Raw genomic sequence first — 72089 nt, forward strand, 5'->3', positions numbered from 1 at the left:
TGATAGTTGATTTAAACTATCAATATGTATGTTAGGAATTCTGTTTGGTACGCTTTGGCGCCCACAGAAGGTCTCTGTGAGAAACTGCAGGGGGCTGTTACCTCCCCTTCACAGACATCGTGCAGAAGCTAAAGAAACATGTCGACTGGTTAGGTCCATGAATGTAAACATGATCATGCAGCAGTATTTCAGTAACATTATTTAAATACAGTGTTATGAAGTGTAACGGCCTCAGAGCTGTCCACTCTACCTTTAAATCGATGTCAGAATATGAGGGAAGGTCTTTAAAGAGAAGTGGGGCTTTAATGTAATATGACATCATTTTAAGACCTTTAAGAAAGCTTTAAATTACCATCACCCTCACACGTTCTTTAGCATGGTGGTATGTAGACCTCACAGCAGCAGACCTCTGAGGGGGAGCCAGATGCGTTCACAAAGACATTTACGACGCCCACTGAAAGGCCCACTCTGTGATGTCACAGCTGTGGTTGTTTGTTGTGATGTCACAGTGTTTGTTAACCATATGTCTCTCCCCGGAGAGAGGAGGCTCTCTGCTGATTAGATGAACAGCTTGTTGCCCAACAGGCCATGAGGTTGAATGACCTCTGGGGGTGAACAGAGAGGCATGTAATCTGCTTGATGGGACAAGGTTGTTACACTTCTCTGTGCCTGTGTGTGTGTGTGTGTGTGTGTGTGTGTGTGTGTGTGTGTGTGTGTGTGTGTGTGTGTGTGTGTTCGTGTCATCATTAAAACGGACTCTCTGATTAGGGTTTGAGATTTGTAAGTGAGGCTGAAAAAGCTAAAGAACAAAAGCATTCGGCCTGTAGTTGTCTCTGTGCCTGTCCCCCTGTTGCTCCGTGCTTTTTGAAGCGGGCTGATCTCATTCTTATGATTCTGTGCAAAACAAAACCGCATTGTTTGGTTTGGATTCTAATTCTCTGATCTTCTTTCTCCTGTTGTGTCTGAGACTCATCTGTAACATTCAGGCATTAGCATTTTGCAGACGCTCCCCCATAAAAACCCCGGTACCATCTCAGCTGCTTTCATCACCAATTAAAGAAATTGCATGTGAGAATATTTCAGCACACATGATGGTCCACAGTGTGCATGTGTGTGTGTGTGTGTGTGTGTGTGTATGTGTGTGTGTGTGTGTGTGTGTGTGTGTGTGTGTGTGTGTGTGTGTGTGCCTGCACCTCTGTGATGCTGCTATTTATGGTTGACCAGTCATAAAAGTGTCTCCTCTAGCTCCTCTCTCCTCCTTTTCCAACAGTGCACTGAGCGACCCACACCACCGCATCTTAGACACATTTCTCCGCTCCACACTCAGGGCGCAGGAAACCCCGACGCCGTCTACACACTGAACCAGCAACATGCAAACACGTTCTGTGCAACAAAAGTCTGACACATTTAGACAAGTTTTTCCAAATGTGTGATTGTACGTGTTATTTTAATCTGTGTCCGAGGTTTCATTTCTTCAAACCTTGCTGCTTGAATAAACGTGTTCCAGGGGGCTTTACTTGTGTTTTCACTTGACGTTGTCTATTTCCCTGTACTCATCACAGTAAGCCTTTTTCACTGTTCTTACAGTAATGCTTGTCAGGGTGCCTTTGCACATGCACCCTGACATTTTGGTGTGAGCTTATAAACTGTATAATATATGGACGTTGTCTCAGTTCTTTCTGAAGAGGAGTTTTGAAGCCCATCGATGGTGGTTGCCATATTGGAAATGCTGTCTTAAAGTAACTTTCTGTGAACTTAGAAACAAGCTAAGTGAGGGGTCAGATGTGGGTCTGAAGCCTCCCGACAAACAGGTCAGCCTTTCTGTCAATTTCCACATACTCTCTGCGCTCTGCTGTCAGGGCTGGCCAAAACGCCACCTCACGCTCCCACTCTGGTCACAATGCTCCTGTTTTCACGTCAAGCGACACTATACTGCTCCGTTTCAAATACGCTGCGAGTCTATTTTCAACGGAGCCCACTGCCAGAACGCTAAAAGCTGGAAAGAATAGAATGAGCTGAACAGGAAGTCAGACAAGGAAACACACAGAGCGTTCAGTCAAATTCAAAATAAAACTCAAGCTACTGACTCCATCACTTTGTCAACATTACATCAAAACAGGCACCGAATGAACAACAAGTAGTTCTCTGGTGATCTTGTAGTTCTCCTGTGATCTTGTAGTTCTCCTGTGATCTTGTAGTTCTCCTGTGATCTTGTAGTTCTCCTGTGATCTTGTAGTTCTCCTGTGATCTTGTAGTTCTCTTGTGATCTTGTAGTTCTCCTGTGATCTTGTAGTTCTCTTGTGTTCTTGTAGTTCTCCTGTGATCTTGTAGTTCTCTTGTGATCTTGTTGTTCTCCTGTGATCTTGTTGTTCTCCTGTGATCTTGTAGTTCTCTTGTGTTCTTGTAGTTCTCCTGTGATCTTGTAGTTCTCCTGTGATCTTGTAGTTCTCCTGTGATCTTGTAGTTCTCTTTTAATCTTGTAGTTCTCCTGTGATCTTGTAGTTCTCCTGTGATCTTGTTGTTCTCCTGTGATCTTGTTGTTCTCCTGTGATCTTGTAGTTCTCTTGTGTTCTTGTAGTTCTCCTGTGATCTTGTAGTTCTCTTGTGATCTTGTTGTTCTCCTGTGATCTTGTAGTTCTCCTGTGATCTTGTAGTTCTCCTGTGATCTTGTAGTTCTCTTTTAATCTTGTAGTTCTCCTGTGATCTTGTAGTTCTCTTGTGATCTTGTTGTTCTCCTGTGATCTTGTAGTTCTCTTTTAATCTTGTAGTTCTCCTGTGATCTTGTAGTTCTCTTGTAGTTCTTGTAGTTCTCCTGTGATGTGTGTACAAACTGACCCAGTGGGGCCTCGTCGTCACAGTGACCACTGAGGGTAACTTTCTGTTCGTGTTTGGGTCATAATGAAGGTTGAAACCTGTATTACTGGAGATAAAAAATCTCCTCCTGACTTGAAGGACTCTTGAACAGATCCTACATTTTGAAAATTCAAGAAACTCTTCTTGAGACGGACACTTAACCTTTGACTTGCATTGTAACCACGCGGTTGACCTTTTTTCCGCCACCATATTGCTGGATTTAAAACTCTGAAAACCTATCTTTGGCTATTTATCCTCATTCACCTCATTAAATATTGTATGTAACCCTGATTATGTCCAATGGGTGGCGTTGCTGTACATAATTATCATTGTCTTAAAACTTGAAAATACCAGTAGTGACTCTGCGCTGCACAGCTCCTCAGAAATCTCACAGAATAAGAGCAAATGTCCAGGTAAAAAAAATAAAATATTTTCACATATCATTTATAGACCCTCTAACAATCATATTTAAGCTGAAGGAAATAAATTTGACAATAAAATATATATCTACCATTCCTCAGAAAACATGGTCAACCGCTCGGTTGAGTTGCCAGTCTACACAAACGGCCTGGCTCAAGTCTCTAATTTCTTATTTTGTTCACCTTTTCTAACCATTGCTACTCATTCAATTTGTTGAATAAATTATTTTGGGTTATTTTAACAAGTTCTACTCTCTGTGATGTTTATATATGAGAAAACTAAACATTTTGTTGCAAAAATGAAAGAAATCCATTCATGCCCAAAGTAACCCTAAACAGGCAAGTCAACCAGCTGGTTGACCTGCATATCTGCTTCCTGATTGGGTAATCTGAAAAATATAACCTGAAATGTTGCTTAATGAAGAGGCAGGAACACAATTTTACCAGCAAATAATTTTTTGCAAATGGATTTCTTAGTGTGAAAGTCAAAGGGTTAAATTGTTTCTCCAGTGATATAAATATTATTGTCCTGCAGGCAGTCGGAGTGTGATTCCTGTTGTTCCGTTGTGTTCTGATGTGCAAATGAAATGAATGTAATGCTACAGCGGTTTAACAGGTGTAGCCCCTGCAGCCCTCTCAGTGACCCCACTTTGTAATCCTCCGCTGTAGAGAAAGAACTTTGAAGACTACATGTGGGGAAATATTGTATTAATGTATAATCCTCCCATATTCACTTGCTTTTATAGTTTCCATCCCATGCTTGTCACCCGAGGTCATTCCAGCCTCTACAAAAGACCTACTTTATGTGTGTTTCTATGTGATTCCATTGTGGATGTAAATCTTCATACTCACTGAAAGAATGGAGAATATATTTCTGAAATACACGTCAAATCACATCCTGCAAATACAACACATTGAACATGATTATATTCCTCAGAGGTATAGAGGAGCTTTACATAAAGGGATCTGATAGTGTTGTTATTCAGAGTTCTAAGAGCTTCTGTATTAAACTTTAACTTCAGGATGTGTGGCAGAAGAGGAGAAAGTATAAATGTCGGGCTAAAGACGGACCGCGTCACATGCAGCGGGAACACAAGCATTGACTAGAGAGGAAGTGATCAGCTCCAGAGATAGTTTAGAATCATTTTTAAGTTGAGGTTTTTTGGGGCCTAATGAGGGGCTCGATGACCACTGAGATTCCTAAGCATAACCTAGCGCCCCAAACACTACAAGGGTGTAACAGCACGGATCCCTGTGACTACAAACATGTAGAGATGAACAGAAGAATCCTCCAATGTCAGGTTGTAGCTTATTTTCAGAGTTTAGAGGTGTGTCTTTCCAGCTGGTGGGTGTGGCTTCTACACATTTATCAACAAATCTCAGAGCAGAAATTACATCTTCAAGGTCCAATCAGTGAGATGTGTAGTGAGGTAAATGATAAAGGTATCTTACTATATGATCAGACATTAAGGAAACATGCTATGTTGAAGTGCTGGCTTCTCTGACAACAATGCAGCAGCCAGTATGTCCTCCTTCTAACTTTAGATTCTGCTCCTGAATGATCTGGATTTGTTTGGACCAGAGAAGGTAGGCGCTTTTAAGACCCCCCCCACACGGCCGTTTTGGACGCCCCTCGGTTTGTCAGATATGAGAGCAGTTATCAGGTCAAACCAACAGGTGTTGCAGCGATGGAAGCGGGCAAGAGAAGTGATTCAGATAGAAGTGATTGTACCCGACCTAAAAAGCCTCTGCATGTTTCTAATAAGCTCCACGGACATGAGATCTCAGGAGCTCCCAGGAAAATATGGTTTGTTACTAAGATTCTCAGATAGCAACATGCAGTAATATGATGTGAATGCACAGGGAGAGAGAGAGAGACAGAGAGAGAGGGCGAGATAGGAGCTCAATGCCAGTTCCCATTGGTAAAAAGTGTGAATCTCGATCATGTTTATCAAATCCAGTTTTACTTTGAAAAATCAGGATTAAATGAGGATGTGTTACCTGATCCCAGATCAACTAAAAAAATCAGATTTCCAAATCCATAATAAACTTTTTTGATATCCTGGCCCAAGAAATGAAAAATGATTCATTCTGTTTTTACTATTAGAAGTCCGTATATTTGTTTCTATGTTTTGCTTTGTTGTAAAAAACACCAAAAAGGTTTAAACTAAAAACCTGACACTCTGAGTCGGAGGTTAAAACAGACCCCTCAGTATAATGACTTTTCTGTGAAGAGAAAATAAATACTCATTACTTTGTCAAAATAATTGCTTTCGCAGCAGTTGTGACGATATGAAGAGCAATTAAAATTTCAAAAGTATTCATTTGTGAATCATAACCCTCTGTATTTTTTATGGCTGCTGTCGAAACGTGGCGAGCTTTGTGAAAGAGGATCTGTCCCTTTAAGATATAAGAACCCCACCGTTTGAATTTTCAGGTAATTATTCACATCAAAACACATTTAAACTCCTGCGAGGTGTTGATCCTTTTCCACTGTTCTTCTAGTTCAGAACATATTTCTGTATTTTTTGGGAAATACAGAAAAAAAGTCAAACTGACATATTTCTGTATATTGTCGATATGACTCGTGATCAATAATTAGGCGTGGGTGATAAAGTGATAAAGATAATTATCGCGACAGATTTTCCTCAATATAAATATGACAAATGTTCAATAAAAGTTAGATAAATTAAACCTGTAATTACACCATCCAAACACTGGGAAATGTGGGGCGCTAATGTGCCTTGAACGCCAGTTGCCACCCGAAATTAAAGAGAAGAAGAGAAAGACAAACAGCCAATCATGTCGCAGGGATATGGCTAGGCTGGCTTAGACATTTGGAGCGGAATAGAAACACAGCCGAAATGAGCGATAGTGAAAACACTGATCCTATTGACTCAAAGCAGGAGAAAACATCGTCAACAAGACGACAAGAAAGGCCGCTCAACTTCCAGAGCTTGGATATATTTTGGCTATTTACAGTCCGACAAAAACAAGTAAGATGATCTATTCACTGTGCTGAAGACAAGTTCAGCTAAAACGAGCAACACCACAAACCTTTTCCACCGTTTTAAACAAAATGACCCATTAGAACACACTGAAGGAAAGAAATGACCAAATGTCCCAAACGAGTGTATTATAAATAATATAAATAGTCTATGGTGTGGACCCTCAGTAAGCAGTAAGTGTTACTGCCCAGCAGCTAACTGTCATATCAGCGTTTTCCAGCTCCATGCTCTGAGATTATGATGCTGAAATGTTCTTCTGTTTAATTATAGTTTGTCATGTTCTGACAGTAAAGAATAATTTAACTACAGTTAATCATCTGGTTTCTTCAACTTTCACTTAGAAGCAAAAATCTGACTTTCAATTTGAAATAAAGAATGATTTGACATTTATGGTGATAATCATCGATATCGACTGATATGACACATATTTAGTCATATCGCCAAGACCTATCAATAAGGGATTAATAGAAATCCCAGAGATTCAGCTGTGGTGCAACGTCTGGTGGGTGTGAGAGGTGGGTGTGGTTAGACACACGCACTCGCTCCTTCTTGATGTCACCCTTCAGCTGCAACATCATACAGTCTATGCGACACACACGCACACATAAACTGGTTAGCAAACTCAGCTCTGTGATTAAGCCGTGAGCGAGACAGAACTGTGGTTTGAAGTCTCCAGAAGACTACTACCACGGCGTGCCAGAGCTGTGTCAATTTGAACAGTTTGAACGCAGACAGGCAGGGGCAGGAGAAGATGTGTGCTCTGATTGGTAGATGCTGCCCCCTGGAGGATTTGAATGTTATGGCTTTAAAATAGTCGTATTTCACAGCTATCCACTAAGATGTCATTTTTGTATTAACAACAGGTGATCTTGTGGTCAGATAGGCTCGCTCCTTGGGAGAATGGCTGAACCACCTACAAAACAGCATACTAACTCGAACGTTAGCATGCTGTTAGCAACACACTAAACTGTACTTCCAGTCCGAGCTACGATGGATAAGCTAGCATCAAGCAGCGCGATTGCCAGTTTGTAACAACAACAATCATCAGTTCATTACTAATACAGCTCCGTAGTTATTTGAATATTATTTGGGAACATGTAAATTGTAATTCAGTACGGTTTCTTTTATTTGTGTGCCGCTGCATGGCGAGCTCTGCAGTTGTATCGTCTGAGTCTTTACTGGGTTTGTTGACGACAGCCGGCACCACATACGTCACATCTAGATCAGCCAATACATTTTTATAAAGTTTCAGTATCTAGGTTTCAACCTGTGGAGGGCAGTCACTACACATATTTTTAACACATTGAATTTAAATGCTTTGTACTCAAATGTGGAGATAAGCACCTATCAACAACACTACCTAATAACCTTATACAGAGGGTCTCAGCTGAAAAAAAAAGGGGTCTGGGGTCTTTAGTTACTCGTTAAGGAAACTGTGACTAATACACACAGCAGATTCAGAGAGAAGTTAATTAATGATTTTAAGAAATTATGTTTGTACATTGCTGAATGTATGTTGAATATCTATTCCTCTTTATTCTGTTTTTTGGTCTCCACCAACTCCTGAGAAACTAGTTTTAAAGTCTGCAGCTTCTAAGTCATCCAATATTTTCACCCTTTTGTTATTTTCTCACTTTTTGTCCAATCGAGCTTTCTCTTGTCCCGCCCACTGTGCTGTGATTGGCTAAGGAAGCCAAAAGGTCAAATGTAGGACTTTCCTCCTGCAGGGCTCAGCTGTTCCACAGAAATCTGATCAGATTAAAGTCATCAGATTAGATCAAATCTTTAATAAATAAAGACTAACTGGTTTATGAAATCGGATAAGATCAGTGTTTAAACAAAATGTATTTACAGAAAGGAACAACAAACTCTGCAGATTGTTGTTTTAGTAACTGAAAAGATATGTTCAGGTCAGGGTGTTTGAGATTTGGAAACACTCCCTGACTCTAAATGTGACATTAACTTACTAAATGAACACCATGTCATAGTGATGAAGACTTCAAACTACTGATTCAGAACTTAAACTCGTTGATTCAATCTGTGCAAACAGTGTGCAGGAGTTTGCCTGCAATTTTTGATGGACTCATTCTTCTCCTTCCCACCTGTCTTCAGATGTAGTTTTTGTTTTTTAAGCTTGAGTACTTTTACAGAAGAGACGTCCAAAAGAGATTTCATCCATCCATTTTATGGAGGTCGGGTCACAGTGGCAGCAGGCAAAGTAAGTCAACCCAGACTCTCCTCTCCCCAGCAACGTTTTCCAGCTCCTCCTGGGGGATTCTGAGGCGTTCCCATGTGGGATAAATAATCCATCCAGCAAACTCTGGGTCTACCCTGGGGTCTTCTCCCAATTGGGCGTTGCTGGAAAACCTCCAAAGGGAGGCGGTTCCTAATCAGATGCTGGAACCACCTCGACTGGCTCTTTTCGATGTGAAGGAGTAGCGGCTCTACTCTAAGCTCCTCCCCCTCTCTGTAAAACTGAGCCAAGACACAGAGGGAACTCATCTAGTCCACTTGTATCTGCGATCTTATTCGGTCTTTACCCGAAAAGAGATTTATCTGAAGACGTGTTTTTAAGACGTGTAGTATCTAAAACAATGAATGAATGAGCTCTATAAGTCGGGGTTTGGCTGAGGCTGTGGTGCAGGGGCCCATTGTGAGACCTTTTCATGGGGGGCTTAGAAATCCTGGTGACGCCCCTGAATGGGAGTATCAGCTGTACAAAGTATTTGGGGTTTTATTAATAAAAGAGAGAGAGTCAGGAGATTTGAAAAGTCAGGATAACACAGTAATGTCTAAAGGCACTTAAAACCTATAACTGAAACATCTGCCTGCTCAGATAATTCTACCTTTTTGTATGTTGTTCCTAAAAGTGATGATAATGATGATGGCCTGAGGAGGAGAAAGAGGAGGGGGGTAGAGGAGGAGGAGGAGAAGGAGGGAGGGATATCACCAGTTAATAACCCCAGCCTCCTCTGGCTGTCAGCATCATGATCGCACAATGTACCGGGATCTCTTCAGCAACGCAGCCGCGTCGTGATGACTGTCCGCGGGCAGAGCTGCAGCCCGGTGACGCTTGACATCCCCTCGGTGTGAATCTGGAGTCTTGGCACACACACTCACTCACACACACTCACTCACACTCAGAGGCTGCGCGCACTCTGCTCCGACACATTCCTCCGAGGTTTCTCCTTTCTTCCATCTGGGGATTTGAAACTTGAGGGACTTTAAAGCGTCGCAGGGGGGAGAACAAAAAGGTCTCTCGGCCTGACGGACTGACTGGAAGACGGATCGTGTCGGTGCGGTGCATGTAGCGGGGCAGGCTGGGTGTCTGTCTGCGGGGCGCACAGCGGTGCTGCTGGACCAGCCGAGAACGCACCAAGTCCCGTCCCACATCCCCGTCTCACCCCCGTTGTCCCGCGCACTTCAGCCATGATTCTCCCCGGGTTTGTGATCTTTCTCTTCTTCTCAGGTACGTCCACTGATCTCCACATTATCGCAGTAAAAGAGATAAATGTGCTGTTTGAACATCCAGTCTTTGTGTGGCTGATCTCCGACGCGCAAGTTGGAGGATGAAGCTGGAGAGAGAAAAGTCTCACTTCATCGTCGCAGTAAAGACAGATTATTCCTTCCTCTTCCTGTCATCTTTTTATTATTTTTGTGACCATATTCCTGTTTGGAGTCTTCTTATTATTATTTCACTGCTCTCTTCTGGGCTCGTTTGGTTCATTTCACGCTCTTTGGAGGCACGGAGATGTGAAAGAAGTGTTTCGTCTCTTTTTCCGTCAAAACTTTTCAGCACTGCGTGTTCTCTACGTGGCTGTGACTTTAAATCTCGAGGTATATTGTTTTGGTCTCCTTTGGTTCTGCGCTCTTAGTCCAAAGCATGACAGTAAACGGCTAACACCAGCAGGCTACGCCCTTTGAGCTCCAAATCCTGAACTGAAACTTTACAATAAGTCAACACAAACATGCACCAGCCTTTCACTCCCTGCAGTGATTTATTTTTGTTGTAATTTTTACTATAATGAAAAATAATTTCACACCATTTTTGTATTAAAGTCAGTCTTCCACGTTTTGTAGTTCAGAGGTTGTAAAAAGCATCAAGCTGACTTCTTTCAGATTTAAAAAAGTTAAAATGAAAGCAGAACCTTCATAATGAAAGGAGTTGTATCAGAAGAATTGTTTTATTAGGATAAGCTGTAAGCGTTCAAAACAAAGAGTAAGTCATATTTTAGTGGTTAAGCTCTCAGTTTGAATTCCATTTTATCTTGTGTATTAAATCAGTGTTTTTTTAACTTCCTCAGAGCGTCTCTCTTTTTTTTAATGGGTCTCTATATACTAATGATAATTAAGAGAATTACAGATGATTCCCCTCAGTGTGCTGACAGTTTGAATGCCTCTTCACATCTCTTCATCAAACCTCCATCGATGCTTTAACTTGTGTTTTTGTGTGTGAATCTCTTAGTTTGACTCTAAGGTGTTTATTTAGACTTCTTTTTGTTTTCTCATCGATTCATCGCTTTCTAAACATGTCTGCCCGCCCTGACAGAGATGGGAATGTGTTTCCATGTCTTGAGAAGAACTCTAGCTTTGTGTTGGAGCTGATCATTTGCAGGATAACAGGATGAAAAAGTTTGTCTGGATTTGATGAAAACATGATGTGTAAAGAGGGAGATACATTTCCTCCAGACAGAATCACACCTCGAGTGTTGAAGCGGCTTAAACACAGTTTGATGTTGTCATTGTGGCTTTCTCATGCTGGCTCTGTATTTAATGATCTGACTGTTTGATTCAGAGCTGTTTCTGCTCATTCCTTCGTCTTTACTCCGTGTTGAGTCCAGAGGTAATGTGTGTGTGTGGGCACTCCTCGTTTGAAAAGTGTCAGGAAGCAGAGCCACAAACACGCTGCACAGTGAAGTCCTGAAACAACCATCTTGTGTGTTCATGGAGCCGTGCCGCTGACAGGAGGGACAGCATGCTGAAACAAAGAGCGGGACTTCAAGGGGAGTTTGAGCACCAAGGGAGCAAGTGGAGTCAAGGTCGTCGTGGCGATTTGTCCCTCCTTACACACACATTAACACACACACTTTGTGCGGCTCAGTGTGCAGGGACAGATCTGACCTGACGGCGAGTGAAAATGGCCGAACACAACAAAAACAAGATGAAAGCAAACAGTGGTTAATAAAACACACACGGGTCAGCGAGCAGCAGGAAGTGGTAGAGTGAAGGCTTCACTGGCTCCTTTCTCCTCACCTGGGGATAAACTTTTACTCAGCCCTGAAGATTTTAAAACAGCAGGACGCGATTTAATCGTCAAGCGATTGACTTCTGATTTCTCTTTTTGTCATCACTGGAGATATGAGAAGTCGATATTTTCTCTCCATGTTGTTGAAAAGGTGAAAAGCTGACTCGCTAACTGAGCAGTACGAGGACACACCCGAATTAGAAATGTCTGTCATCTAATTATTTTTATATTTAACCCTCAGCACTCTGCAGAAGAACGAGTTTGAAGTGCCTGCTCTGATGTTATTTTTTAAATACTGTAATATAGATACGACCTAATGTGAAGGGTTATAAAAGGAAATCAAACCCGGATCATTTGTATAAAGAATTGATATTATGTCATAAATTAAATAAAACAGAAATGTTCTTTTCAGGAAATTTGGCAAAACTAACACAAAACATATCGAACAAAAACAATTCTGAAGTTAGAAACAAAAAACAATTTCTGAATTCTCAAAGCGTTATTTTGAACTTCTTACTTTATGACCTTTTTGAGTCTTTCTCATTTTTTAGAAAGCAGAATGTGACGATGTTTTTTATTTGCATCAGAAATGTTACGACTATGCTAGTATTTTCTCTTCTTGTGACGTCATGTCTGAGAGTATCGTCCATCATAATAATCATAATCTTTATTTATTTAACAGCTTCAGAAGCAGAAAAAAGCAAAGGCAGTAAAGTCGAGAAAGTTCACACAAAAAGGCAAGAACAAAAAGTCAAGCAGAATGAATGAAAATAAAGAGAATTAATATAAAAAAAACACAATTAAATAAATGAAAGAACAAAAACAATAGAAGACGATGAAAAAGCTTTCAGCTGAAATCTCATCAACCTTAGAGTCCTGTTAGTTTTCCCCTAAATGTAAGAGTTTGTATTTGAGATAATGAAACAGTTTCGAACACACCCTGCTGCCTGCACACTCTCCTCCGTGTTGAACCGCACCTGAAGCACACAAGAACGTCATGGAGAAATGTACGGCATGGCGAGGGGAGAGCTGGAAGCTTTAACTTTCGATTATTAAAAGAATAAAGTCCACAGCTGGCATCATTTTAGATTAAATGAAACAGGCTCATGCTGACGGTCTACCTTCACCAGCCACAGGGGGGCAGCATACTCAGGGTCAAAAGACGCAGAGTGAAAATAATCTTCTCACACTCACAAGCATCTTGCTCCTTCTTGGATCTGGAATGACTCACCAATCAATGATATTACTGAAGCATAACGAGGATGAGGATGATGAGGATGAAGATGGAAGCTGAGATTGTTGTGATTGATGTTTAGCAGTGTGTGAATTCTAACAACACATGAAGAGTCACATACATGCAGGGGTGTGTCCACTCTTTTTTTGACTGGGGGGGGGGGGGGGGGGGGTTCCAGCTGGGGCAAGAGGGGGGGGGGGGGTGAAGCTTTGTGGGACCCAGCTGCATGGGGGGGGGGGGGGGGGCACATGGAGGTCATCAATAACATGGTCCATCCTAAAGTGAAGCAATGATCACCAGATTTTAAATCACTTGAATACTCAACACAACTTATTGAAGCATCAAAAATAAATCTTTCATTGATTGTTGCTTCAGTAAAATTTAGCCGGTTTCAAAGTTTAAACACCCCTTTTGAACGGAATTGTTACGGAAATACTGGACTGTGTTTATCATGCCAAGTCCTGCACAAAAGTTGGGAAGCTAAAAAAGAAAAGAGGAGATTAAGACGGAGCTGTCTGAGGCATTTGAGCCCAACAATAACTTAACAAACATTAAGTTAGCTCTAAATGCTAATCGCAGCCAGAACGAGGAGACGAGTGTTCTCCAGGACGCTAACGCTACTGATACGACATGCAAGGGTTAATGTTATCAAATTAAATCTGGTGAGGGCCCCTCTGACAAGCAAATAGCCAATTGGTTTTTGAGGTGGCACCTGGGTTGGCCAATCAGATTTCAACATGACACCCTTGGCCACCCCTCTGTCCACGCCCCTACATGCATGCTCCACATTACATCTATTTTCAGAGCGCTGTTTCAGGGCGCAACTTTCAAAAGCTGTGATGTTTGGTCTTGAGTCTGAATGTTGCAGAGGAGTAATGGGGTGAGGAAATGATCCCACCTCTGTTTCTCCCATGGAAGCAGTAACAGGGGAGTGACGGGCCCAGTGTGTGTGTGTGTGCATGTCTGACTCTGTGTTTATGTGGAGCTCCTGCTATGCCGAGCTCCCTCATGCTTCCACAACGCCATATAACGCAATGAGAATTCACAGACTGGGAATCAATTTTAATGTTTAAAGGCGTGATGACGGCAGAGCTTTGTTACGGCAAAGCAAAGCTAGGGTGCAACAGCTTTAATCTGGCTTTCAGGACGCAAACAGAGTAAAAACAAAACACACCAGAGAGAGTCCAAAATGAACTTACTATAAAAAAAGAGACAGACCATCAAACAGTTAAGCCACTGGGGGGAGATCTTTGGTTAATGCTAAATTGACTTACGTTTGTATATTTATTTACTAGTCTTCTGACTACTCAAGGCTCTTTTACCCCGCAGGTCATACCTACACATTCACACACTGATGGTAGAGGCTGCTGAGTAAAGAGTCCATCAGAAGTAACTAATCCCATTCATACACATTCACACACTGCTGATGAAGCAGTGGGAGCAACTTGGGGTTGCCCAAGGACACATCGGACATGTAGCTGCAGGAGCTGGGGATCAAACCCTCGACCTTCTGGTTGAGAGATGACGACTGGGTCACTTTCAAAGGTTACCTTGAGGACCTCCTGCAATGACTGCACTTTTTGGTGTGACTCCATCCACAGTATTACTTTTAGAAGCAGCCTTTGTTACCCCCACCTCATATTATTGAATTGGAACTCCTCGACTCACCCCTCGCATGCATTATGGATAAAAGAATGCCTTCATACGGCCAATTTAGAAAGAATCAGACGTACTGTGAATGGTTCCCTAAAAAGATTTTGCAGGGTGTGGGACTCTTTTCTTATGTACAAGCTGGAGCTCCGAGGAATCCCTGAGTAGCTGTTTGACTGATCTACTGTCATTAAATGTAGACATGATTGACTGACTATGTATAGTATGACTGTTATTATTGTCAGCATATGGTGTGTGTGTGTGTGTGTGTGTGTGTGTGTGTGTGTCTGCATATGTACATGTTTTATTATAGTTTACTTATTGTCTCGTATATCTCGTCTGGTTACTACTTGTATTTTTACCTGTATTGTTGTTGTATTGATGGGTTACTGCCCTGTTTTTCTTCGTTCGACTTTGAAAATGCTAATAAAAAAATAATGGAAAAAACGAAAACAGTTAAACCAGATCTGAGCTCAGTTCTCTTTACATATCTGAGCCGAGACCAAGCGGCATCCTCCGGTGATGAGAAATGAAGCCAATGAGGAAGTGCAAAATCCTGCAGTTCCTCGAGTGTCCACTAGAGGCCTGCTGCAGGAACACAGGAAGTCACATACACATGACTGGCAAAAAAGCTGTTTTTAATTCTAAACCTAACCTGGTGCAAAAAACAAGATAGGTCTGATTAGTTATTGTCAGCACTGGGACACACTGTATAGGGAGGCGAATTTTTTTAAACCGCTCAGTTTTTATTTTGAATACGTGTTATTAATAGTAATGTGCGTAGCTGACCTGATTGACAGGTGGGCGTGATGTAACAGTTCGTCAAGAGGTTTAAAACCCGCCTCAGCTCCAGCTCTCAGCCTGTCTTTAGGTTGACTCAAAGTAAGACTGAGACAGCATTTCCAACATGGCGGCTGCTGCTGATGAGCCTCTAGAACCCCCTACAGGAACAGATGGATGACATCACTCAGGCTTCATCCTTTAATATTTACAGTCTATGGTCAAGACGTTCGAGTGGCTTCATTTTTAGGTATCTAGAGTTTCATGTGAGTACATCTACTGTTTGATGCCTTCATTCTTTTTTTGCTGTAGTTTTGTTTATGTGCATGTGTGCTTTGACAGCTCAGAGGAGCAGAAACTGGAAGCTGTTTTGATCCTTTGCTTAAGCTTTTTGTGTGCTTTTTAAATCTTCTTTTCATGCTTTTCAATGGCTGCTGTTACAACTGACCTGGGTCAGAGGAAGACTGAAGTGTGTTTCACTCAGACAGACTCAGAGGAAGACTGAAGTGTGTTTCACTCAGACAGACTCAGAGGAAGACTGAAGTGTGTTTCATGTAGACAGACTCAGAGGAAGACTGAAGTGTGTTTCATGTAGACAGACTCAGAGGAAGACTGAAGTGTGTTTCATGTAGACAAGAGGAGCAGCAGCAGAAAAGACTAAACCTGCATAGTCCATGTAATGAGGAATTCATATTTAATGATCACAACATTTCAATCAATCAATCATTATTGTATAGATCCAATTCACAAGAAGTGTTAACTCTAGATGCTTCTCAAAAGAGCATCAGAGATAATAAGCAGGAAGGATTTCTCCTTTGTATTCCTCGTGTTGCTGTTGTCCACACTTCCTCGACGCTGAGGCTGAGGTCGGAGCAGGCCGTGCATGAATGCATTTCATACTTCGATGTTTGACAGGTGAATAATTAAAAAAAAAAAAAAAGAAGCACTTTCAGAGGTTTAAACATCCAAAACTTTAAATAATCAAAGAGTAAAAAAATAACACATCAATGAAGATTGTTTTACAAAATAGTATTTCAAATGACATCAAAACTTTGAATGTTTAACCGATGAAATATCCACAGACAAACAGCACGAAGAAGTCGACTTCCCCTGCCTTCAGGAAATATATATATAATATTAGGGAACAAATAAAACGTGCATTTGTGTTCGCTCATCCCTTGAAGCAGATCAAACAGGAAGAATAAATCACAAATTGTATTTCAATCATGAGATACTTCATTCAAGAGTGATTTTAATAACAGTTTGGGAAATTATAAATGTGTATAGTCTGTGGTGATTAGACTCTGTCATGAAGACTTCATGTAATGTAAGATTCCCCCTATGGAGTCTAGACCCTGGTGGTAGAAGAATGCAGGATATGAGGAGTGGGTTTCTGAGTCTGTATCTGAACTCTGCTCAGCTGGACTGGAAGTGACCAGGCTCAATGAAATGACAAAGTGACATAACAATGAGTAAGGTACCTGCTTTTTGTAAAGCATCTGGATATCTGTTATGATATGGTGCTTTACAAATAATGATTGATTGATTGATTGACTGCAGTAGAGAGATGATGGAAATCTGTTGTATTCTTAAAAGAGGAACACTTTCTCTTTCTCTACAGATGTGTCCAGGAATTTAAAAAAATAGAGCCCCCATGAGACCACCATCACTGAGTTGTGATTTCTTTTGTCTGTGCAGTCAGACTGACCATCAGAATCAAGGTTTATTGCCAAGTACATTTACACATACAAGGAATTTGACTTGGTGTGTTGGTGCTAAACAATTAACAAGGAAATAAAGCAGAAATAGCAACAACTTAAATAATACAGTATAACAATATATTATATTAAATGGTTATTTGTCATTTTATTGTACTTTTTAAAACATGACAGCAGCAGAAGTTCCCTGTTGTGTTTAATCCTCTCTGATCTGGAGTCAGTGCTCCTCTCGGTGCTGCAGCAGGACTTAATGAAATTCCCCCACAGAGGCTTTCCCCTGAGCGCGCTCTGTGCTGCAGCTCTCTGTTCATTAGCCATGTTAATGATTGTCCAGCTTGTAGTGACACTGTAATGTTGAGTGACAGGCTCTTATATATCTCCCCGTCTCTCTGTCTCAGGTTCACCCCCCCCCCCCCCCCCCCCCCCCCCCCCCCCCCCCGCCTCTCTCTCTCTCCCCCCCTGCAGGCTTTCAGGTCGTGTCTGATTTTCCTCTTTTTTTTCATCTCAATCTAAATTCCCTCTCGGATTCAGCGGCGCGTCAGAATAAATTGTTCGAGTCGTTCAATGAGGAAGTGCAGTCAACCGACGCCGGTGTGCAAACACATTTGGAGCGGCGGTGGCTGACGTCTTATCGGTGCGCAGGCAGGTGTGCGTGTTTGTGTGTATTTTCAGGGATGGGAGGGTGCGTGACAGGGCTCATCTTACCCTGAAGCCACTGGTTGGTTTTTGAGGATCCACACTGATACGGATACTTTGGGAGTGAAGCAGCCCAGAGGGAATATTTACCTTCTCTACTCGATCATAACCCCTTAACAAACAGTCTCTCCCTTTTCACTTCTCCTCAGAGATCTTTAAAATGTCTTCTCTATCAGAGTGAGAGGATCCTTAAGAGCACTCAGGATGTTTACACAGTTCAGTCGAGCTGCAGCTACAGCTTGATTAGGACATTGAATCTGACTTTGTCTTTGTCCCAGTGTACGAACATCGAGGGACAGATTTATTGTATGTCTGACTCATTAATATTATATTACACTTGACTATAGGACCTTCTCTTCTTTTACCTATTATGTCACATACCTAGCAATCAACAGACGGTTGAGACAGTATGTTCAGCTCCTTCAGCTGACACAACTTGGTGTGTTTTTGCTTTAGCACTTGTCTCGTTGATGCCTCCATCTTGTTTTCTTTCTGGTTTCCTTCTACACATTCATGCTGTTTGACGTTCTGGTCAAAGTCTGGTGTGTGAACTCTGGAGCATGCTCAGAGCGCTTGGGCCTGATTTGGGGCTGTTTGAGGTGTAAACATGCAACATTATGATCTTGTTGTGTTGGTTTGACTTTGTACATGATAAACGATGTTACCATGTCTAACATCGTTTATCATGTTAGACATGGTAACATTTATTTCACCTGCCTGCAAGTTGATTTCAGACTAGCACGCCTGGACAACGTGACTGGGGATCGATTCACTCTGACATGTTTACGCCTCAATCTGCTCCAAACTGGCCCGGCCGTTCTGAGACCACAGTTTGTGTAGAATGACGAGAAGAAAACAAGATGAAGGTGTCAAATGATGAGTGCTCGAGCGAGAACCACACTTTTTTATGTAAGAGGAGACAGGTTATGTTGTGTTGTATGAAATGTACAGCGCTGTAATGTGGTCCATGTTCTCACTGTTTGACTTATAACCTGCTCGCTGCTGCTGCTGCTGCTGTTTGCTGCTGCTGCTCGCTGCTGCTCGCTGCTGTTTGCTGCTGCTGCTCGCTGCTGTTTGCTGCTGCTACTCGCTGCTGCAAAGTAGCTGAAAAGGGAAGAATCTGTTAATAGACATTAAAACATATGTATTATAAGTTCTGCAAATTAGGTTTTCAAACAGGAAAACGTAACAAAACATATCAGCCAACAGGAATACTATCAATCAATCTCTATCAGATCAACATCAGCTGATCATATCGGGCGACTGATTTATCAGGTTGGTTCTACTTTGCAGTCGGAGCCTGAGGCTGTGGAGCGATCTGCCAGAGGAGATCAGGTCAGCTGAGTCAGTGAACTAACCCATTAGGACAAACTCATCTTCACACACTCATAGAACACTCACTGGCTGCAGACTGCAGACTAACACACCTTTTAGTGATGATTCCAGAGTGCCGGGCTTGAACAACAGGTGACTTTAGTAGGTCGAGAGAGAGTCTTATCTGTATTGATCTCTGATGACAGACAATGATGTCTATGAAGAGCAATGAGGCCGGAGAAAGGAGCATCAACCTGCTGTGATGAGAAGTGGAAAAAAAGACTGCTTCAAAAAGGAAAGAGAGAGAGAGAGTGTCTGTTTGTGTGTGTGTGTGTGTGTGTGTGTGTGTGTGTGAGTGTGTGTCTGTATGTGTGTGTGTGTGAGTGGGTAAAATAAGTATGTGAGGTGAATGAAGTCGGAGAAAGAAGTGAGGAAACCCATCTTCCTTCTTCTGTCACATTTAATAAAAAATGAGCAGCTCACCTGGCCTCCGTCCTCCTGGTTCCATCTGATCCGGGTGCAGAGGTGTGTGTGTCTGTGTGTGTGTGTGTGTGTGTGTATGTGTGTGTGTGTGTGTGTGTGTGTGTGTGTGTGTGTGTGTGTGTGTGTGTGTGTGTGTGTGTGTGTGTGTGTGTGTTAGCGTTCTTCTCAAAGGGAATGGTTTATCCAAGGGGCTAGTTTGGAGGTCTTCTGTGTGTTTTGTTGATAACTGGGATTTGGAACTCAAACACAGGAGCGGCAGATGGTGTGTTGGCTTCGGCTTCTGTGTGTGTGTGTGTGTGTGTGTATGTTAAGTGTGTAAACAGGCATTAGATTGAGAGCTCTGAGTGTAAGTGTGTGTGTGTGTGTGTGTGTGTGTGTGTGTGTGTGTGTGTGTGTGTGTGTCCTTACTCAAACTCAGACACGAGTCGTCGGTCCCTGAAGATAGCGCTGCTCTCTGTGGTCATAGTGCGGGCTGATCCCGGGTCAGCGGCGGTCGACCTCATGCCCATCTGCTCTCATGATGACAGATGTGTCAGGAGCTGGCTGCAGATCTGTCCCCTGTCAGACTTCCTGACAGACTGCCCTCCATGTTGGCAGGAGCAGCTCAGCCGACATGTTCTTCAAATCAGAAATATTTAGAAACTCACTGAATTAAAGACACTCAGCAGACATTTACTCACCAGTGACTCGACCTGTGTACAAGAAAATAAGTCTAGAGCTGTTTTCACACATGCACTCCTGAAAACCAGCAGAGGATTTCAGTCAGCCTTCATCTGAAATCTTCCTGAGTCAGTGATTTGCTTGAATGTGCTCAGAGTTTTGGTGAACGGTAAACTGAATGAAACTGACGCTCAGGTTTCAAGGTACCAAAAACCAACGAGCACTGTGTCCACGTCAGAAATGTTTCCCCGGTATACCCCTGCCCCCGGCGCCACTTTGCTTTTCAAAGTAAAAGCTTGATTTGTTTGTCTGTGATGAGACTTCCTCCGTTTTCACCAAATTATTTTTTTTTTCCAAGTTTTTGCCGGGGAAGTGATGTGGTGAGTCGACGATTTAACAATTACAGGATTTGTGGTTAATTTATCACAGTCAATTGCATGTCATTAAAGTCAGGGTTGGTAATTTTCTCCAGGTACACTTTTTAAGATTTTGGTGTAAATTGTCTTTAGGTCCTGACAGACATTAATAACTCATGTTCTCTGAAAAAGGAACAAAGAAAATCCATCATCTGTATCAGTTGTAAGTCTGTAAAAACTTCAACCAATGTCTGCCACGAGGTACCAATCTGATGAACCAATCAGACGCCTCCCTGTCTCCCTGCTCGCTCTCTACCTATGTTTTATGTATTATGATGAAGTTTAGTGTTTACTTAGTGCTGAATGAGACATGAGACGATGTAGTTTCTACAGAATGTAAGAGATGAGCTGAGGTCCACTTCTGGAGCAACGGCACTCGTGCATGTAAGTGAGGGGGCGTGGCTTTAGAGGGAGCACAGAGGGGAGTGGGTGCAGACGGAGCACTGAGGGAATGCTACTTTCAAAATCATGCTAATTTAAAAAAATGATCAACCCTGCCTTTGATATGAGAAAGATAGAATTACAGCTAGATTAATACTATATATATATATATAATATAAATTATTCATATTAATAAATAAACATATGATAGAACAAATAACAATGTGCTTATAACAATAACTGCTTCATTTTATTTTCTTGGGTTTTGGCACAAAAAAGTAACAACCAGACAGTCTCAGCATTTCTTAAGCCGCCCTCCCCCCTTTGTTTACATCACTGGTTCAGTTCAGCCTTTTTTTATGAATCGCCAACACATCAATAGATTTCAGTTCTAGATGTACTCTTTGTTATATTGTTTGGAGAAACCCAAAATGAACCCACCTCAAGGGGTTCAAAAACCAGCAAAACTAGATCGAGAAAAACTGTTTTGTTCACTAAATTAAAAACGAACAGGATGGACAGACAGAGCGAAAGCTATCGTAAAATCTGGAATATAAATCACACTGGTATATAAGGGTGCACTCACACATGTTTGACTCTCAGACTGTAAATATTAATAGTGACGTCACCCATCTGTTCCTGCAGGGGGCTCTGGAGGCTCATCAGCAGCAGCCGCCATGTTGGAAATCCTGTCTCAGTCTAACTTTCAGTCAACCTAAAGACAGGCTGAGAGCTGGAGCGGAGGCGGGTAGAGTGCTCCGTACTTTTTTCAAGCTCGGTACACTTCCTTGGCCCTGGCAGGGTTGGAGCTTCAGCATGGTACAGCTGCTCATGCATGAGCGCAAGCACCGTCTTGCTAGAAATCCAGGGGTGTTAGAGTCCTGTATCTGAACACACACCCAAAAAGAAAAAAAGTCACAAAGTCAGTAAAGTTGCAGTCATGTTCTCTGTGTTGTTCTGTTCACGCTGCTGCTATCATACAGCAGTTATTTTTATTTATTTTCAGCTATTTGACAGCTCCCGGAAACTTTGGAGCCAACAGCCTGGTCTGCATTTATAAGTATCCCAGCATGCTTTGAGCAGTAAAGCAAGAGAGAGAGAGAGAGAGAGAGAGAGAGAGAGAGAGAGAGAGAGAGAGAGAGAGATAGTCTTATCTGTATTGAGTGAAATTAAAAGACCTAACTCATTGTTGTATTATCTACAAAGATCTGACATGAATCCATCATGAGCACTAAGAAACACTCTGCAAAGTTACAGCTGCAAGGCAAACATGAGCAGGCGTCTGTCGCTCACAATACAATTAAAGTTATTTTCAGTGTGGTAATTTATTTTTCCTTCGTAAGCTAGTTCATGCAGTCAACTGGAGCTGCACTGATTTCACACCTGACACGCGTCATTATCCACAATCACCCGACGTCACCTCTTTTCAATTAACCGTCTATGTAAGACAGACAGACTGAAGACAGCATCCACCTGTAGGCTCAGACTGGGGGGGGGGGGGTTACAATATTATCCAATCACTCCTCAAGTTTCTGCATGTCAAATAAAACTGTGGGGAGTGATGAGGTCTGACTGAATTTAAGAGGCAGAAACCTCCAGCTGAACCAGACTCATGTTGAACCACCATTTGCTGAGACTGTGTTGGGGTTGAGAAAGAGAGAGAGAGAGAGAGAGAGAGAGAGAGACAAAGTAAGAAGTCAGCCTCTCCAAACCTTCACAGTCTTGTATTCATTTACTCCCGTGGAACAAGCGCTGACACACAGGGTGTATCTGAAACACCGCCTACTGTTAATCTGACCCTCTCTTAACTTTCCCATGTTGCACTGCGGCTGCCTTTGTTCAGATTCGGCTCACATCGACTGGCATCACGTTGTGCTTCCAGTAAACGAGTGTAACTCTGTGTCACCCTGCAGGCCTCACACACTCCTTTTCTTGAGTAAAAAAAAAAAACAGACTTTACTGGAGCACAAGGACCAGAGCCAGCGACTGCTTTAACACACAATCACACCGCAGGAGTGATTTTGCAAAATAGAAGGAAAAAATTGGAGGCATTCATCACAGTCTGAGACCTTTGCAACCATTCAGACATTATCCATTATTGTGCTCTTTGATCACAATTACACTAATTATAGCCCCTCTATTAGCTCAGTTTCTCATAAACAAGGAGGAGAGGGGGATGAGAATGGAGAGGCTCAGTGATTCAGAGTCTCTGAGTGTCTGTGAAATGTGATTAGAAATGTGCAGGTGACACGCTGACTTCTGTACCAAAGCTTCTGGTGAATACAGGAGAGAGAAGAGCAGCGGGGTGTTGGCATGAAGCTGCAGAGAGGGGAACCAAAGCTTGGCTCATATTTTTTGATTTTCTGAACACTTCTCCACACGCTCCTGCTCCCACATTTTATTTTTATCATTAGATTGGTTGACCTACCCGGGTGCTGCAGAGCTAATTTTACAAATATGATGAAGTTTCTTGCTCTGTTAAAAGGTCACTCAGACTCCAATAATTGGCTCTCAACTTAAGCTCTTGCTAAAGAAGCACAGAATATGGAGTCAGAGTCCATGCAGCGACCCTCAGAAGTCCTTATTCTCCGACTGTAAGCACTCAGTCTGTCTTCAGTCTGTGTGAGCCCCTCACACTTCACACTTCGGCCATGACGGACTCTTCTCAGGGCGCCAGTGAAAGCTGCTGCATGCCTAATGTGTGGCATCCAAGTCAGAGCCTCTCAGACGCTGTTCAATTCCCAAAGCCTGCGTTCACATTGACTTGAGTATCCCGGATATGAGTCTTATCCTGGTATGGATCATATTTATTACACGCACACAGAGAGACCTGGTTATCCATATCCCTGTTTACATGATAAATCCTTGTATCCCAGTTTCTGATCTTGTCATCTTCTGAAGATTTAGTAAAATTGGAAAGTTGCTTCATCAGAGCAGCTTCTTTTGTTCTGATGGTCACGTGTTGTTTCTTCAGTACTTTCCAACCTGACCTAACTCGCTCCACTGTAAGCGTCTGAAAAATGGCGTCTTGTAGCCCGTTCACCACAGACTTCAGGTCAGCATTTCAAGGTTTCCCCCTCTACAATAAACATATTTATTAACTTACTGTATTTCATTCTTAATTACTGAAAGACAAAACTCAGATTCTTCCTCGCTCCAGAAAGAAGGTGGTCTTGTTGCTGCCGCCATGTTTGTTTTGCTGTTAGGAAATTTGGCTGAGGTGGCACCTGTGCAGGTAGTCGGCAGCTGTCAGAAACCAGAGGAAGGCGCATACATGCCACTGTATCCAGTTTTCTCTCGGGGTTCTTCAGCAGGATAAGAGATTATCTCTGTTTCTGAAAATCAGGTTATGATGTTAACATGAAAAAACACAAAAATGGGTCAATTCAAAAACCTGATCGAAACCAGGATACTCGAGCTAAGTATCCCAGTTATGTAATGTAAATGTTAGGTCATGATTGACAGCTCTGTCAACAACATGTGGTTCCTGCAGCGCTGTATGCACCGGATCATCAGAGTAGAGGAGGAACGGTGAGAGGAAACGTAACAAGAACTCACACAAGAGTCAAAAAACGTTCCATGACCGTGAGTCTCTGCTTCAAACTGACACAAGAATCCGTTCTGATGTTGACTAAACCTGCCTGAGGGACCTTTGATCTTTCATTGGTACATTTTATGTGTGTTTCGGTTATTGGAAGGGGTGTGGAGTTAATTTTCCACCACCATGCTTCCTTCTGTGCATGTCCAAGCTTAAAATTATGTCATCACCCACTGCAGGGGGGATTTTGGCTTCACTTCACTGTACAGAAGAAGGAGACACGCCGTCCATATTAGTAAACAGTCGTTTGTGACCGTTGCATCCGCTTCTTCTATTTCTTCTTCTCTGTGTTCCAAACAAACTTGACATTGTGAAACGCATCACTTCTCCTCACAGTGGTGGGAATAGTTTCACCTTCTGTCCTGTTTCCTCACCACAGCTCGCTCTGAGTCTCTGTGGGCCGAATAGAAGAAGAGGAGGATATTAATTCAGAGAGCAGGATGAAGCTGAGAACAAACTTTATAATCTGCAGGTTAGTGACACTGTAGGGTTGTAATAACAGAAGAAGAATCCCTCGGTGGATTAGCTGTGGTTTTGTACAATAATCCAGCAGCTCTGAGATTAAATCCAACCCCGTGGCAGACAATGTAAAATACACTGTCATGGCTGATGCTGTTTGCTTATGGTAATTATATCCCCTCCTCAGTTGGCCTGTGGTACAGATTAATGACTGCTGAGGTGCACCATTACGAGCTGATGAGCTGCTACCTGTGATAGGTGGAGCAGCCTCAGGTGATGTTGTATTTTACCTCTGTATTCATTGCTGGCGGCTTGGGGGGGGGTAGATATGGGTGGGTCGTGATTGATTTGTTTATCAGTTTATTTGTCTGCTCATCTGTCCCTCACACACAATATATCAGTGTGCCAAAAGAGTTATGAAGGCGCCTGGGGGTGTTTTGTATAATTGTTTTTTATTTGAGAATACACAATGACCCAGAGAGGACGCTACAATCACTGAATAAACAATGCTTATCATCTCTGTATGTTAAAGGCTTTTTATGCATTTTGTTTGTCAATCCAGGGCTGTACCCGATAAAAGATGGAACACTGGCAAAAACACATGGAAATAAACTCTGACTAAATTGTATAAAACAGCAGATAACACTACCACTGAATGATCCAGCAGAGAAACCAGGGTTCTCATACTGAAGCTGATGAGTTGATGAGTAACAGGTGTTTGAGCCACCCAGGTGCTTTATTGCACAAGCCACGCCCTCCAGAGAGACAGGACACACGCACGCACACACACACACACACAAATCAAAAGTCAAAAGGATTGTGCAGCTTCAACGCCTGCTGAACCTGTGCAGAGACAGGCAGTTAGAGGGAAAAAATGACCACCCCCTCATCTGGAAAACAATTCCACCTCTGTATGCCTTTAAAATAAAATAATGAAAACTTTAACATGACTATCATTAATATAACCAGGGGTTAAATCAATCCGAGGCTGCACACTGCAGCTCCATCAACGTGAGAGTGCCGCTCCATCAACGTGAGAGTGCCGCTCCATCAACGTGAGAGTGCCGCTCCATCAACGTGAGAGTGCCGCTCCATCAACGTGAGAGTGCCGCTCCATCAACGTGAGAGTGCCGCTCCATCAGTGTGAGACTGCAGCTCCATCAGTGTGAGAGTGCAGCTCCATCAGTGTGAGAGTACAGCTCCATCAGTGTGAGAGTGCAGCTCCATCAGTGTGAGAGTACAGCTCCATCAGTGTGAGAGTACAGCTCCATCAGTGTGAGAGTGCCGCTCCATCAGTGAGAGAGTACAGCTCCATCAGTGTGAGACTGCAGCTCCATCAGTGTGAGACTGCAGCTCCATCAGTGTGAGAGTGCAGCTCCATCAGTGTGAGACTGCAGCTCCATCAGTGTGAGAGTACAGCTCCATCAGTGTGAGAGTACAGCTCCATCAGTGTGAGAGAGTACAGCTCCATCAGTGTGAGAGTGCAGCTCCATCAGTGTGAAAGTGCAGCTCCATCAGTGTGAAAGTACAGCTCCATCAGTGTGAGAGTACAGCTCCATCAGTGTGAGAGTGCAGCTCCATCAGTGTGAGAGTACAGCTCCATCAGTGAGAGAGTACAGCTCCATCAGTGTGAGAGTACAGCTCCATCAGTGAGAGAGTACAGCTCCATCAGTGAGAGAGTGCAGCTCCATCAGTGTGAGAGTACAGCTCCATCAGTGAGAGAGTACAGCTCCATCAGTGTGAGAGTACAGCTCCATCAGTGAGAGAGTACAGCTCCATCAGTGTGAGAGTACAGCTCCATCAGTGAGAGAGTACAGCTCCATCAGTGTGAGAGTACAGCTCCATCAGTGTGAGAGAGTACAGCTCCATCAGTGAGAGAGTACAGCTCTGTGCAGAGTTAAGGTGCAGATAACTGCATGGAGCACCAACACTGTCTGTGTTGGAGTCTGAATGTCATGCTTCGTGAATTAGACCTTGCGCAGATAGAGGGGGTTCATCATGCACTGTATTTTAGCTAATGGCTGCAGTAATCCACTGTTAGTGAATCAGGCCCTAAAATGGTTACCTGAGTTTATTGCATGGAACGAGTGTTGAACACAAACGCTCTCAGACTGAAGGAGCTCTCAGGATTGTTCTGTGTGTGCTCTTAGTGCAGCAGATGGCACTCTGGATGTTGGTTGTTTTCAATGAGAAAACAAAGATAAACTCCTGCAGCAGTGATGGAGGGAGCTGCTGTCCACCTGCAGACTCAGCGTGGAAACAAAAGTCTAATCGCCCCTGCTGCTGTCTGCTGATGACAAACAGAAATTCTACTGACCGAGAGGCACGTTCTTTTATTTGTTGACGTGTTCTCTCTGTTCTTTAGTGAAGATAAATAAGTGGGGGGGTGGCTTTCTTCCTGTGACGGACCACTTTGGAATCAGGACAGAGAAAAGGCTTACTGCCAAAGTTAGGGGTAGCTAAGCAAGTTCTCTTCCCTGCCTGGCTCCAGCTGCAGTTAGCCGGCCCTCCGGCTTGGAAACAAACACACACTGTGACTTGGACTTCCTGTGGGAACACCTCAAGGGGCTCACCGCTCCAATAACAAGGCATCCAAAACACTGGGAACCTTATTCATTTAACGGGGGGGCTTCCTCTGGCTCGGCTGGGGTTCCTGTCACAGAGGATTGTGGGGAAACAGTTTGTTCTGGCTTGGTGTGCTCGGTGCTACGTGTTTGTTATATTCCCTCTTATTACCAGCACTGAGATGGAGCAAAAAAAACAACTTCAACTTTATTTATATTGTTTAAAAATACTAAACTCAATGTGTTGATGTGACATTTACTACATTTACACAAGCATCACACATTGAAATACATATAAGGTTTAATCATTTGATATTTCTGTATTAAGTTGCCCTTTTGATATTTGTACTCATTCCAAACAGTTCAGGCCTTATTTTGTACTTTTTATATCTTGAAACAAAACGTCACCTGGACTTGTCAGGTCTATGTGGCTTGTATAAATTGAAACAAGATTTCTTTTACCAGACATTAGAAAAAATACTCTTGATAAGTTTTGAGTTTTTGTAGTCAGTGAAGCCACTTCTGATCCAGGTAAAGCCTTACAGAAAAGATGAAGTATTGAAGTTTCTTGTATTCTGCAGAGTAATCTTTATTCACAGAGTAAGGATAAAAATACACAAACGGGGGCTGGATTGTTTGATAATCCACTAAAAATCATCCTGCAGTGTCCTGCACAACTGGACAGTTTTTTTTCATGACTCCAGTTACACAAAGCTTGTATAATTAGAAATGTTATTATTATTTTTAACTCTTAATGTTGTTTTAATTTATTTAAAGGTCATATATCCTCCTCCTCTTCAAGCAGTATAAATAAGTCTCAGAGCTTCTAAATCCACTCTGATCCTGTATTTGATCATAAAAGAAATAAAAGATAAAAATCCAACACAATTCAAAACATTCATGTTGTTGGTCCACATGCTGTCAACATGTTTTAAATATCTGTGTTTGTTTTGAAGATATCGTTTCAGAAATAAAAATGGAGGGAAGAAACGTCAAAGTAGTCGTCCCTGTAATAATCTTAAACTACTGTCACCCCAACTGAAAGACTTTCAAGTTAACTGCAGATGATTGACATGGTACAAAAAGAACAACCTCAAAATAAGCTCCTAAGATGCTTTGAGCTCATCTCGGACAAAACTGAGGGAAGAATACCTCGGACAAAGCCTCTGCATGATGTGTGTGTGTGTTTGTGTGTGTGTGTGTGTGTGTGTGTGTTCTATGTGTGTGTGTGTGTGTGTGCGTGTGTGTACTTGCAGATACTGTGTGTGTGACTGCAGCACGTCATGACTCCACAGGCAGCTGCTAACATTTGGACTCCACTGAGCAGCAGACTGATGAGTCTGATTGTCAAAGTTTGACCTCAGACGCTCTGGTCAGAGAGGAGGTCTGGATCAGGTGTGGATCAGGTCTGGATCAGGTGTGGATCAGGTGTGATGTCTCCACAGAGTCGGGTGGATGTTTTATGTATGTGGTTAGTCTTTCATCAGCACTCTAGGTATTCAATTTACATACCGTCTACTGATCCGGCGCTGAATGTTAAGCTGTTTATGCTCTCTCAGCCACTTTATTCTGACACCAATATGTGTGTGTGCACGTCTGTGTGTGTGTGTGTGTGTGTGTGTGTGTGTGTGTGTAAGACAGATTGCTTTGCCCCCTTCGCCCCCTCCCCTGTGGTTGTGCAGTATTGTGTTCTGGTAGTAATGATGGGTTCTGTGCTTCCCAGTCTCCCTCCCAGCAGGACACACACATAAAAGGGTCCTTCTCAGGGCAGCCATGCGCACAAGTGTGTGTGTTGTTTTCTGCGATTGTGTGCGTGTGTGTGTGATTCTAAGAACATCATTTTCAGCAGTGCATGCTGATTGGGCCCCACACTGAGCGCGTGTCCAACCCATCAAGGTTCACATTGGTACTCTCTCTCTCTTTCTCAGCCTCTTTCTTTCTCTTGCCCGCTCTACCACCACTCCTTTATTTCCATCTATCTTTCCGTTCCTCCATCTCTCCTCCCTGTATGACATTTGTGCTGTCCTCACACAGCTCCTCTGCTCCTCCCCTGTGTGCGTATGAGCTATTGGATTTTTAGCGGGGGAGCCTCTTCTTTCGTTATTGCAAATCGAAGCAGACACACTCAAGAAAACAACAGTTCCTCTCGGAGAAAGTTTGGGTTCCACACAATCCAAACGGACTGTGATAAATGTAATCAAGGCCAGAGAGTCATGCACACCTGCAGACAGATTCAAGAGAATCTCCTGTAAAGGACCAAGAACTCAGACTGTTTAAAACCAGAAAGATTCTCGTCAACAGTTAGATGAGTCTGTCGGTGTCACGTCTCTGACCCTGTGGGGGAAACATGATTCTCTTTTGCTGAGGTAACTTCAGGGTGAACTTGGAGATTTTTGTACAACAATGGGGCTCACTTCTTCCTGGGGTATCACCATGGTAACTTCTGCTTAACTTCTGTGAGAACAGTGTTGTTATCTCAAGATGATGAGAGATATAGTTGAGATACAGGAAAAGGAAAAGAGAGTCAACTAAAATGTATTGATGCATTTAGGCCTTCACTGCTCACACACACACACACACACACACACACAGTGAACTTAACTGAAGCACAGAAGGATGAACGACAAGTGGTTCCTCTGCTTATTACACAGCTATTTACTCATCAAATAAATCATTTGAAACAAAATATTGATTATGAATTAATTTTATTAATTTAAAAATGATACATTTCTTCTGCTTATCAAACAGTCTGACTAATCTACAGAGCTGTGTTTATATCAACAGTTAGGTTTATGAGCTTAATTAACTTTCATTACATTTAAAAGAACATTTCCTGTGATGGTGAACAGAGTCTCATGATGTACGTGTGAATATGTCAAACTGTACACTGCCTTGATATAAAGGCAATCAATGTAAGCACAGTGTCGGACTCTGCCGCTTCGCCCGCCATCTTTGATTTCCACAGTGTCTTTTTTGCATCATGCCCTGCCCCCTGCCTCACAGGGAAAACTGCACGCTGTGGGGGACATGTGTGAATAAGCTACTGAGGAGAAGATTTCAGGGTGTGTTCTGAAATTCTTTTGGCATTTTCAGGGTTTCATGTTTCATGTGTGAAAAACAGCTTAACTATGTGCAACTTCTGTCCCCTCTCAGGTGTGTCGCCCTCCTCCTCGCCCATCTTCCCCTACCCGCTGCCCCCCACTGACTGTGTGGAAGCCCACCGGGTGTGCTCTGTGGACCCCCGGTGTGAGGCGTTGTACCGGGGTTTGGAACTGTGTGCGTCCGACGCTGCCATGTCTCCCCTGAGTGAGCAGGTGGCTGCAGAATGTCTGGAGAGACAGGACGCCCTTCTTGGCCGATATCCCGCCCTGCTGGCCTGCAAGTGTCACCGCGGCCTCCGCAAAGAGGAGCACTGTCTGCGCATATACTGGAGGGTTCGTCTGCTGCCAGGTCAGTCAGGACTGCAGTGTGTGTGTGGAAGTGCATGCCTTCAACTCGGTATGTGTTTTCATCTTATGCACAAATAGTGGACTTATGAATTAAATGTTGTTGCCCCAGAATTATAAGTTGGTTATACTTTCTATTGATGGAGACCCATGATGATGGTTACATGATGTGTCTAAGCTGTAATGCAACCCCGGAAATATAATCGGGCTGAAGCTCTGGTTAGCGGCTGCATTGAACCCTCGACCTTCCGGTTGAGAGGTGGCGACTAGACCAACTGTGCCACAGCCACCCCTGGTTTAGTTACTTCTGATGGTCACTTTACACAGCAACATCTGCCATCAGTGTGTGAATGGTTGAGTAGTCAGAAGACTAGAAAATAAATATTTACCATTTACAATAACTGGCAACCAGCCTCCTCTCTCAATGCACCTGTGAGCCAATCTAAAATATAAAAACATTGAAAACATGAAAAAATGTGCCATGAATCCATCTGCGTAACCGATACTTCATGCACAAAGACCAAATGCATTAGAAAAATGAAAACGTTTTTTTGCAAGAAATGAGTAGGTATTGAACTTGTTGTGAAACATGATTTAATGCAGTTGAAAAACAATGTGAGCTAAATATCCCTTAATAACTTGTAAATACTCTGTTTGCTGATTAAATAAAGCTTTAGTTGCATTTGAGCTTAAAAATATAATTGGGATGAAACATTCTGTAATTATAATAGTCTGTATCCAACAAGATAAAGTTGTATGTCGGCTGTCATGTTAAACTGGTCTATCAACTGGAGAAACATGCTACCAGCACAGGTGTATGGACGTTGGTACTAATAATTTAAGATTAAGATTAAGATTAACTTTATTGATCCCCGCAAGGGGAAATTTCAGTTTTTACACTCTGTAAATCATGCAACACACACACAGGCTGAAGTATATACACACATGCACAAACAGGATCCTATGGACATGCACTAAGGGAGAGATGTCAGAGTGACGGAGCTGCCCACAGCGGACGTTAACTTTAGCCACACTAACTAAAGCATTTGACATCGTTTACTTTCACACTCTGTGATCTTGTGTTTGCCACTTTCCATAAACTGTGCTCAATTATGACTGTATGACGGAGATATACATTGCCACTTAAAACCAGGGTTCCTCTTTATTCTTCCATTATCTTGACCAACATGTGCAGTTGAAGGTTGCGGGGGTGAAGGCTGATGGATTTAGTGAGAGGTGAGGCCCATTCTGGACAGGGTGAAGGTTTATCAAAGGGCTTAGAGCTGCACTGAATTACATATTCATATAATCAAAGACTCAAATAATTTTCTTGAATGTGAAAGAGGTTACTTCTGTCAAAGTTCCTCTCAGCTCTGTGCTGGTTTTTTCTGTCAAGGCCTGATTCTCAAAAGGATTGTGTGGCTTTTACACCAGTCAAACCTGTGCAATGAATCAAAAAGACAACGTCTAATTCACACCAACAAAAGGCTAAAAAGGGTTAAATGTAGCTCTAACTGCGCTGCAGATAAAACAGCATCTCTGTGCTGTTTGTGCATACTGAACTGAGTCATCATGTAGTCATTTGGAGAAATAATTATCCCATTTAAATTGGACTCTTCAAATTTACCAGCACAGGTAGTAGCTCAGTCTGTAGGGATTTGGGTTGCGAACCAGAGGGTCACCGGTTCAAGTCCCAATGCGGACAAAATATGGAAGTTGGTCTGGTAGCTGGAGAGGTACCAAATCACCTCCTGAGCACTGCCGAGGTGCCCTTGAGTAAGGCACCAAACCCCCTCCCCACCACCAGCTCAGGAATGCCAGCTGTGGACAGCTCCGTTACTCTGACATCTCTCCATTAGTGCATGTCCATAGGATCCTGTTTCTGCATGTGTGTGTATATTTTAGCCTATGTGTGTGTTCATGACTTACAGAGTGTAAAAACTTAAATTTCCCCTTGCGGGGACCAAAAAGTAAAATCTTAATCTTAAATCTCAAAAAATGGCCGTCTGTAGAGAGTTGGTGGTAACTGCACTGCAGTATAAGTAAGGGACATTTTGGACTGGGGGGGCTGTGGGCATACACATGCAAATTAATTTAAATTTTCTACCCTTTTGATCCCCACTATTGATGTGTACTTGTAAGTAACACTCTTTGGAAACATAAATCAATTCTTAGCTTGATTCTTTAAGGACTCAAAATCAAAGATGTGCAAATTCTCAATTTAAAGAACTTAGAAAACTGTATGCAAACTCTTGTACACTGTATAAATTGCTAAAAAAAAAACACATTTTGGCAAGTAAGTCCATTGCAAGTTAGACAGTGTGCACTACCTTTGCAGCTTTTTATGGAAAGAGCAAAGTGTTCAAATTATTATTTGACAATTGAAGGTACTAACAACAAAAAAATACTACATGTACATGTAAAGAAAACTATCAATATATATAAGTATAAATAATTCATTTCAACTTAAGTCCCGCCTCTGATAAGGCTAATAAATAGCCAATCATTGATTTGGATTTTGGGGTGGCACCTTGGGTGGACAATCATATTACAAGCGGGGCCAATGCCACCACTGGCCACCCCTTTGGCCACGCCCCTGCTGTCAGTGGCTCAACACTTTCAGATGTGCGGAAACGGTCTGGAGCCGTAACCATGTCGAGGATGTGAGTGTTATTTTATGTTGAGGTGTCGTTGTTCCATTCAGAGAGGAAGATTTGTTTCTTAAGGTGAAACATTTTAAATTTTGAAACATCTCTAGAAAACGTAATGTTTACGTCCACAACCCTTCAAACACCGAAATGCCAAAAACTGATTTTATTTGAATCCAGGCTCATGTAAAGTGAGGCCCAGTTAAAAGGACCCTATCACACAAACACACACACAAACACACACACACACACACACACACACACACACACACACTGGGAGTAACAGGAGCGTATCAAGAGTGCTGGTGTGATGTGTGCATCAGTAACTGAGCTAACACTAGCCAGCGGACTCCTCCTCCCCTGTGGCCTATTAGTCAGCCGAGCATTAGTGTAATTACACACTCTTCAGTTCCCAATGTTGCTCGGCTGCTCTAGCGTGTCATTACCATAAATATATAGCCCAGAATAGGATTTACATACATAAACACTTTACATGCCATTACATTCCTGATTGAGTTTGTTCTTTGGAGTGTGTTTAAATCATTTGCAGGAACAAACGGCTCGTCCACTCGTCAATCAAGACTCTGCTGATGGCTTTAACAAGTGGACAAAAGCTGTCCTCAGTTACATGAAATCACTGTGACTGCTAATTCACAGTTGTATTCTCATTATTGAACCCTCATTCTGGGCCTTGTTGATAGGATTTAAATTAGAAAAGAGCAGTAATACTGGCTGGCGCAGGTTGTTTATTGTGTTCTTATAACTGTGATACATTTTTAGACACCATTTAATATCTGTGCATCGAGAAGGTGCCGCCATTCTGGTCCACATTGCTATGTATCCCAGCATGCTTTGTGCAGTGAAGCAGCCATTTGCATAATCCCAGCATGTTGAAAGCCTCTGAATATATGTTTGGTGTTCAAATGTTGTGTCAGATGTTTTTGACTTTGTATCTTGGTGTTTAATATTTATGTTGTAAACGGAGCCGCTGTGATGCAAGACAAATGTTTTCAATAAATCAGTCAATCAATAATCAATACACAATGGCTGAGGGCAAAATTTCAACAGATTTTGTTGGTTGCAGTGGTAGATTGTGGGGGCTGCCCTTGAGGTCATGACCGCATGTCTCAGCATTTTATACTGGTTATAAGGGTAGTGGCCCAGTTTATAAATTAAAATTATTGGTATACGAGTGAATCTTGCGCGTGGAAGTTAAAATATTTCTTATCTGGGTTTTAAAACGTATTGTTAATCCTCCAGTGAAATATCAATGCATGAACTAGGAAACAAAACACAGTAACAGGGTTGGCAATCAACTTTCTTGTTTATTCACCTTTTATAGCCTCATTCTAGTAGTGTTGTAGTACTCGAAATCGGTCTTGGTCTCGTCTCGGAATCATAAGCATTTTTACTCTGTCTTGTCTCGGTCTCAGACCTGATTGGACTACAGATTTTAAACCAAACCAGTCAAGACCACCACTGACTATTTTTCAACATCATCACTGGGATTAGAAGGAAAGGCTCATTTCTAAAAGAAGAAGGATTAACTTTAATTCATTCATAATTTGATTTTAACCCCTAGTTACAGCCACAACCTTCCTCGTAAGGGAGTGCCATGCCTGCTGCACACAAGTTGAGCATTTTCTGTGATATTCTTTGTCTCGGTCTTGACTCTGTCTCGATCCCTACATTAAATGTCTTGGTCTTGTCTCATAGCACTCTGGGCTCGGGTATGTCATGGTCTCGGTTAGTGTGGTCTTGACTACAACACTACATTCTAGATTACATTTATGACCTTCTTCAAGTCATTTTGAGGAATGCCTCATTGGATTTTCATTGGTGTTTTCCATTACTGTTGTCCTTTATTACCTTAATGTTTGTCTTAGATTTGTTCCCTCCAACCTCCTGTGGCCCACTTTTCAAATGTTAACTCAATTGTTGCCAATGGTTTTCTCTGTGCCTGTTTTTTTTTTTCAGGAGAGGATGAACTGGAAATGTCTCCCTATGACGACACACTAATGGATACTCGCATGGCCTCCTTAGTGGCAGGTAAAACACACTCTGACACACACACACCGAGTCACTCATGCGGTCTTTGTTATGATTGGGTAGTTTGCGTCAGTGTCCATCACTGTCACACAGCAAATATTTAATGGCAGACAGCTCTATTGCTCCATCTTACCAATCATACACAGTGAAGCAGCTCAATGAATCACCAAGCCTTAGACATGTTAATCAATATGTATGAATCAATACAGACATAGAAACTCTTGACCAGCTGAGGACACTCTGCTCTTTATATGTCTACTCTGCTTGCTGGCTCAGCACCTGTTTACGACCTCAGACTAGATAAGAAAACCGTAAAGGTTCTCAAGGACGGTGATACCTGCTATAAGTTGGATTTCAATCACTGCAAAATATAATTACTGTCGGTCGCCAACCTAAAGTATAATTACTGTCAGTCATTGCCAATGGAAAGTGGATGTCCAATGTTTGACGTCCTTGCTGCTCCAAGTCAGCCCATCACTCAATTGGTTGGTAGATAAACTAGCTAACATTACTCAACCAGTTCACATGCTATGGTTAATAGTAAATGAGCTTGTGTAGTGCTTATTCTAGTATTCTGTCTGCTCAAAGCACTTTTACACTGGTCACACACATTCACGCACATTGGACTTTTTTTCTTAGACCCAGCAGGCACAATATTTTTTTGCTGATTTGTTCATAAAACTCCTTCAAATGTTCATGAGAACTGGTTTCAGCTGCACAGGTAGCTACATTGTTGAATTGCTAGCAGCATAGGCCATCGGGCCATATTTGAAGTTCAAAACACATTTCATATAACCCATTATCTCTACTCTTAGCTAATGTTAGCATTCAGCCACTTCCTATTGAATATTTACGTTTGAGAATCACAGAAACAACATGAAAGGTTCATATCCATTCTAGATATTAATGCTCATATTGAACACCTTCTGAAACCCTAAGCTGGCTTCCAAACTCACTGAATGTCTGTACACAGTGTGAAGTTAGTCAGGCGATAACGGGTATGAGAGAAACTATAAATTATTAGCATTATCATTTTAGCGGTGCTAACTCGGACTTTGCGCCACATTAGCTTGCAAAAAATAAGTACGACCAGCAGCAGATGTCACATTGACAGAGAATTAAATATGAACAGGTGAATCATTGCGCTCAAAATGGTCAGCTAATTAAATAATCATCTTTCTTGTGGTGAAACCTCATCATGCACTTAATACCTGTTTACATTGTTATTTAGAGTTCAGCAAAGTAAGTTTCTCTTGGCATCTGTGACGTTCTCAGTGTAATAAAGTACTGTACTATGCTGATGACACTTTTGTTTTTCTTTCTGTTTTAAACCCTGATGCCATAAACTCACAACTCTTCTCTGATCTTCAATGTTAATAAAACTGGTTAGAATCTAATTATCTAACAATCAGTGCCATACAAACACCAAAATAAATCTACAGTATGACTATCTCTCAAACACCTAGTATGCCTCGATTCTCATCTCACTTACTGAGATGACATTCATAATTTAACTAAGCCTGGCTATTCTGGGAGCACATGGTGGCCCATCATCTTAATAAAACACTTTATGTTGTTTATTACCTTGTCAGCCCTCTGTAGCTGTAAGATGGATATATTGAGCCATGATTGCATGAGGCTGTAAATGTTAATTTCCCTGATAGAAACTCTCCACACATAGCTGCTTTATATTTGTCTAATTTGACTTCTCCTCAACTCTTTCAGCCTCATCTTACATGCAGCTGGATGGTGAGAATCAGTGCCTGAAGGCAGCACAGGACTGCGGCCTTTATGAGAAGTGTGGTTCCCTGAGATCAGAGTATGTACTGGCTTGCACCAAAAAGGTGCCAGGGACTAACCGATGCAACCAGCACAAGTGCCACCGGGCCTTACGACGCTTTCTGGAGCGGGTGCCTGAAGAGTACAGCCTGGGTGTCCTGTTCTGCCCCTGCACCAACACCCTGTGTGGTGAAAGGAGGAGGAAAACCATTGTACCTTCCTGCTCCTTCCAGGAGATGGAGGGTCTGCAACCTAACTGCCTCCACCAGCAGAGCTTCTGCCGCAGAGATGACCTCTGCAGGTAAGTGCTGAAGCTAAAGGTGGTTGGGCAAAAATCATTCATGTGTGTTTGAGCAAAAGATGGGTGTCAGAAACCTGAGGACATTGTTCAATCCAAACTGGAATGGCGGGGAATAAACCTACAAAGAAGAAAGGGCTTTTAGGCAGGTGATGGCCCAACTGATAGATTCATGTTAAGTGGGTCATAATTGATGGGAAACAGAGTGAAACATGATACAATCTTAGGGTTGTTAGAAATTGGTAAAAATACATGCTTTTGTCATCCTTTTTTATTCCTTTAAGGGGAAGAAGCTGAAGGTACAGTACGTGCAAACCAAAGAAACAACCAGAAAATAGTTATGAAAGGATAGATGAAGCTGAATGTACAAGAAATAAATGTGTCAGTACGTCTCTCAGACGTTATTATGAAAACCCCCAACATACAAATCCAGATTTCTTGTGTTTGATGTTGAGTTGTTGTTTGTGTTGTTGCCAGGTCCAGACTGGCTGATTTCCTCAACAACTGCCAGCCCTCTCCTCTGACGGCCAGCGGCTGCCTGAAAGACTCAGCAGGCTTGTGCCTCCGAGCCTACGCCGGACTCATTGGTACGAAGGGGGGGAAGGATGGATGGATATATGGGGTGGAAAGATGAGTAGTTGAATCAAAAAACAGATGGCTGTATTTAACTACTACCAGTAGTTTTGGCACATAATCCAGTTCATCTGCAGGACATTTTAAAATGTTTAAACGGAAAGGCTTCAGGTACGTGAACTATGGATTGAAATTAGGGAGTGATTTTATTTTGGAAAACCACTCAAAAGTTTTCTCCATCAGTTGGCCAAATCCAACAGATGGAGAAGCCTCCTCGTAAATAGCTGCAACATATCCACCTGTCAGTCAGCCGAGCTCCACCCCAATTTATCAAATGTGCGCAGAACTCTTAGAATTAATCAAATCAGGAAGCATCAGCAGTATTGCGGGGATTGCGCTAGACCGTCGTGTTGAAGACGGAGCTGAGTCTGAAGGTTGATCCTGGTTGATCTTCGTGGTCATGAGTTTTGGGTTGTGACTGAAAGAAAGAGATCCTGAATACAAGCGAAATTAGTTTCCTCTGATGGGTGGCTGGGCTCATCCAAAGGAGCCAGTTGAGGTGGTTCGGGCATTCGATTAGGATGCCTCCTGGTCACCTGCCTTTGGAGGTCTTCTGGTCACATCAAACTGAAAGTAGACCCAAAACACGCTGGATGGATGATATATATCCCCTCTGGTTTCAGCATCGCCACCTCAACCCATAAGCGGAAGAAAAATGGATGGATGGATCTAATTTTGCATCCCAATCTCATATGACAGCAGGTTAATCTACAGCAGGTTTCCCCCTTTTTCTTGAACGCTGCCATCAAACATAACAACAAGTGATAGACATAAACCATCCCCAGAGTGAAAACCTCTGTCCTTTGTTTTCAGTGTCAGGGAGTGAGAGGATAGAGGCTGGATGTGGAGAGTAATAGATGCAGAGGCGGAAAGTGTTATGAGGTTATCAGACGGAGCAGAAGTGGAGGTGGGAAAGTGAGGATGCATGACAACTGACAAGAGATGTGGATAGAGAAAGTGTTGAGTGGCTTCCTGCTCGCTCTGACAATGATGGATGACTTTTTTTTCTGTGAGGCTCAGAGCTTTCTTAATAAAGGTGCAACCTGTGTAACCCACTTTGTGACAAAATGGGAGATAAGGGGGCTCTTGTACTTTAACTATTTTTTAAATATAAAGCCACCATTAGAGAAAGAATAACTTAAGATGTTGACCTTTTTGTTTGACCATTTTGTTCAAGGGTAAGAAGCTTTTCTCAGGTCACCAGAGTCCATTGACAAATTAGTCATTCTATCTTGCAGAAACTGAAAGTTAACATTTGACAGCTGCCTCGATCAGTACGTTTTTTTGTCTTATTGTGTTGTGTTGTAGGACTTTGAAACACAAAAACAACTAACCCATGAGGGCAGTTGTGCTTAAATATCTCCAGTAATTTCTGAGGTAAAAAACATCCAATTGAGTCTGCTGGCTTTGAAGAAAACAGTATCACAAATGTTTCTGCCGAATCAGAAATCATCTCCCTCTTTCACAAAAATGTCTTTCTATATATGGATCCTTTCTGTGATGTTGTTAGACACAGCTGTGGTTCAGTTGGTAGAGTCGTTCGCCTCTCAACTGGAAGATCGAGGTTCAGTCCCCAGCTCCTGAAGTCACATGTCTGGTGTGTCTTTGGGCAAGACACTTAACCCCAAGTTGCTCCCGCTGCTTCGTCAACTGCGTATGAATGGATTAGTTTCTTCTGATGGTCTCTTTACTCAGCAGCCTCTACTATCAGTGTGTGAATGTGTAGGTGTGACCTGCGGAGTAAAAGAGCTTTGAGTCATAAGACTAGAAAATAAATATATAAACTCAGGTCCATTTACTAGTTACCATTTAAAATATCGATCTGAGACGTATCACAGTTCTCCACACGTTTAATGACAAAATGTTGTATGAGAACTTAAACCAGGGACACTTTTAAAAAAGAAAATAAATATTAAATGTGTGTATAATCACAGACGGGGTTGGCTGTCTTGTTCAAAAATACAACACTTGGAGAAGCCATGTCATGTTTCATGATGCAAATCATCTCTTATAATTCAGATTGTTAACAACAAAGGACAGATCATGTTTTGCTCTGCATGTTACAGCTGGATGTTGTAACAGTTGAAATTTTGGAATGTACCTTTAAGACATACTGTGTTGCTAAGTTACTAGGGGAGCGATGTCAGTGGATGGTGCCTTGTTTTTATCCTTGGTGTTAGCTTGAGCGGCGCTTCTGCTATGGACGGACGTGTGTAACCAAGTCCTACTTTCCTTTCCCCTCTCAACTAAACAGTGACGTCACATGAGGGTTCATTTCATGTGGACACTATGTCGCTCATGTATGATAAAATAGTAGCCATACAACAGGGCTTTGTGAGGTTGATGTGTTTGTCTGGTAATGCACTTTTGGCTTACACACTGTCTCCAACGTTTTCCAAAACATCGTTTTCCAAGAGGCACGACCCAAACTGTTACAATGTGATGACCAACATTTATTACTGCATGATGAATCATTTTTAAACATCAGCCATACAAAGGAGTGTGACATGACAGCTAATAGAGGAACATATGTCGAGCCCAACCAATGAGACAAAATGTTAAATAGTGAGCTGTAGGCGTATTCTTGAACTTTGGACCTGGCTAGTTTTCCTCTAGGATTAATGCTAAGCTAGGCTAATTGACTCATTGTATATGCTTTAAAACTAACCACAAAGACTACAGAGTGGTATTGGTTTCCACAATGGTTAACTGTTCCATAGCATCTAAAAGTGTAATGTTTTGGGATTGTGCTACACTCGTCTATGTTTTTTAAGCGTTTTGTTTTCTGGCTTTGAAAAGAGCTTGGATGGCAAAAAGCAGAAACACATAAAAGTCCAGGATTCAAAATGTCCTTCAGCTCCTATAGGAGTCTCTGTGCTGTTTTCCCACAGGCTTAGTTTCAGCTTTTCTGTCCTCTCTTTGTTCCTGCCATAACGTAATTTAGCTGATTTCTGAGTTAAACACGATGCAGCAGCCAGCACAAGCTTCCAGGTTTTCTGAATGTGTTCCTCTTGATTGTGTCTAAATCTCTGAATTCCTTTACAAAAATGTATTGACATTAAAGTAATGCTGGTCCTTTGTCTACTCGTGTCTGTGTGTCTGTGTGGCGTGTAGGAACCCTCATGACTCCAAACTACATCAGTAACGGCTCTGCAGACGTGTCTCTGTGGTGTAACTGTGAAGGCAGCGGGAACCAGTGGCAGGACTGTCTGAGGCTGCAGCGCATGTTCACCCACAACATCTGCCTGCGTGAGTGTTCACCCGCACCTCTCCTCTGGTCTCTTTATGTGCTGTGTTTCATCTCTGCATGAAGATACTTGAATTTGGTCTAAATTGTATTGAACTAAATTTATTTATCAGAATCAGCTTTATTGGCCGTGTATGCTCACACACAAGGAATTTAACTTTGGTGAACTGTGCTCTCAGTGTACGAAAGTATAATATTAGAGGGGTCATATTATGAAAAATCCACTCAATAAATCCATCCAGTCCTTTGTTTGTAGACTGCATAAGTCTTACAACACAGAGAAAAATGCTCCGTTTCAAATGTGCTCTCCTTGTGATGTCACAGTGGGATTCTGGTAAAAAAAAATCCCCTCCCCTCCCTGGTATCTCCACCCATGGACTCCACCCCCAGCCTAGAGCAAAACTTTTGAGCAGGTCCGCCATTTTTATTCTTGTTACAGAGGAGTGATGTCTACGGGGAAAACTCAGGTGGGGCTCTTTGAATTTAAAGAGACGCGCACACCAAAACGGAGCGTTCTGACAGAGCTGGTTTATACAGGGTCACAAACCTCCTCTGGTGCTTGATTCATGTTATATTTTAACCAAAGCACAGCACAGATGTTTCATTTAGACCACAGGGGACTGTTTGAAAAGGTGGACAAGGGGGACAATATGTCCTCTTTAAATATCACAATAAACACAAAATAAACACAAAATAAGCAGATTAATATGTACAAGACTAAATTAGAAACAGTGCAGTGGTGAGTAGTGCAAAATATGCTGTAGTAAACATGTAATTAAAAAATTTAATTATGTGACAGATGGGTTAATTTACATGAGGTAGAGTTTCACAGTATTTACATTAAAGGTGTGCATAGATTGATGATTTAAATTAAATAATATATATATCTATATATATATATATATATATATATATATATACATATATGTATATTCACAGTGACGGTTTGGTTCAGAGTTACTTCACTGCGACAGGTCTGACACTCTGTGTCTGTTTAGTGTTCATCAGAGTGACAGCCTGGGGGAAGAAACTGTTCTTATGGCGGGTTGTTTTTTGCGTTCAGTGATCTGTAACGCCTGCCGGAGGGGAGGAGTTTGAAAAGTTTGTGTCCGGGGTGTGAGGGGTCTGCAGTGATACTACCTGCCTGTTTCCTGGCCCGGGACCGGTATAAGTCCTGGATGGGGGGCAGGTCGACACCGATGATCTTTTCTACAGTCCTTATAGTCCGTTGCAGTCTGTGTCTATCCAGTTTAGTTGCACATCCAAAGCAGACAGTGATGGAGGTGCAGAGAACAGACTGGATGATCTGATGATTCAGTGATGACATTTTGATTAAAAAAAAAAATATTGTCATTATTTTGTTTGCAGTCGATTCTACAGAAGCCCTTAACAGCAAACATCTGGTGATAAGAGTCTCTTACTCTTAATCTTTTTGTTAAAAACTATTTTCTAGCCTTTGATGATGACTTCAGATAAAACCTTTTTCATCAGTATAATCTTTCCTACAGTCATTTTTTAAAAAAATCTGAAGAATAGGTTGGACAAGGTTTCCCTTGGATCATTACTCTACATTACTTTTTACCTCAGGGAGATCTATGAAGAACATTTTTTATCAGGTGGTTTGTTGTTGTTGTTTTTTCAACAATGAAACCGGATGAAACACATTTGCAGTTGACAAAAAACTTTTATCAGGATCAGAGAAATAAGTAGAGTCTAAAGGTCAATTGCTGTAATTTTTCATGATTGCAAAAAAACATTTCATTAGATGCAAAAATGTTTCATGAAAAACAAATACTTTCAAAACAATTCAACAATTTAAAAATATTTACATTACTGCGAAATAAGTCACCTTCTGCAAAAAAATATTTCTGAACCCAGAAAGGACAAATGTTGATTTATTGTTTTCAACTATCAAAAAAAGCAACCATACTCCTGCACATTGACTCAATTGCACATCAAATTGGCAGAGATGTTGTCAATGTTTTTGTAAAGATTAGACAGTGTGCAGGATTTACTTCATTCCTCTTCTTTGTCTTATGAAAGTGATGTATTTTTAATTTTTGTTTCTTTCTGATATTATTAAAATGACTGAGATTGTATCGGTTTAAAACACGTGGTATCAAATAGTACTGAACCTTACTCTCAAGTCCTTGAAATGTGACACTTTTGGGAAAAGGTTGGAATTGATTAGTCTCATTTGAAGGACCAAAAATTATACTGCTCTTAAAAACCCGGGTTTTACTTTATGCATGTAAGAAGCAGAATCAAGAAAACGGAGTCAACATGAAAGACTCTCTGAGGAACAATTCAAACGGAATAAATGAGAAAAGCGTCTTCATCTCGATGTCTCCTGAATCCGTCCGGGTGGTCGATCTCCTGCAGCGGCGCTCTCAGCATGAACTGAACTCTGCCTCTTCATGTGTCAGCTTTACGCCTCAGCCTCAGCATGCAGAACAGGCCCACAGTCCGGATCTGCAGCGTTGGGATTCTGCAGGGCTCCTGAGATGTGAGCAGAGGAGCCAGAGGGTAGAGCCCTGCAGCTGTCACTCAATCACAGCAGCTGTCAATAAGCCCGTCGATACACACTGAGCCTGTATGTCCAAACACTAAAGCCACGATCGATGCGTCAATGCACTTCCCATAAAACTGGGTGATTTATCAACCTGCCGACAGCTCAAACAATAAAGCTGCCACATAGATATGTAGGTTCACGCCCACTGAGGTGCAGCGCCGCAGCGCACACACGCACACACACACACACACACACACACACACACACTCACACACACACTCACACACACACACACACACACACACACACACACTCACACACACTCACACAGAGGCAGTGATGGGGCTGTGTCTCCTTGCAGGTAACTCTATCAGTTGGATGGGAAGCCCCGGCTCCCTGCCTGCAGACATCACCCCCCCTCCGGCTCCCAGACCCTCCCCGCTGGTTCAGGAGGACGAGCTGCTGAGCAACAACCACCTGCCTGAACACAACAACATTGTGAGTACGCCGCAGCGTTCACACTTTCAATTACCTTTCAGACTTTGGTCTGCGGGCCTTTTCCATTATCTTTGCTTTGAGCTCATCTTGTCGCTGTCACACACGCTGTTCTTTATTTATTGTGCTTTCATCTCCATTGTTGGGGTCTTTTTTCTTTATCGGTTTCTTTTTTAATTATCTTTCCTGTTTTTTTAAAAGCTGAAAACTTAAAATTCACCTTCTTTTGGAATTGTGTCACCAGAAGATGGAGATGTCTTTTTATTTGTTTATTTTTTATTGCAAATGTGTACACACCGTCTGAACACAGATCTGAGAACAACAAACCCAGAGGGAGTTTGACTTCACCCTTTTTTTTTCAAGTCGTTACTCAAAAATATATTTAGGGCATATTTTACATATGCTGCATGAATGTATGAATCGTTGCATGTTTTTTCTCTAATTTCAGCTCTGTGAGTGTTTTACCAGACAGAAAATATAAATTACCTCTAAAGTTGTAAGTTTCAAGTTTCAACTGCATCTAGGTAAACTGCATCTAAACAAGTATTTAAAAATAGAGTTACTTATGATTTGAAAACTTTGAAATATTTATCATAAGTAGTGCAATAGGACTGCACAGTGGTGCAATGGTTAGCGATGTCAGCGCACAGCAACAAGGTTCCTGCATCAGACAGGACCTCTCTGTGTGGATGTTCTACCTGTGCATTTTTGGGCGTTGTCAGCCCTTCGTCTTTTATTAGTGGAACAAGAACTGAAGAGGCGGAGGCCTCTTGACTGTCGTCGTTTAGTTTCTTTCATCACTTTCATTTTTCTTCCCGTGCAGTGACTCGCTTAGCTGAACAGCCAATCACAGAGATTCCTCTCATCAACCGCGACGACCGACGACGATTCAACATGTTGAATCAGTTGAAAAAAGGCTGAGGGGGGCTGACAGATAGCGACGGAGCAAACTAACACTCAACGATCACTCATCTAGTGTCCAACTAGGAGCGACGGCCCACGATCTCCTTGGTGTGTCGGGGCCTTAAGGCTTGTTGTTGGCTCTAGATTACCCGTAGGTGTGAGTGTCTCTGTATGTCAGGGCTGTGATTGGCTGCTGACCAGCCCTTTCTTTTGAACAATGGCATCTGTAGTTTTCCCCCCGTGACCCCAAACAGGACATCCATAATGGATGGATGGAAGTACTGCACCATTCACAATGACTGAGTTAATATATAGTAATAATTTCAGAAAAACCCTCCTTGGAGACTGATGTAGTGAAGCAGCTGCAGGAAGTCCACATCCATGAAGGCAAACAGGAAGACTTGACCTTCTATTGGAATCATTTGAAACACTGAAACGTTTCTCCTCAAAGTTTAGAAGTTTGATGGAATTAGTTTTCACTGATGGTGGTCTTCAGCAGCAGTTTGAGCCTCCCGTCAGTGTAGAACACAAAAGTGAGTCAGCGTTTGATGAAGAGATTAAAGGAGCAGCTGGGGGGCCGGAGTTATCAAAGCACTTTGGCAAGTCTTCAAAAGATTCCACAGAGTTTGTGAGATCCTCCAGGAGCTGTTCCAGGACTGCAGGAGTCCACATGACGGAGGAGATTTCTTAGATACTGTTTGAGATCTGCAGAACTGACAGGAGGGCTTGTGTTCGTACAACCTCCCAGTCCAAGATCTGTCGTCTCAAAACCTTACAATCAAAGTGCATTTCCTGTTTAGAACAGCTGAGTTCAGACGAAGCAACAACCTGCGTTGTTTACAAACGAAGCCGATGTGGAAGTGCAAAAAACTTCAGTTCTTCGAGAGTCCAAAAGCAAAAGCCAAGAAAACCCCATCAGATGCAGAATGTTTCTATAACTTTTATAACAGCTGTGGCTCAGTTGGTAGAGTTCTCGTCTCTCAACCTGAAAGTCGAGGGTTTGATCCCCAGCCCCTGCAGCAACATGTCAAATGTGTCCTTGGGCAACACACTTAACCCCAAGTAGCTCCCGCTGCTTCGTCGGCAGTGTATGAATGTGATGAGTTACTTCTGATGGTCTCACTACATAGCGATCACTACCATCAGTGTGTGAATGTGTAGGTGTGACCTGCTGTGTAAAATACACAAGCTCAAGTCCATTCACCATAACCTTTGATGAAATCAATGGCAAGATATTAGCATAATAAGGGGTGGGGCTAATTTGTCTGATTTGTGTTGTTATCAGTAATCAGGATTAATTTGGCCCGCATTATCTCCACCTCTTAGCCAAAGTTAATATCCATCGATGAGCTTCTACACCTCTTCTGACACCAATGGGTCACTGAAATCATGTCCATGTTAGTCAATGGTAAATATAGAAAACAAACTGGGAAGAGTCACTTTGTTTCTAAGTGACTACAGAAATTCAGTCTGCCATTTTCTACCACTTTTTGTTCCATCCAGGAGGTAAAAATGTTCAACACAACAAAAATGTATTCTCCAGACCGTCAACAAAAGCTGACCCAGACTGAAACCAATGGATCCACTGTGGTCCGATCAGTTGAAAAAAACATTTTAAGAACTAAAATCAGCTGGTAATGTCTCCGAACCCAGAGACAGACTTTGGTCTTAAGGTTGGAGTTTCTCCTGTTTATATCGGAAAGTTTTTACATGTGAATTTAATTCTTTCACAACACACAAGAAAAATACAAATATCCTGGAAAAGGCCCTGTGTAAAAAGAGAATGTGTTTAACTCTGACCTCACATAAGCTGCACTTTGATGCACGCCCGAACTATTCTGGAAAATTTGAGGAGGACTGCCCCTGAAATCCTCCTGATCTGGCTGTTCACACATGCACCTCACTATGGGAGAGTATCCCTGTCAGGCGGGGGGGGGGGGGGGGGGGGTCCTGATTATATGCTGCTGTGTTCTCACATCAGCTCACTCAGACTTTCAGGAGAAAAAGACCAGGAAGCTGGCAGGAGAAACTCCCGGTAAAGTCAGAGTGAAAAGTTTGTCTGTTTGCGTTCACACATGCAGCTCACCCTAAAAACTTTTTCAGGAGTTTTTTGGAAGTTTGTCTGAACGAGAGGTCACGTTAGGTGCCCTCCCTATTAGTCATTTGATGCTAAGCAGGTGGGTGGTGTGGGGATTCAGACTTCACTGCAGTCATAGAAATGTTTTGGCCGTCCTGACGTACGTACGGTCACCTTGTCTCTCACAGCCCTTCAGGCCTCATACGGACCATTCTGGCCCTGCAGTGTTGTATCTCCATCCTGTTGGATCATGGGTTTGTCTGCCAGCTCAGTAATGTGCAGACACTAACAGACGCACATATGTTCAGCTCCTGGCTGTCCTTGTCCAACACTGACCGTTAAACGTGGTCCAATCCAATCCTGGTCCTGGCTACTGTAACCTTGGCCGGACCGCAATCTGCCGTGGCTGTGGCTCCCCGGCTCCCAGCATGCCTCACTGCCAGAGATAATCGCAGCCGCCAGACAAGAGGGGATTCCAGCTCTCTCTCTCGCTCCTCCTCGGCCGACTCTCTCTCTGCCGGCGAGCGGATTAGACGAGGTGTTGGTTGGAAGCGGTGCATCAGTCAGGCTTCATTAGTATGAATTTATTCATGCCCATATGTCTCCCCCCTCAATCTCTTCCTTCCCCAAATCCCCCTCTTCCTATGTTTCCTTCCTTCCGTCCTCTCCTCACTTCCTCCATTCTTTCTTTTCTCCTGCTTCACACTCAATGTTTCTGCTCTCACTTCATTCCCTCCTTATTGAACCCCCCTCCCCCCCCCCCATCAGTACCTGCTCCACACCTCCTCCTCCTCCTCCTCCACCTCCTCCTCCTCCGTCCGTCACTCAGCCTCTTGTCTTGTCTCTCCGAGGAGCTTTGCCTTGTTTCTCTAAAGTGATTTTTCCAGAATTTGAAAGGTTTCACTTCAAAAAGCTGAGGATCGGCTCAGGCAGAGGAAAAGAAAAAAAGTGTCACACTTAGAAACACAGATTACCGCTCTTTGTTTGAAATGTTGCGTCTCCTCAAGGAGTGCAATAAAAACTGAGAGAGAGAGACGAGATTTCAACCAACAGACTGTTTACTTCATCAACTGTAGATACATCTATTTCTGTTGCTGAAAATTTTACTCAAAACTAATCAGAGAACACAAAACACAACATCATTTTGAATGGCTTTTTTTTAGCAATCAAGAGTTCAGGAGTTGAGTTTGCAAAATGAAAACACGCCATAATAAACGACAGGCTGAGAGCTGGAGCTGAGTTTTAAACCTCCTGACAAACCGTTACACCGCGCCTGCCTGTCAATCAGGTCAGCTACACGCCTTATTGTGAATAACTCTTATCCTTCATCAAATCAAAACTGATGAGTCATCAAAACATTCACCCCCCCGTACAGTGTGTGTCGATCGAGACATGAGCTAATCACAGCTGTTGGGGTTGTATCAAGTCAACTTTGGTTATATTCTTTAATAATTATTTCTAATTATTAATAATATAAATAAAATATCATCAAACTATGTTTAATCTCGTTTTGGGGCACCACCCTGTACTCAGGGAAATATAACCAAAATATCACTCAAATCAGTCTCAGATTAGTTATTTAATTACTAATATTATTAATAATTAATAACTATATTTAATAAATTGAAGGTGTGAATCCGTACACAAAGCCTTCGCACCCAGCTTATATCACAATGCAAATACACCAGTAATCACAAACAACTGCTCTCTTAAATTATAACAGAATTTATTTAAACAAAGCAACATCAATCCAAAATCAATGAACTTAATCAAACAAATAACTATTATAAACTAATCTAAGCAACAAACATTACCAAGCAAGGCTTGTGGAAGGGGGGTGTGTGTGTGTGTGTGTGTGTGTGTGTGTGTGTGTGTGTGTGTGTGAGAGAGAGAGAGGCGGGGGAAGAAGAAAAGGGGGAGATTGCTTCGTCCCACGTGGTTGCCCTTCCGATGGCACACACCTAACAAAGACCTAATGTGGCCTTAATGTCTAAAAGAGACCGAGTTCAGCCCTACACGATCTGTGTCTCGGAGGCGTCTGGATGGCCGCGAGTGTACAGATCTGTGTGTGTGTGTGTGTGTGTGTGTGTGTGTGTGTGTGTGTTAGTCAAAGGGGAAGAAAAGAGGATAGAAGAGGAGCGTAGAGGAGGAGAGAAATGCGTGCCTGAAGAGGCCGGATCACAGTCCGAATCCCGCACCACAACTAGTAATTCCCTTCATTCACAGAAACAAACCAATGGCCGAATTCAAGTTAATACGGCTTACACTGGCCTTTCTGATCAGAAGAGTAATACCCGGTTATAACGCTGTTACGCTGAACACATACAGGACGCAGCGGTCCGAAACAACAACAAGAGTTTTAAACAGGTAAAACTCAGGACGCAGCGGTCCAACAAAGATAAAAATTACAGTTTCTGCTTCAATCAATCAATTGTTAAAAACACTCTCTAAAGCTAATTCTGCCCAGACCTAATTAAGCCTCACTTGTGAATCGCTTTGCCTGCGATCGGTGAAGGAAAAAGGAGTCCGGCGATAAAACAGATCTTCTGTCTGTCCTGGTGTAGAGGCGTCTTATGGCGGCGAGGGTCCCTTACGGCAAGAGCGGCTTCGTTGGTTCTCCGTCGAGGGGAAAGATGTCCGTTGATGTCCTTTCGTTGCAGGACGGAATAAGACCGTTATATTTCTGATAATCTGTTATAGCCTAACGCTCTCCGAGAAACTGAGATGCGTTCACTGGACAATCCGAGCTCGGAATTTGGAACACTGCCGGCCGCGGATTACCTGCACGCCAAAACTTAAACCAAGGAAGATTGTTGCAGGAAACAGGAGGTGAGCTTGTGTCTCCTAGCACTTCAAGTCAGCGCGTGGAAAGAGGTAGAACGAGGGGAGTCTCAGAGTTTTGTCACCTGGCCGCCTTCCTGTGGGGTCTCCCTCAGGTTCCGGTCCCCCCTTTATATCACACGTAGGTGTGAAGTACCGCAGGGGATTCTGGGATAAAGAGTCCTTTTAGGCCTCTTTGTGATCTCAGTAAATAACTCAAAGGCCCAAGTCCATGTGTTCCTGGAGCCAGACTCAAGCAGACACTCGACAAACTGCAGCATTTTGCACTTCCCCACTGGCTTCATTTTTAACACCGGAGGTTGCTGCTTGGTAAAGACGAATGAAAGATATGAATTGCATCTGAAACCTCCTTAGTCAATTTTTCAAACAATTCAAAGGGCTCATTCAGGTTATAGAGTTTAAAGAAAGTCGATGTAACCCCATGGTTTCAAATTACACTCATGAAGAAATACCCTTACCCCGCATTCTTGTGTGGCCAACAGGGGGCGACTCCACTAGTTGTATGGAAGTGTAAAGCCTAAATTCCACCAGATACGTCTTCGGTCTGTCTCCGCTCCGTTACTTTATTGACACATAGGTGTGTACTTCCACTGGCTCCGCTGCGTCTCAGCTCTGTCAGTCCGCAGCAGATATTCAAGGTTTCTATTTTTACCGGATGCCGGAGCCCACCGCATCACTTTACCACAGAAAAGTCAGAGTGGGAGGGGAAGTCAGACACTGAAACAACATTAAAACATCCAGGTTATTTTCAGAAGAATTACCTTCTATTTGTTTGTAGATGTTTTTTAATTGGTTTTATTCTGTCCTATACCACAAACATCGAATTATCTCGTGCTGTCACGAGTGAATCTGTAAAATCACAGCGGGATTTCCTTTGTCTCGGCACTCCTGCTGTTGACGGACGAGGTTTGCACGGAGCGGTAACGGACTGGAGCGGACACACAATGCACACATATCTGGTGGAAGTTGTAAGAGAAAATGGTCCTACTTCTCAGTTGATTTAGTCCCTTGTGAGTCTCAATCTCTCGTTTCAAGTCTATTTGTCACATTTAGGGTCAAATTGAAGCTCGGTTATCCGGGGGTTTGGGAGTTGCTTCCACAGTGACTTATCGTAGAAGACGTGAATCAATGTGTAACCCCCAGCTTTATCTCAACTCCTGGATTCATAAACCAAGATGTAAAGTAAGTAAACAATAAAAATGGGGGAAGCAGGGTTACAACATATGACAGTTCAATACTGTAGCCAATTAGATGGACTGTTATTACAGCATCTGCCCATAATAACTACAAACTGTATAATAAATGAGATTAAATACCTCAAGTGTGGACGTTTCCTACACATGTGCTGGTCATAACAAGAACTAATATATTTTTAATGATTTTCAGAGATTGTTCATTGTGGTCTTTAAGTTATCCCTGTCCTCTGTTGACTCACTAATGTGATAAAACAAAAGAAAGGTCATGAGACTGATGAGACCAAACTGTGCACGATGGAGAAAAGTTTCAACTTAAGACAGGAGGTGCTCTCTCCGTCGGTCAGGACTTATCAGAATCTATTCCACCATGATGCACAAGATGATTGTCGCATTACGTTACAATAAATTAAGAAAAATCCCAGAGTGATGAGTTTCTGCGCCCTGAAGGAGAAACAGACGACGGTTTAAAGCTTCTCCAGCTGTCAGACGAGATGATGAAGAGTACAAAATAAAAGTACAAAAATGTAAATATCCAGACAGGAGCTGCTGTCTGAGGCAGTATTTCAATGAAATGATGGAGCGGTGTATTATTATCAGTCCAAGAACAATCTGCAAACTATAACCCGGCAGCAGCTTGGGGCTCCTCCAGATGTTTGTTCAGATCATTGAGGATAAACAGCTGGGCGTCCTCAACACTCAACTCCAATAAAACGACACTCAGTCATTTTCATCAACAGCTTGAAAGTTTTAAATAAAGACTTCTCTTCATCAAAGTCTTCATCAATGATTAAAACAAACGTGGCTCAGTTGGTAGAGTCGGTCGTCTCCTAACCGGAAGGTTGAGGGTTCGATCCCCAGCTCCTGTAGCCACATGTCTGATGTGTCCTTGGGCAAGACACTTAACCCCAAGTTGCTCCCACTGCTTCAGCGGCGGCATGTGAATGAGTATGATACGATACACTTTATAGTCCCCTTGAGGAAATTTGTCTTGGACTCACTATGAATAGATGAGTTACTTCTGTTTGTCACTTCCAACCTCTGTCATCAGTGTGTGAATGTGTAGGTGTGACCTGCGGTGTAAAAGACCTTTGAGTAGTCAGAAGACTAGAAAAGAAATACACAAGGTCAAGTCCATTTACCATGAACATGTCATTTCAACCATAAACAAATGTGGAAAGAAATGTGAGTAAACAAATAGTGGTGAGTGGTGAGTAAACACAGGTGATTGCAGCTCGAGCAAAAGAAAATTTGTCCACCACTTGCACTTAATGGTGCTTAATCATGGTGCGTTCTAATTCATAACTCCTTCGTTTGAACCTGAGTGGAGAGGGGTTGGAGGTGTGTCTCTGGAGGAGAGCGGAGGCTTCAGTATGGAGGAGGTGTCGGTAAACAGCAGTTTGTTTTGGTTTCATGCTGATGCTCAAGGGCGACATCTACTGGATCAAAAAGTTGAACATTCTTCCTTTAAAGAGCTCAAATGAAAACCACATTAGCATGAGCATTCAGTCTTTTTACAGCGGAAAGATCAACGGTATAATATGCATCATTTCAACAAATAGTGAAGTCAAACTCCCTCTGAGTTTGTTGTTCTCAGCTCTGTGTTCACGTGGACAGGACTGCACTTCCTCCGCTTGTTTATGTAGGCTGCTTGTTGCTTCTTTACATCTTGTGCACATTTTGTTTAGCTGGAACCTTAAACTGTGACTTGGACAAACATCTTCTGTTTGAGTCCTTCAAGAATTCAGCTAAGAAGATTTATTATGCTGCTTCTCTCTTCTCTGTTTTAAAGAAATATAAACAGAGAAATGTAACATATCTTTGATATTTTGAATGCAGTGAAAGTAGATTTGGTAAGTGGAGATGGGGGGGGGGGGGTAAGGGTTATATGCTTTTACTTAAAGAGCCCATATTATGCCCTTTTTGGGGTTTGTATATTTAATCTATGTACTTTTGTACGTTCACAATAGCTAAAGTTATAAAAAAGTGTCTGTTTTCATGAACTGCTCCTCCTTGCTCCCTCTACGCTCTGAGTCTGTCAGCTACACTCTGTTGAGCCCCCACTGTTAGACCCCACGTGGGCCAAGTCTGCTCTGATTGGTCTGCCGATCCGCTCTGTCGTTATTGGTCAGTTGCTCAGCACGCGTCTCGGAAATTTCAACATGAGCTGCTGGACTTGCCACAACGAGCCAATGGGCTTAGATCAGTGATCTCACACTGACAATGACGTCGGACTGACAAATTTTTATCAAGGGGGGCTAGAACCGAGCGTTACATGCAGCTAATGCTACAGCTAACAGGAGGACGTAGGAGAAGGACTTTGAATTTTTGCACATAGATGTGCCTAAACATGCACAGGATACATGGAAAACACACTAAAGGGCATATAAAACCAGAAAAAGAAGAATATGGGACCTTTAAGACTTGATCTTGATTCTCCTGGTAAAAGGACTTAAAACAACGAATATGAACTCTTAAATTCAGTATCAGGTGTTAGAAGTGATAATATCTGAGCTCAGACATCCTGTCAGTTTTTACTCACAGCGTCTCATCCCTGTCAGGTGGTGGAGAGTGAGGAAGAGGAGGAGCTGACGCAGACGGAGGAGGAAGGCGATGAAGGTGGTCAGTTTGATGTCATCCCGCTGTACTCAGAGAGGGCCACCGTCTCCAACCTGGGCTCCTCCGGTACGGGGGGCGCCGCGTCGCTCCCCACCGGTCCTCCTGCACCCGTCCTACTGCTCCTCCTGCTCCTGACCGCCTCCCTCAGCTGGGGTTAAAAACGGAGCATGAAGAGGAGACACACATACACAGACACACAGATACATGCATACATCCACAAACAATGGACCTGCCAGAGATCCTGGACTGACGGCTATGAAAGGAGACAAAGTGAAGAAAAGGACTTCACATTTAGTCAGTAGCACCCCGTCGATTCCTCACTTCTTGTCCTTGCTTCCTTTCCTTTCCTCCTTTGCAAAAGGCACTTTGTTCATGGTGGTCTGGCTGCAGCTGAAGTGGTGTCTAAAGGTCCTGGGAGCACAAAAGACCAGGTCAAGGTGGAGGTGTTCACATGCTGCCCAACAACCAATGAGCATCATACTTCCACTCGTGTCATAGATTCAGCTTCTGATTCTGCACATTCAAGTTAGCAGGATTAAGTTAGCAAGAGAGAGTATTGACTTTTAGGATATGTTGCATCCCCGACATATTCTACAGAAAGTAAGCTCACCGGTCACGTTACCATAGCAAATGTTACCTTGTTGAGATAATTTATGAGCTATAAGTTTGCAAAAGTGTTAAACAAGCGATATAAGCAGCTCAGTCTGACTACACACGAGACGATTTTCACATCTTAACAGATTTTTAAAACATGGGAGACATAAGGACACACTAGACGATTCGACCACACCGTCAGACCACACCCCTTCTGTTTGATTTCACAAAGACGAGATCTCACAGAAACTCGTGTGGTTTGAGACGTTATAAAGAGACTCTTGTTGTTGCCACTCGATATTCCACTTGGCTCGGGGCTCAGTCGTGTTTATTTTTTTTCGCTGACATTATTGCGAGCTGTTAAATTACCCAACATCCGCTCTGTGGCGCTTCCCCGTCTGCGCTCGCTCTCATTGGCTCTTGTTTGTATTCTGTAGGAGTCAAACCTGATCCAGAATTCTAAAGATCAAACATGTTTGATCTTTATGATTCTGGAGGCTCCAACTCGATCAGGAGGACTAAAATAATGTTATTGACACCACACACTTAGAGGATTATTTGGACAAAGAATTGGTCGGTACTAGACTCGACTCTGGCCACACCTCCCCAGATTGTTGGGGGCGTGTGTGTTGATGAATTGTGTCCAATAAAGGGCCTAAAATTGTGTATTTGAGTTTAACGTCAATTTAATACTATTTTGGTTTTTTTCATCAATTGTGAAATGATTGTAACTGCACTAAAATATTGACAATGAAAAAGCTCAAACGTCGACCTCTTCAAAGCACCGTTTCTTAGATTAGTTTGGTTTCACCCAAAATGAAAACGTACACAACAGACAAACTTCATATATTATTACATTATTATTATTTGTTGGGGGTCATGTTTCAGAACACCAGCTTAACTACATCAACCTGACCTTAAGCCTTTCAGATCCAATACTAAGATTTAAAAAAAAAGGACCAAAATGTGCTGATTGTGCACTTTGTCGGCTTTGCTTGCAACAAAGTGAGTGAATGTTTAGCATGCCAACAAAGCTCACGAGGATAAAGAGAAACATGGATTTAAGGCAGACTGTTACTTATGGCCACTCTTTAGCAGTCAAAACAACAAATAACACACAATAATAAAGTGGAAACTTTGCTAACCAGCTGACATTGTTTCACATGTGGCTGAAGACAGCTACATTTTGTTTCTGTTTTAAGAGCAAGAAGTAGATAAAACCCAAATGAAATGTTGATTTTATTGCATGTTTTAGAGAACAAAGCAGACCAAACACGATGGATTAAAGATGTGATGAACTCTGTGTTTGGATGTGAACACCTCCGCGTACAGACTCCGGCTGCAGTCAGACCTTGTTGTGTTGTTTTCTTTGTTTAACTTATTGATGAAGGATGGTTTTTGTCCCACTGGTGGAGGCTCACCTGTCCGTGGATCATCCGATGACTGAAGGTGTGGAGTGCACTGATATACGACACATGCGACAAACTTTAATCACACTGACGGATAGAGCGATCGTCTTCTCCCGGCCGCCATGCTGAATGACAAATGACACACTCGTCTCTCATTGTTTAATGAACATCAGGTGCCAAGTGTGTCGTGTGTGTGTGTGTGTGTGTGTGTGTGTGTGTGTGTGTGTGTGTGTGTGTGTGTGTATTGCTGAGAAAATTGAGTGACGCTTTTTGTTTTAATTTAAACTTGCACTTCATCGTTTCCCGCCCACGTCAGCACACACACACAAACTACACACAAACTGCACACTCAAATACATTAGCACACACACACACACACGTTGTGCGTCGAGCCGATGCAGCTCTTTCTTGCTTTATTGCTTTATCCCCGTCCCTATCTCGCTCCCCGGTGACTCAGGGACCGGGACCTGCGCCGCCACAGGCAACCGATATGAATAAAGGCGTCATAATAAAAACAACACACCAGAAACAATATGAGCTCTAAAACGGCAGAACAAATCAAATGGCTCCCCAGCAGGCAAAAAAAACAGAACACACAAACACACGCTTGTTCTGACAGCGACACAGAGACAAAATGGAAAAGAGTCGGAGAAGGAAGTCAGAGAGAGAGTGTGAGAGATTTATGGAGGAGAAATTAGGGGGGAAAAATAAGGCCGAGTCCCTGTGTGGTCTTTGTGCGTTTGATGTTTTACTTGTTTTTAGTTGCCTGGCTGATAATCAGTCTCTGACAACATCTCTTTATCATCTGACAGGCTCCTGAGGGGGGAGCAGTGTGTGTGTGTGTGTGTGTGTGTGTGTGTGATTCAGGGAGGGGGGGGGGGTATCAGGCAGTGATAGAAATAGTGTGCTATAGCGAGAACAGAAAGGACCCTGGAGCACAAACACAGCACAGAGAATCGCCGGCTCTTGAGTTTCTATGTCTTATAAATCTTTTGCTGACACTAATTTTTTTTTTCTTCCTATTTCTCGCGAGCGTGTAAAATTAACTTCCATCTGCAGGGGCGCCGGTGATGGTGCAGGGCAAGGAGACTGAGAGGAGGGAGAGAGGAGAGAAGGGGCAAGAGAAGGAGGAATAAGTCTACAAGGAGAGATGCAGAAGGAAGAAATGAGGAAGACAAAAACAAGAGAGAAATAATAGGGAAGAAGTGGAGGACAGGAGGAGAAGGAGAAAGAAAAGAGAGAGAGGGGGATGAGGGGGTGGAAAAGTTGAGAAAATAAAGGCGGATGGGAGGAGGGATGATGAAAAGAGAGGAGGAAACGAGAAGGAGTCGGAAGAAGACAGAAGAACGAATAAAGGAAAGGATGCAAAAATGAAGGAAGGGATGGACAAAAGAAAGAAGCAGTGATTTGTAGGAGACAATTTAGGAGGGATGATAAGGATGACATCCGATAAATAAAGAGAAGACGGGCAGAAACAAAAAGGTTGAATTAGAAATGAATGAGTGTGTATGAAAGACAGATAAAGAGAGTAAAGAAAATGGCAACAGAAAGACAAATAAACAAGAATGAAACCAATGAAATAGGATGGAAAAAAACAAGAGAAAATGGAGAGCAGTGAAGGTGAAACTTAAGAAGAGAAAGGAAGAAAAGAAGAATAAAGGAGGAGCAAAGAGCAGGAGCAGAAGAGAGAGTAGGAGAATAAGGGAAGAGGGAGGGATAGGATAGAGGAAAGACAAACAGAGGAAAGGAGGGGAGAGGGAGAGCAGAGAGAGGGATGGATAAAGGAGGTCTGCTTTGTGAAACCACCGAGGATTCAAACTACAAAGGGAATGAAAGGGCGAGAGAGAGCGAGAGGTGACAGGTCTGCAACCTCTTCTCTCTCTACAGGCACGCACACACACACACACACACACACACACACACACACACACACACACACACACACACACACACACACACACACACACACACACACACACACACACACTGAACACAGCCCTCAGACAAAGCGCCTGTCAGTCACACAAACTGTGATAAGACTGTGAGTAAAGCTCTGCGGGCTCACCTGAGATCCCTCATTGATGTCGCCGGCTGAACAGTGAAAAGTGTGGTTCTGTGAGGAGGAGTGTGCCGCAGTGTTCACTAAGAGTCACAAACAAACAATCTGCAATCAGCCTGATTACAATGAAACATTCATCCTTTGTAATGACTGCAAATGTCTCCATCAACTGTTTTCATTAAGACAGACGAGAGAGGTCATGACCGCTCCAGGAAAGTTGGAGGAACATCTCGAGCTCCTTAAAGAAGGATTCAAGGACTCAGGAGGCATGGGTCATTTACTCAAGTACTCGATGTTGACGTCAATAATCGAGTTACATTTCACTACTCCCACTCCTGCATGTGTTGTTTCAGGTAGAGTTACATGCACGATGTCAGCAGTGAGCAGGAAATGTGACGTCTGGAAGAACAATGGCAAAATAGACGACTTGGGGGGCGGGAGAAGCTGCAGTGTTTAGCACAGACGCCCCGATATGTAGGGGCTACAGTACTCGGGTACAGCGGGCGGTGCCTGGTTTTTTCCTTTCCGGCATGTCCTTCCCAACTCTCTTTCCCTCCCAGATTTCTGACTATGTCCACTGTCCTCTCTCTAAGAATAAAAGCATAAAAAGCCCCAAAATAACAACCTTAAAAATTTTTTTTTAAAAAGACGATAACATTCAGTGCAAGTTATGTGGCACAAGAAGGAACCAGATAACAGGAAGTCTCACATCGCATCATTAGATGTGTGAGGAAAAGGAAGCAGAATTAAGGGCTGATTTAATGTTTCCACAGGTCTGTGTCCAACATTTTACAGTCAAATTATATCTATATATATGAGTATTGATCACTGGTTCATACGGTAATAAGAGTATTTGAATAATTAAAGGATACCCATCCCTAACATTTGGGACAGAGCTTTTTATATTTCTGTCTCTAAACGTTTGATACAAAGGAAGAGCTCTGTACACTCTGTGTTTTCACAAACAAGCTCAGATTGTGAAGTGTCTGAAAGTGTTACAGAAATGATGCAAAGCTTTTTGTTAAAGAGTAAGAGGCTTTATAAACAACAACAACAGAACCTTCACAGAGCCCTCCTCAAAACCCCCAGACCCCATCCACAAAAGAGTTATTTATACACGGGGAGTTGCTGATCTACCACTGACTCCACTCCAAGTTAGTTCACCAAAATCATGTACAATAAATCCAGTTATATTTCTATAGTAGTCGACCAGTTATTACAAATCTGTGTTTTTCTTAATGGAGTCTGGTGGCTTTGACGACGGCGATAAAGAGAGAGGATCTTTTCTTCTCTTTTCTTATCCGTCTCTGTAGGGATGACTTGTGTAACGTAGGCGGTCACTTAGAATAATGATCTGAACCTGTCGGCGTCAAAAACAACAACTTTTAGTGGACGTAATTTGATTGGATGCATTGCCTGTGGGGACAACGATGAAGCCCATCTCAAGGCAAGTTTATTTATATAGCACATTTCAACAAGGCAATTCAAAGTGACAGAGGAAAGAAAAGAAACATTAAAATAGAAAATTAAAAAATCACTGAAATTATGAAATCTGAAAATATGTTCAAATAAAAATAATTAAAATTAAATTAATTAATTTAAATAAAAAAGAACAAGTCAGAGAACAAGTCTGGAGGTGTTTGAACCTGCTTGTCATTTACACGACTTTACAGATAAAATCCCTTTCAGGTGTGTTTCCACTCCACAGTCTGAATACACTGTAAAAGTTGAATACACTGTAAAAGCGTCTCCTGGCTGCTGAGCGGCGTCTTTAACAGTGAGGAGATTCTCCTCTAAATTCAACTAAAGTCAGTGTACACCGAATTAGCTCAAAAGGCTACGAGCAGTTTCCTCTGACCTCAGAAACGTTCCCTCCATCTGTCCTCCGCTGCATCACATAGAATTAGAAAGCCAGGTCAGACCCCCCCCCCCAATACCCCCACCTCCTATAACCAACTAGTTGGGGTTAATTGAGGTCAGCAGGGAAGGGCGGGCACCTGATTGACGTGGCCGATTGGGGCCGAAGCGACGGCCTTTTTTCCGAGCCCCGTTGTTCGTTTTAATTGTTGCCTGGGCTGTTTGTCGTCAGGGGCGACAGAAAGACAAGAGGGACGGACAGAGGAAGAGAGAGAGAGAGAGGGGCGAGAGTGGACACCGGTGATTTACATTAATATGTACTGTAATAAACAAGCGGAGAAGCCATGCGTTAAATCAACTCAGAGAGAGAGACAGAGAGAGATAGAGGAAGAAGCCTGCGGGGCGAGAGAGGAATAGAGAAGGCGTATATGTATGTGTGTGTGTGTGTGTGTGTGTGTGTGTGTGTGTGTGTGTGTGTGTGCTCGGAAAGAAGCCTTCTTTTTATTGTTCTATTACCGTGCAGTAGATTTACACGCACGAAAGCGCACGCACACTCACACACAGCATGTCAGATTTGAGAGTGTAGTGTGTCTGCTTTCTCTCTCCAGTATTTTAGTATTCTAATCCATCATTGGCCTGACATGGGGATGCTGTCTCCCGGCTTTCTCTCTCCCCCGTCTATGTCTCTCTCTCTCGCTTTCTCTCCGTGCTGCCGCACATACACGGCATCCAAACGGAAGATAAAGGCAGAGCAGGGGGAAAAACAAACTCCACAGCAGGGAGAGCTTTATCCAGAGAGATAAAGCGGTGGAATAAAGCGGCGACGGAGAGATAGAGAAAAGGAGAGGGGGGGGGGGGGGGATGAAAATGAAAGTAGGAAAAGCATGGAAGGAGAGGAAAATGAATGAAGAGAAAAGAGGAGGGTGAGGGGTTTGTGGGAAGGGCGAGAGAGAGAGAGAGAGAGAGAGAGAGAGAGAGGGGGATGTGTGTGTTGCAGTGTGTCGCGGCTGAAGCCTGAACCTCCCTGCTCCATTTCACACTCTGTAGGTCCTGACGCATCGGCACTCAAAAAAAAAAACACACACACACACACACACACACTGTCCTTCTTTTTTGATTTCTAACACACAAAAACACACGCACACACCATTTCTACGCAGATAAACAAAGACGCACAAACACACACAGGAACGGCACGACCAGCATTCCTGCTGCTCTTGCCCTTGACTCTCTGCATCCATGATTTTTAAATCTATAACACCGGGGTTGAGAAATATCAAAGAAAAATTCCCGTCCGAAACATTTAAATGCTTTTTATAAAAACACGGAGCATTCACTTTGATTCTCCTCCCCTGGGCTGCTATTTTGCACCAGTGACCAACTTTGATAAATCTGTCAGAGAGGCACAGAGGCGAGTCGGGTCAAGAAGAGCTGATACAAGTAAAAAGTTAATTACACGACAGAATGTACTGAGGGGAGACCACTAGGGTCCCTGAAAGACCAAATTACAGAAAAAAAACTCAACATATTTTCTCTCCCATCTGCAGGATATCTGCTTCACACCCTGCTTTCATTTAACCATAATTTAACATGTTTGTTACCGTTGAACCACACAATAATTAAAGTGAAAAGGAGATTGTAAGCACTGTTAAACATGGTATTAAAAACTGTAATACATTACCATAAACATCTTTAAACAGATAAAGTCCTGATTAGTTTGGATGAAATCTACATTCTGCATATTAACCATTGACAGGGTGAAAGATATCCATAATAAGAGGAAAAACAAAACTCTGTTCATGATGAACACATTTTATGGACTTAAATGTCAGATGTTTGAAAGATCACATAATCTGCTAAATCCTCTTCACCATGTTCCTCTAACACTAACATGTGTCCCTGTCTACAAACCCCCCAGTGATGAGAAAAGTCCATCCTCTCCGTCTTCTGCCTGCTCCACTTTTCAGAAAATGTGTGCTCAAACAGGCCGTTTGGAGATTTTCCCTTCATGACATCACAAAGGGCAGTAGGCCCTCCCCCAGGTGGGTGACACTCCCACAGCTAGGTGTTTGTTCTGCCCTCTGAGTCTGCCTTCTCACCGTAAACAATAGGACATGGAGCGAGAAAGACCGAGTACACCCAAGCCCTTCCAGAGAGGGGGCGTGGTCAGACACAGCTCATTTACATATTTACAGGTACAGACACAGAAACAGTCTGTTCTGAGCAGGGCTGAAATAGAGGGGTTTATAGACATGATCAAATACAGGATCAGAGTAGATTTAGAACAAGAAACTTCACACACATGTTTTGAGGAGCTCTGACACTTATTTAAACTGGTTGAAGAGGAGGAGGATATGTGACCTTTAAGGATCCATCATACTATTTGGTTCCTTTGTTGGCAAGTTCACAGATTGGTTATAAATTGTTGGACATTATTATAATGTATGAAGGAGATGTTTGCCTTTGAATGATTTATGTTGCTGTAATTCAGACTGAAGTTATGTGTGTGCTACTTGATGTGTTTAGCCTCGCTTAGCTAAACAGACGAAAAGCAGGGGTGAAACAGCTAGCTTTACGTTACATTAGCTACAATCCATAATGTTTACTTCTCTTAAAACAAAATTGCTGCACAGCTGCTTCTTTTGGCCTTTTCCAATCACATATTTGAACAATTTTTGTAGCTACAAAGACATATTGACTAAAAACAATTAGTCATTAATAGGAACCAAGAAACTAAGCTATTTCATCTTCCCCAGCTACCACTCCTTGTGCTAAGCTAGGCTAATCACTCTGGACCCAGTGTTTCTCTCACACAGATCTATCTGATCTATAAATGGTGTATTCCATAAACATGAACCAGATTATTATTGCCTGTTTAATGAATATTAGAATATTTTAACTTGTTCCAAACTCAACTCAACTCCTCTAAGTCCCCGTGTCCACCTGGCGTTTTTTTCTCAGCGCCGGCGTCGTTTTTCAATTGTTTTCAATGGGTAGAGAGCGTTCGCTGCGGAAAGCGCAGCGCCCAGTGTCTTTTATTCCAAGTGCTCAGCCTTTTTTGTGCGGCCACTCCGAGCACTCAAGTTGAATATATTTAAACTTTTCAGAATGGCGTTGTTGACGTCACCGGCACTCTTTTCCAAATTTTTGATATTCGCCGTATTTCAGCTTCCTGTGGATCGTATCTTGTACCCACATCCTCCTCGCTCCGTGTCTGATCGGGTTATAAACCATCTCAAATATAAAACATGCAGTAAAAAGAAACCGGGCATTGTCGGTCATACAGCGGCCGTCGTCAACAGACTGTTGTCATAGAGACAGGACGGTGCAGCGCTTTTCTTCTCAGTGAACAAACGCTTCATACAAACACTCCTGAGCGCACAGCCAGCGCTTTTCTGCCCGGAAAAAAAGCTAGGTGGACACGGGGCCTAATGTGTCAGCATGACCCAACCCATCATAATACACATTAAGTACACAGTTGATTTAACTCTGTAACAGCTTTAACATGCACAACCTCTCGTTTCTGTTCACTCTCTGCACAGTGTAGTAGACGTGTGTCGCCCTTTTTATTTGTCAAACTGTCAGAATGTCGGTATAAAGGGGATTGTATGAAACATCTAACACTTCATTAGCACTTTTGTTTTGTATCATTTCTACATGAGAATATTTATGCTGTTGATTTTAGTCTTTGGTTCTTGTTTTTATAAGTATGTAGATAATGAATTGCTTGGGACCTCCTGGAGCCTCCTCCAGGTGTCCTCCAGGACTCCTCAGGTGTCTCCTCATGGACTCCCTGATCTGTGAGAAACGTTTCATAACATGATGCTCCTGCAAAGGGTGTGTTTTTTTTTTCTTCCTGTCTCGAGTTGAATGTTTTTCTGAGCACACACAGATGCACAAGCTCGTCACCGCTGGCATGCGTTGCCATGGCTACCCCGGTCTAACCTGGGCTGTTGCACCGCGGGTGATCCCAAAAGGTAAATGGAGCTGAATGATCTCCAGAAGTCTGATTCTTTTCAATACAGAAACACCTGGCGAGGGGGTGGCGGCCATTTTGCTGCTTCTTTCCCCCCGCTCTGCTTGACTGACTGACTGAACCTCCCCCTCCTCCATCCTCCTCCTTCACCTCTTATCCCGGCAGGTGCTTGGCTGAATGGCACATCATCGTCATGGAGATTGAGGCGATGACACGCACACAAACACACACACACACACACACACACACAGTCACAGACTCGGAATGAGACTTGCTTTCGCGAGCGAGCGGCTGCACAGTCTGACTCGATGAAAAGTTGTCTCTCCAGAGAGGAGACAGGCGCGTGGATTGAGCTGTCACAGGAAGAGAACTCTGCTCTGCTTTTTCATCCCTCTGTGTGAGAATGGACGCCTCTCTCTTTTCTCGTTCATTCTGTCAGATGTAAACCTTTCCTTTGGGTAATTCCAAACTAAAGTCGAGCTCAGGAGACAAGCAGGTAGAGATAAACGCACTCCATTTAAAGAACATTGACGAGGATGAAAACACTCCTATCGCACCCCATCCCCCACGTCCTGTCTATAAAGCATGTCAGTGTACAGTTCCAGAGTGAGGGAGGTGAATCTCCGCAGGGCTTTTCCCTCTCTCGCCCGTTTTAGTGTGTGGTCCATCCTAGCGCTCCTGTGCTTTCTGCCTGTCGGACTGTTGGTGAAACTTTGACTGTTTGAACCTCAGCTGGGCTTCCTCCTTCACACAGATAAAAAAAAAATAAATAGATCGGTGGTTGATTGGTTTTAAACTGTGTTGGTAAAAAACGTTGTATCTCCGGGGGGCCAAACATGCGGCTCCGCATGAAATCTTTCTATTTCTGATCATTTGTTGACATTTTGCCCTGCTGAATGTGCCCCCCCCGAGGGGATCTGAAACAGTCCATGCCTCTGCTGTGTTCACCTGTGAATAATAAAATAAATGTACAAGCTGACATTTCCTTACCTTGACTTCCAGCGTGTCTGTTCTTCTCTGATGACTTCTCATAGATCTGAAGGGTGTCTTTGTGTTGACTTTATTTGATTTTTATTTGGGGTTCTTCACGCCCACATGTTGGAATTAAAGCTCTTTTTGCACAAGTTTATCACACTTTTATCCCCTTTGAACCTGATTTCATTTCCTTTTCGTCGACTTATTGTGACATTAAACCCATATTTTAGAGTCATTTTGGTGACTTTCTTTTCAAATCTAAAACATTCTATAAGATCTTAAATAGTAGCCTAGTGGTTTGTGTGCACACCCCATGTACGGATTCTGTGGTCCTTTAGGCAGGCAGCCCGGTTCAAACCCAACCTGTGGCTCATTTCCTGCATGTTGTTCCCCACTCTCTCTCGTCCTGATTTTGGACTCTATCCACTGTCCTGTCTACAATAAGGTCATAAAGAAAACAAAATAAACCTTTAAAAAAATATTTTAAATGTATTTTTTGCAGTAACAAACCCTCCCCTCTTACATAGACTTCTGATGGGTGCGTTTGAATTGTCCCTCCTATCTCCTTTCACTCTCCACTTTACCTTAACCCCGGAAGCATTTAAGTGGCGGCCATGATAAGAGCCGTTTGAATTCTCTAAAAGTTAAGGAAAGGTGGGTCAATGCTTCCTTTATAACCTCCTTTAGCATAGGATACACTGGACCATTCTTTACCAAAGGAGATGAGATATGCTGCCCCACAATTCCTTGCGGCCGCAACATTTAAAGCGACTCGCGCATCCGACCGTTCACGAACATTAACGATGATCGTAAAGGGATGCAGATCATGTAAGTTACCATTGCAATAATATGCCTTGAACAACTTTCAACAATCTTTAACCCGTAGGCGAACTATGAATGTTATGCTGATGTTGTAAAACGATCAAAGTGAGTTGAACTTTTATTGCAGCCTATGCTCAGTTTTCATTCATTATTTATCCACTTTGAGTGTTTTGGCAGCCGTAAACAATATCATAAATGACGTTAAACTTTCCTTCAGTCACAGATGCTGAAACCCTTGCCTTGATTAAGGTTATTGAGATATTATGCAAAGCCATATAATCAGATCATAATCACCATAAAAAACATCACCCTGTCTTTCAGGTAAAAAGGGATCAGAGACATTTAGAGCCAGATGATGTTTTATTCAACATATTTCATTCAATTCAGAATGTTTTGTGCATTTCTTCAGTTGTACATTCTTGTCTTACATAAATGTAACAATTAATTTCATACTTATTTTGATGTTGATTTCTGATTGGACAGGAAGCTGATGGTTTCACTTTTCTTACTTGTAGCCTGGTAGTCTATATTTCTTTTATTTCAATCCCAACCTTGTGGTAATTAGGATTATTTCACCGGTAAGAAGGCACAGGGGAAAGTTTTTTAGATGTGTTTTTTGTAGTCCATTTTCAGAACATTGTAGTTTCAACACGGCGGACCCACGTCATTAACCTCCGCCGGCCCGTCGCATTTAATGACGTGGCCTAGTGGAAATGTGGTCGGATTGTCAGAACAACGAGATCGCCTTTCCCTAAGTCCTTTATGAATTCTCCTAACATCTTTCCTTAACCTCATGACGTTTTCCCCGGGGTTAAGGTAAAGTGGATAGTGAAAGGAGATAGGAGGGACAATTCGAACGCACCCGATGTCTGACACATTCTGGAGCTTTATTCTCTCCTGCCGTCGTCCTCAGATTACTCTGTACTGAATCATCGTCCCTTCCCTGATACAAATGGATATGCAGGTATAATTACGAGCTGCATAATGATCCGGTACTTGAAGCTAGAGCAGCCGAGGAAGTTTTATGGGCAAACATTTGGATGTTCTTTATGGGAGGAGTCAGTCCGCTGACCTCGGTCCACCTGAGCATCTGTTACTGCACAGAAATGAGAAAGAGAAAGTTCCTGAAAAAAGTGAGAGAGAAAAGGGGGAGAGGAGAGAGAGAGAGATAGCTGCTGATGCCTGCGGTTCATAAACTTAATCCATTACATTTTTAAATGTTTACACCGTCACTTTATAGTCACTGCTTTATAATCCAGTGTGTTAGATTACAGAGCAAACATGACATATACAAAATAACTCTGTATCTGGACATCCATTGGTTGGATGTTCAGTTTTTTGTTGAGATGTAACATAGTTTGATATCCATGTTTTACACACTGATTCCTCTATCCATCAAACAGCTTAATCCAGCAGAGCTACACTCTTACACTCTTACAACAGCTGGATGTGATGGTGGTAAATGGTAAATGGACTTCAGCTTATATATCACTTTTCTAGTCTTCCGACTACTCAAAAGCGTTTTTACACTGCATGTCACACCTACACATTCACACCCTGATGGTAGTGGTCATCAGGGTTAAGTGTCTTGCCCAAGGACACATCGGACATGTTGACCAGCTGGGGATCAAACCCTCGACCTTCCGGTTGAGAGGTGATGACTCTACCACCTGAAACACAGCCGCCCCTGGTCCTTTACGATACCACGTGTTTTTAAAACGATATGATCTCTGTTGTTAAAATGATCAATTGTGTCAAAATGTAGAGACACTTTAAAATACTACATCTATTTTATAAGACAGGTAGGAGGAGAGTGAGTAAGTGTTTGTGTTGTTGTGTCGCCGTGTCGGCTTGTCCCAACCCCCCCAACGCTTTAAACCTAGGGGAAACACTGTAACTGAAGATTATAATTCCTTATTATACTTTGAAAAGCATCTATAAATATTCTTTAGATAGATAATTAATATTTTATCAATGATTAATAATTGGTTCATAAACCATCTACAATCATTATCTGGATGGGTATTGTAAAGTTGGAACTGATGTTTATAATACTCTGTAAATGGTTCATAAATAATGTGTAGAGCATCTATAAATATTATTTGGATGGTTATTATAAAGTTGGAATTGATGTTTATAAAACTAACAATTGCTTTATACATGGTTTATAAACCATTCATAAACAATATGTGAATGACTATTATAACGTTGCAACTAGTGTTTGTAATATTTATAATTCATGAAATAGTGGTTTATAAAACATCAAGTAACACACATTTATAAACAGAAAGTCATGGGACTTCAAAAAAAGTTAACACAACAACTCAGAAATTACAAGTTTATTTTAATGCAACAGTTTTTTCCCCAATTCTTGCAACAGCAAAGTTGACAAACAGCATATTGTGGCTCAGTTGGTAGAGTCGTCGCCTCTCAACCGAAGATCGAGGGTTCGATCCCCAGCTGGGCAACGTGTCCCATGTGTCCTTGGGCAAGACACTTAACCCTGAATTGCTCCCGCTGCTTCGGTGGTGGTGTATGAATGGGATTAGTTACTTCTGATGGATGATACTACATAGTGATCACTACCATCAGTGTATGAATGTGTAGGTGTGACATGTAGTGTAAAAGCGCTTTAAGTAGTCGGAAGACTAGAAAAGCGCTATATAAGCTCAAGTCCATTTACCATTTACCATATTTGGTAAATATCACTTGTCATGAGTTGACGCTATACAAATAAAAATTGATTGATTGATTGATTGATATGGGGCCAGAGACACAAACAATCAATAAATTGGCAAAGTCAGATACATGGTTGCTGCTGCTACTTCAATGTTTCAATGCTTCGACCCCTACAATTGTCGCTTGTGGCTATTTTTGATTTCTATCTATTTGTATTGATTCTTACAGTTTAGTAATGGTCTAAACAGTATTAGAATTTCATCTTATATGTTGTCATCAATGTGAATGTAGACCAATATGAAAAGAAACTAGATTGTAAAGAGCCAGAGAATTTGAATATCAATAAAGAGAATTTCCACACCACAATGAAAGTTTGAACATGTATATTAAATACTCAAAATATGGTTCATACATACATAGATAAACAGGTATGACAGATGTGAAAAATAACAAACTAAAATAATCAAGTGCTCATGAAAAGAAAACCCTGTTTGTCCCTTGAGTTCAGTTTTCAACTGTTGGGGCCCTTATGAATGTGTGTCAGTGTTTGTCATACCACACGATGAGCAAGGACCTTCTAAAGTCAAAATGACAGTCACGATCCGGCTCACCACCTAGCCAACAGGACTGGGAATCTGTGCAATCTGGAAACACTGGAATCTGTGAATAACTGGATCTGAGGACAATCTGGAATCCGTATTCCTCTGTGGAATGGAGCCGGCTGTCCGATGATTTCCAGCCTGTCACCACAACCTGACCTATAAATAAGGCCGCCTCCGAGTCACTCTCTTCCTCTCAGTCAGTCAGTGATTCACGTCGGAGCTCTCGTTCAGTTCGTTCAGTGATTCACGTCGGAGCTCTCGTTCAGTTCGTTCAGTGATTCATGTCAGAGCTCTCGTTCAGTTCGTTCACTGAACAAACTGAACGAGAGCTCCGCCTCCGAGTCACTCTCTTCCTCTCAGTACGTTCAGTGAACGAAACACTGACTGAACGTGAACGAGCGAGACTGCGAGTCACCAGCCTCAGTCACACACACACACACACACACTGTACTGACTGAGGAGAGGAGGGAGGGCGGGCTTTGAGTGACTCTTACGGTCTAGAGAGAGAGACACGAGACGGGAGAGAGGAGAGCACAGCTGAAGTTGAGAAATGAACGACTCTTTTCAGTAAGTGATTCAGTTCAGTTCGTTCACCCAGATGATTCGTTCGTTTTGAACGAATCGTTCACGAACTACACATCACTAGTAGTGACTTGATCAGACAGCTAGATATGATTGTATTTGTTGTTTCAATCATCTTCTTTAGGCATAAAATCATTTCTAACTATCTTTCAATAACTTTATATCTTGAGTTACACCTCCACTACATATGTTATTTTTAAAATAAAGGAATGTTTTAAAAATTATAGTCATATAATCATATAGTCAATTATCATAGTTAAACCTGGGCTACACTTAGCAATATCATCAAGTAGGCGTCCTAAAGAAGCATTATAGTGTTTTTTACCAAGCCATTCGTTCCACTCTATCACAATCAGGTGATCTCTTAGCAGGTCCTCAGTGCGATTCCCCCTGAGTCTTCCTTCTAGTCAACATTAACTTAAAGAGTAACTAAACCCTAAAACCACTTTTTTCAACTCTAAACCTCTGTGTTTGAGTATTAAGTAGTGTTATGGATCAATCCAAGTCCCAGTCTCGACATTTGAGTACAAAGTATTGAAATTTGAAATATTGTGTTAGAAATGTGCATAGTGCCCTTCAGTTTGAAAAACTCTAACAGCTGTGTGGAGTACAGTACTACGTAGGAGTGAATTACTACGTCACCAAACATATAAAAGCCTCGTCACTTGACGCAGCAGACTGTGGGGAGTCAAGTGTATGTGTGTATTTGTGTGTGTGGGGCAAACATTGTATCATGTTGTGGCTGATAACAGCGCGAAGCAGTGAGTGGGCGAGTTTACCCCCCTGCCCCCTCCCTCTCCAAGTTGATACATTGACATTCAAAAAGCATTTTTTCGAAATTCCAGGGTCGAGCAGTACAACTGAAAATATGGGGTTTAGTTACCCTTTAAAGGTTTGTAAAATATAGTGTTTTCAATACTGTTATTGGTGTGCAAACAATTAATCTTCTATAGGTCATCTATGAAACATTTAATGGGGCACACAAAAATGGCGTGGATATTGATTGTAGATGGTTTATAAACCAATTATTAATCATTGATAAAATATTAATTATCTATCTAAAAAATATTTATAGATGCTTTACAAAGTATAATAAGGGATTATAATCTTCAATTCCAACTTTATAATAACCATCTTAATAATGCTAATAGACGCTTTATAAAATATTTACAAACCATGAACAAATATCTGGTCCATGTGTCTCTGTAATGTTTATAGATGTTTTATAAACCATCTCTTAAAGGTTTATAAATCATTTGGGCATCATTAACAAACACTTTATAAAGTGTATGAAATGTTATAATGTGAACATCAATAAACTGTTAACATAAATTATAGCATTACAAATCATTAGCAAACATTATTAACTATCATTTCATTGTTTGTTAACAGTAAATAACTATGAACTAATGGTTAATTAACTATCTATTTACCCTTATTTACCCTTTATAGATGATGGTTATTATAAAGTGTTACCCAGGTTTCTGTCTGTTCAACATGAGTCTGGTTCTGTTCCGACTGTGGTGTCGCCTCACAACGCCTTTGTCTTGTCCAAAAAATTTAACTTGAACACACCGCAAAGACTTCAGCCGATGGCCAACCATGTACGTTTTGCGCATGTGTGAGAGGAAATAACTCTCCATGCCAGCAGGTGGTGGTAGTCTGTAACTGCATTCCAAAAATGGGAAACCAGAAGAGGACGAGGAAGAATTGGGAAATATAAACCGTTATTATGATACGATAAGATCATTTTCACACGGCTGTCACTCAAAACTCATAATATATAGGTTCTTCTTATCAAGAATAATTTCTGATAAAAAGTTGAAGTAATTTAGTTGCTTTCATCAATTCTGTTTTTTCTTCTCGTGCACTGAATCACTTAGCTGAACAGCCAATCAAAGAGATTCCTCTCACCAACCGCGCCGACCAACGGCGATTCGACATGTTGAAAATGCCGATGCGTAGCGACGGACACACCACAAAAACTAGGGCGCTGATTGTTCAGTTGGACTCACAGCTGACAATCTCCTTGGTGTGTCAGGGTCTTTATACAGCAGAGATTTCAATTTGGATGTGATAAACTACGTTGCATGAATCAGATGGAGTCAGACAACAAAAAACGGCTCTTCCTTTTCTTTCTTGAACAAAGACGATGATGACCATGAAGAGACGACAGACACATTAACAGTTTCTCTGAACACGTGAGGCTGACGTGCTGCACACAGATGGACGAAGACAACTAAACATTTCTGTGCGTCTGCAAAAGTCTGCATTAATCAAGTTTCCAAATGGTGGAGTGATATTTTCGCTCGCCGG

At 42.4% G+C, this 72089-nt stretch overlaps 1 protein-coding gene and 1 long non-coding RNA gene across 2 annotated transcripts; one reads left to right on the plus strand and one right to left on the minus strand.

Annotated features, from left to right (window-relative positions):
- Positions 1-9244: 9244 nt before the first annotated feature.
- Positions 9245-54754, plus strand: gfra3 (GDNF family receptor alpha 3). The gene is made up of 8 exons (XM_061049064.1): positions 9245-9749; positions 30632-30928; positions 35550-35621; positions 37347-37701; positions 38176-38285; positions 41446-41580; positions 44452-44588; positions 54161-54754. The coding sequence occupies exons 1-8, from the start codon at positions 9710-9712 to the stop codon at positions 54374-54376; spliced, it is 1362 nt and encodes a 453-aa protein (XP_060905047.1). The 5' UTR covers positions 9245-9709; the 3' UTR covers positions 54377-54754.
- Positions 54755-66259: 11505 nt separating this feature from the next.
- LOC132982514 (uncharacterized) lies at positions 66260-66777 on the minus strand. The gene is made up of 2 exons (XR_009674713.1): positions 66701-66777; positions 66260-66582 (listed from the first exon to the last, which is right to left on the minus strand). It is a non-coding gene; the product is annotated as an uncharacterized LOC132982514 (long non-coding RNA).
- Positions 66778-72089: the final 5312 nt, after the last annotated feature.

This window comes from Labrus mixtus, chromosome 10 (genome assembly GCF_963584025.1).
Source record: "Labrus mixtus chromosome 10, fLabMix1.1, whole genome shotgun sequence".
In the NCBI taxonomy this organism is placed as follows: Eukaryota; Metazoa; Chordata; class Actinopteri; order Labriformes; family Labridae; genus Labrus; species Labrus mixtus.

Coding starts and splice junctions, on each gene's coding strand:
- gfra3 (XM_061049064.1), top strand. CDS start 9,710: ATGATTCTCCCCGGGTTTGTGATCTTTCTCTTCTTCTCAG. Junction 38,286..41,445: donor AGCCTACGCCGGACTCATTG/GTACGAAGGGGG, acceptor TGTGGCGTGTAG/GAACCCTCATGACTCCAAAC. Junction 44,589..54,160: donor TGCCTGAACACAACAACATT/GTGAGTACGCCG, acceptor CATCCCTGTCAG/GTGGTGGAGAGTGAGGAAGA.